The sequence below is a fragment of the Lathamus discolor genome, chromosome W (genome assembly GCF_037157495.1).
Source record: "Lathamus discolor isolate bLatDis1 chromosome W, bLatDis1.hap1, whole genome shotgun sequence".
NCBI lineage: Eukaryota > Metazoa > Chordata > Aves > Psittaciformes > Psittacidae > Lathamus > Lathamus discolor.
The window spans coordinates 2833926-2896595 of NC_088908.1; the positions used below are offsets into that span (position 1 = coordinate 2833926).

The 62670-nt window shown below is 40.8% G+C and overlaps 1 protein-coding gene across 1 annotated transcript; it reads left to right on the plus strand.

Annotated features, from left to right (window-relative positions):
• Positions 1 to 589: 589 nt before the first annotated feature.
• Positions 590 to 28080, plus strand: LOC136004301 (transportin-1-like). Its single transcript, XM_065660679.1, has 16 exons — positions 590 to 709; positions 3623 to 3719; positions 6198 to 6350; positions 7454 to 7679; positions 8621 to 8792; positions 10775 to 10861; positions 11601 to 11708; positions 11927 to 12085; positions 12181 to 12268; positions 13391 to 13489; positions 13709 to 13804; positions 16813 to 16888; positions 17663 to 17762; positions 19196 to 19270; positions 24859 to 25001; positions 26331 to 28080. Exons 1-15 carry the CDS (start codon positions 590 to 592, stop codon positions 24964 to 24966), a joined length of 1764 nt encoding a protein of 587 aa, XP_065516751.1. The 3' UTR covers positions 24967 to 25001; positions 26331 to 28080.
• The last annotated feature ends 34590 nt before the right edge of the window (positions 28081 to 62670 follow it).

Here is a 62670-nt window from a genome sequence, read left to right on the forward strand (position 1 = left end):
ATCGGGCGTTCTCAACATGGTCACGCCATAGGCAAAACATAGGATATGCTGCAACAAGCTGGTTCCCAGCAAGAGGAGCAGGGTGCTTTCAAGGGCATTGAAAGGATATTCAGGATGTTTAAATCTTCCAGAATCTACTCCCACAGTAAATAGTCTGGTGGGGGAGCAGAGGGTGTGAGGGAATATCTCCTTCATAGGCCGACTATCCGAGGAGGGAAAAAAAGATGTGTAATTGTTAAACACTTCTATTATAAACCTCCCATAGTATAGAGGTGGTGACCACACTGGGAAAGCAAGCCAGATCAGTTTCATGATCAATGATTCAATTGTATTACAAGTCATTGCCATGAAGTACAGTGAAACAAGAACCTAAGTCCTGGCCTCCCAGCCAATAAACACTAAAACAGCAAATACAGGCTGTAAGTAAGGTACGACAGGCTGAAACTCCAAGATCAAGAGCAACAACTTTGAGAGTCAATAAATCAGCATTGTGATGAGTGACTACTAATCCAAAACAATGAATGCTTATCACAAATACGATTAGACATGCTACAGTCAGATCTGTCATTATTTCAACCCTTCATGCCCCATGTCGGGCGCCACAAAGAACTGTCGTGGTTTAAGCCCAGCCGGCAACCCAGAACCACGCACCTGCTCGCTCACTACCCCCCCACCTTCCCAGAGGGATGGGGAGGAGAATCAAAAGAATGTAACTCCCATGGGCTGAGATAAGAACATTCCAGTAACTAAGGAATAACACAAAACCACTACTCCTACCACCAATAATAATAATGATAAGGGAAATTACAAGGAAAGAGAATACAACCGCTCACCACCTGTTGACCGATACCCAGCCTGACCCCAGCAATTATCTAACCTTTCCGGGTAAATGCCCCCAGTTTATATACTGGGCATGACATGCTGTGGTATGGAATACCTCTTTGGCTAGTTTGGGTCAGGTGTCCTGTCTCTGCTTCCTCACGGTTTCCCCTCCTCCCTGGCAGAGCAGGAGGCAGGAGACTCAGAAAGGTCCTGATCAGAGTAAACTTTACTTAGCAACAACTAAAAACATCGGTTTTATCAGTGTTTTTCCCAGGCTGAAAGTCAAAAACACAGCACTGCACCAGCTACTAAGAAGTAGAAAAATGACTGCGAATGCTGAACCCAGGACAGTCACGAACCAGAAGATAGAGAAGCCAAGCAGCTGGGATCATTTGCTAGGGAAGTAGGAATTGACAAAGCGATTGCAAAAGAGAAATGAGCCCTTGGCCTTTGGAGGCAGCTTTTGGCAGCTGTGAAGGAAAGTTTTCCCCATAAGGATGATGTTATGAGTCACTCAGCAAGTGGACCACAACAGAGCGGCATCCAGTACCTGAAGGAATCAGCCATTCTAGAGATGATAAACTGGATGACGGGAATGCACCCATAGATCAAGATGAAGTTGAATGTACACGACCCATGTGGCGGAAACTTATACAGTGTGTGCCACCATCATATGCCCACTCATTGGCATCAGTGACCTGGAGAGAGGTAGCTCCACCAACTGTTCATGAATTGAGTCATCAGCTCCAAGTATTTGAAGACAATCTCACCCCTTCCATCACAAGTTGCAGAAACTGCTGAAGGAGAGGGTGAATTGAGCAAGTTTGCAGAGGTGAAAGCCATCCAGCTGGCCTTGGATATTGCTGAACGAGAAAAGTGGCCAGTACTTTAACTCTATACTGACTCATGGATGGTGGCAAATACTCTGTGGGGGTGGTTGCATCAATGGAAGCAGAGCAACTGGCAATGCAGAGGGAAACCCATCTGGGCTGCTGCACTGTGGCAAGATATCGTTGCCTGAGCGCAGAACCTGGTGGTGAATTTTTTTTACCAAAAACTCTTAGTTCCCTTATCATTATTATTACTGGTGGTTGTAGTAGTAGTTTTGTGTTATACCTGTTATTAGACTGTTCTTATCTCAGCCCATGGGGTTTACACTTTTTGATTCTCCTCCCCATCCCCCCTGGGAGCAAAGGGGAAGAAGCAGGGGAAAAGAGAAAGCAGATGCATGTTTTTGAGTTACCAGATGGGCTTAAACCATGACAACAACCTGTTTCTGTTTTGATTTATTGGCTGTTTGGTTTACTCCTCTCTCTCTCTCTTTTATTTCCTTTAATTATATATTTACTGTGAGGCTGAGGCCCTGGCACAGATTGCCCAGAGAAGCTGTGGCTGCCCCATCCCTGGCAGTGTTCAAGGCCAGGCTGGACGGGGCTTGGAGCAACCTGGTCTAGAAGGAGAGTGTCTAGTGGAACGTGTTATAACTAGATGATATTTAAGGTCCCTTCCAACCCAAAACATTCTAACCTGGCCTTGAACTTCATAAAAAACACTGAATTCTTATTATTCTTACTCTCCCATTATGGAGAAAATATAATGACTGTAGTGAGAAAATCTTGTGTCTGAGAAAATGCCATCAGGTTTAGCAGAAATATTTAGATGATTTTTTTTTCCTGCCATTCTTGAGTGTTTTTTTGGGGATTCTATGATTTTAAAAATAATATTCAATCCTCCTGTGGTTCTTTTCTCTCTCTTTGTTCTCCCTTCATCCCTCTGTGTTTCATAACACTAGGGTAAAGTCAGGGCTTGTATATGGTCAGGATCCTGAAATTTAGTGTAAGTGCTAGCTGATTTATAGTAACGGTATGAACTTTCTTGGCCACCTCTGAGAAGATGTTGCTTCTAAGAAATTTTTTTGACTGGCATAAGTAAGAGTGAGTAACAATTAGCTGACAGTTGCCTTGGCTCAGCTGTCATGGTTTAAACCGATCCACACAGCTCGTCCACTCACTCCCCCCCACTTTTCACCCTCTTTCCTCCCTCCCCCACCCCGACCCTCCCCGCTCCCGGAGGGATGGGGAGGAGAATTGAGAAAATGCAACTCCCACGGGTTGAGATAAGAACAGCCCAGTAAATAAGGTATAACACAAATAACTACTGCTACCACCAATGATAATAATGATAAGAGAAAATAACAAGAGAAGAGAATACGATACCACCACCGAACAAGTTCGACCTCCCCCAAAGAGAGACTGTGCCCTTCTGGGTAACTCCCATTTACCTCCCTGGGCATGACGTACTGTGGCATGGAATACCTCTTTGGCTAGCTTGGGTCAGGTTTCCTGTCTCTGCTTCCTCCCGGCCTCCCCTAGTCCCCGGCAGAGCATGAGACTCACAAAGTCATTAACCATAATAAACATTACTTAGCAATAATTAAAAACAATCAGTGTTATCAGCTCTATTCCCAGGCTGGAAGTCAAAACACTTGCACCAGCTACTAAGAAGGAGAAAAATGACTACTAGTAAACCCAGGACACCAGCATTGTGTAAATCTGGTGCAGAAGACTCTTGCACAAGCCATAGTATTTTTCTATTGCTATTCCAGTGTTTTCAAAATAACTCCTCAAACCAATGTATTAGCTATGTAAATTATGGGTTTGCAGGAAAGTTTATAGTATTAGCCATTGAATATTTAAATGAAGCTGCAGTTCTGAAATGAATTTTTTGTTTGGTTTATTTTTATTTTTATGCATACCCCTGAGAAATACTCATTTTCAAAATGTGTACTTATTTGTTGCAGTTGCACAACGCTCAGCCAGACCAATATGAGGCTCCAGATAAAGATTTCATGATTGTGGCCCTTGATTTATTCAGTGGTTTAGCTGAAGGACTTGGAGGCAACATAGAACAGCTAGTGGCTTGCAGCAATATCCTGACACTTTTCTTGGTAATTCAGAAAAATCTGTTTGCCACTGCTGTCCCGGATAACTTCCTCTCCCAATTGTCCCAATTTGATTTCTGTTTTCAGTTTTAGGATTATTCTTAAGACATAGCTGACATTGTTTTGTCACTAATTGAACTATGGTACAATTTTTTTGTTTAAGTATTTATACAAAGAGTTACTACCAGAATGAGTTTTATTATGTTCCTCCTGAACTAACTTCCAGAGTTGGTTATAGGGGATTACAATTCCCCCATCAGGTATCTGAACCCCACCTTCTTTATTTTCCTGTCCTTTTAGATCTTGAATCAATTTTCTATCCTCTTTTGAACACCTAGGTTTAGATTTTTCGATTGTTAGTTTGCCATCAGGGATTAAGGACATGATTTTAGATTGTTCAGCTGCTTGTTTGGCTTCAAAATCGGCCAAATTATTTCCAATTTCCTGATCAGAGTCACCTTGATGTCCTTTACAGTACGTAATAGCTACTTCTTCAGGTAGCTGAACAGCTTCCAGTAATTGTAGAATTTCTGTAGCATGTTTAATCTGTTTCCCTTGTGTGTTGTAAAGTCCTCGTTCTTTCCAGATAGCACCATGTGCATGTACCACACCAAATGCGTATTTAGAATCAGTACAAATATTTATCCTTTGATCTTTAGCGAATTCCAGGGCTCTCATTAATGCTATTATTTCTGCCTTCTGGGCAGAGGTGTTTGCGGGTAAAGCTTTAGCTTCTATTACCTGTGAAGTGGTGGTAACGGCATATCCTGCCTTTCGTTCACCATTTGTCATGAAGCTACTACCATCAGTAAACCAAGAATCAGGATCTTCCAGAGGCTTTTCTTTCAAGTCTGGTCAGCTCGAATATACAGTCTCTATAGTGGCCAAGCAGTCATGCGTTAGTGACCACAATTTCTATATCATCTTGTTCCACAAGGCTGGCCATTCCCAGATACTCCTTATCCCTGTGTCCTGTTCTTCTAGTCTGTTTTTCTTAAAACTATGTCCACTATAACGATTTATCTTGTACAGGAATTCTCAGTATGTTCTCTAGCTGTACTCTACCTTTTTTTTTCTGTGTATCATGCACCTCAGTAATTTTCCATTGCTTCTGTTACAAAGCCATCAAACTTAACATTACTTAGAACTGATTCTAAAGGTTTATATATTCCATTTTGTCATTTTGTGCCCCTCCTTGTCTCAACAGATTGCAGAATTAAATACATATTTTCTGAAAAACATAGCTGAAATGACAGAATGTGCCTGTGGTCCACAGTTTTTGTTAAGATGGTGAGGAAGCTAAAGCTAAGTAGGAAAGAGAGAGAACAGAACAGTTAAGAAATCTGTTTTGATGTATATCATCTGGACTTGAAAGATTTTTTATTAGCTTAAATTCAGAATTGTGTGCCCTATTACTTATCTAGTGTTCTATATTTGACTTCCAATTTGAACAGAAAGGAAACATCAGCACAGCCTGACAATTAGCAACATTGCTTACTAATGGGACCTGGTAACTAAATATGGGAGCCTGCCTTTTTTTCCTCTAGTAGAAAGCTGAAACGGACTTAGCTTAAAGCAGTAGGTGCTGGTCTTGGGGAGTCTGTGCTGTTTATTACTGCATTGCAGTAGAGATCTGTTCTGAGCCTTGTATATACTTTTGTTCCAATTGGATAATTTCTGACAGATTAAGAAGGAACTGAAATCATAATAAGCAAATAAGCAAAAAAGAAAAAGGCAGTATAAATTCTTTAATAAGAGCATTATTTTTCTAGATATGATAGCACCACAACAGAAAACCAGAGTAAGGATTTCTGAATCATGTGTTGAAGTTATTCTTTTCTGAGCTTTTTTGTGCTAAAAATATGTGATTAAAAACTTTAAAACAAATTTTGAAGTGGTGTTCTTTTTATTGGTACATCACAGAATTAGGGGTAAGATATAAAAGCTCAGAGCAGAGGTCAACAAATTTCTTTCAGTCTCTAGAGACTGATGATTTTGCCTCTTTTGCTTTGAGACATGGATCATGTTTGAACATTTTCTTTTTAATCAATTGATAATAGCTTTAGGCTACTTCTCCTTAGTTTCTCCAGTATGTGACATTTATGTCACAGACCTTCCCTTTTCTGTATTGTTACACCATCCTGAAATTATGTAGTGTATATAATGTTGCAATATAATAACATGATTCCTGTCCGTAAGTGTTGTAATATCCCAAGTGTATAAGTCCTTTCAGTGGCTATAAAAATGATGCAAAATTGGCTTTCCTAAGAGCTGTGACTTTGTAGTAGAGCACAGTGTATCCCAGTGTATTGTAAATAAATGGAAGTATCTTTCCTCCTAATGCCCTGGCAGCTCAAAATTAAGATGAGGATTATACTTGTCTAACTACAATTGCTTTTGTAATAAGCAGTTTACTGCTGTTAATTCCCCTCAGGGAAATGTTCTGCTGCTGCTCCAGATGTCTTGGCTAATGTATTTCGTGATGAACTTCTGCCACACATCTTGCCCCTTTTGAAGGAGTTGCTCTTCCATCCCGAATGGGCAGTTAAAGAATCTGGTATCCTTGTTCTTGGAGCAATTGCTGAAGGTAAGGTAACAGTGCATGTCAAGTTGTGGAATTTTTGATTGATTCTAAAGCAGCTCTGTGATTCCTTCTAGGTGAATTTACTTCTGCAAACAAGTATACATCTTTAGCTGACTTGGTTTTAGTGATTAATCTCTACATCTGCTCATTGGTGACTGCAGTTATTTGTTTAATTTTTTAGTTTCAAATCTCTGCATCTTTTGGAGACATAAGGCATAACTTAGTTTCTTTTATTCCTCTCTTTCTTAACTCTGCGGCATATATTTATAGGTTTCTTATAAAGTACTACTTTGATTTTGATATAACAGTAATATTTATTAAATTTGAGCCTTACATTTCATTCATTGTTTTTAGAAATGGAGACCAGTCCTGTGACTTCAGTGCCTTGAGCTGCTTTTTGTGGATGGTTCTCTGATTTAAATGTGATAACTTCCATTTCTTTGTATTTGCTCACAGACTTGGCTTTTTACCCATATTTCCAGCATTCCTGTCCATTTTTGCAAATTTAAGGAATATATTTGGGTCCATGCCTAGATTAACTCTTTTCCTACAGTACATAGTTAACATACATTTTGTTTGTTGCTAGAAAAAATTTTTGTTGATTTTGATTTCAAGTCAAGTAAGGTAAAAGTTTGTACTTCTGGCAAATCTCAGCGTATTACTGCCCTTGCTGACTTGAAGTGTGTAGATTTCTTAAGGAATGCTTTTTAATGATATGGTGATTTGTTATCAAGGCCTAATCTTTCTCTACTTGTTGTCTTGGTCACTCTGACTAGACTGGCATAAGACTTCGAAGCTTTATGAACTAATATTATTTGCATGTTCTTGCTATACTCCATTTAATAAAGCAGAATTTCTGGAGATTGGGGAAGCACTGAAGTAGAAATATAGTTGAAATGAATGTAAATTTGATTGGGAATTTCAGTTATTGTTTATGGTGAGGTTTCTTTTTATGACTTAGCATAAATTAGGTAGAATTATTTGTATAATGTTAAAATCTATTGCTACATGATAGAGGAAGAAAATGCATGCCTTCTAGGAAATAGCAAAAAGTTATATTATGTTTTCTAATTCTTGTACTGTAATATCTTTATTTTTCCTTCTAGGCTGCATGCAGGGTATGATTCCATATCTTCCTGAGCTGATCCCTCACCTTATTCAGTGCCTCTCTAACAAAAAGGCTCTTGTGCGCTCCATTACATGTTGGACTCTTAGTCGCTATGCACACTGGGTAGTTAGTCAACCCCCAGACACATACTTGAAGCCGTTAATGACTGAGTTGCTAAAGCGTATTCTGGATACCAACAAGAGAGTACAAGAAGCTGCCTGCAGGTGAGCAAAAGCTTAAGCAAAAAGCATTATCCATGACACTGCTTTTTCATGGGAAACAAATTTAATGCTTTTATAAACGAATACATGACTGCATTTCTAGCTCTTAATGTATTTTAGTTTTTTCCTTTTAAATTGAAGTAGGTTCAGCTTCTTCTGAAGTAGTCACAAATTACTCCAAATTGAAATAAAATGTATTTCTTTTTACCACTTTGTTTTCAAAATATATGAATCACCAAACTAAACAATCTCTTAAAGTAAAAGAAATTATCTGTATGTGACAGCTGTTTATATTCAATATTTTAAGTTTCATTGACCAGAAATCTGGCTTTTATATGCCCTATGAACAAGGTCAATACTGATGGTAAAAGGAAAACTGTCCTATCATTGCATTAGTGATGTTGTATATATTTAGCTCAGGATTACCAAAACATTTGGGTTGCAGTTATTTCAAGGGATATTCCCTTTCTCTTGAAAGGAGATCCTTGGAGGTAAGATTCCCTTCTCCCACTTGTTTGCTAATATTAAAAAAAAAATGAATGGACACACCATTAATGAAATGGGTGCACCTCTCGTGCAGGAAGTTCAGCAAATAAAGCTTTCATGTGTCAGTTTGTGTGGGGCAGAAGTATATACAGCAGACTGCCAAGGAAGTTTCCTTATAAAGCAGAATTAGATCTGTAACATGTATACATAACAGGTTTTACAGGAATAATTTTAAATTTTGCTTATCACAATATGAGTTGAATCTTTGTGTTCAATCAAAATAGATTGATTTTGTCTCAGTAATACCATTTTGAAAACATACCTTGGATGAATTTGAGAATTAAATACAGCTCTGTGTTTAAACAGAAATGGGTAGTTTGGGGCATTTTGGGGTGGTCTTGTTTTGTTTTTTCCAAGATACTGACTGACCTGTTTGGGGTGGGTTTTTTGTCATTCAGTGCCTTTGCTACTCTAGAAGAGGAGGCTTGTACAGAGCTTGTTCCTTATCTTGCATATATACTTGACACTCTGGTCTTCGCATTTGGTAAATACCAGCATAAAAACCTGCTCATTCTTTATGATGCTATAGGAACTCTAGCAGATTCTGTAGGACATCATCTAAATAAACCAGTGAGTATACCTTATGCACTTGTCATATATTGAAAAACTGGGTAGGTGTTTTTTGTCATGTGCTTTATATGTTATAAAACAAATACTGACCTTTCTGTGTAGGCTTCAATAATAAATATTTGCATGTAAAATACATAGACTGCATGTAATTTTCCCACTACCAAATATGTGGTGGCTTATGAAATGTGCTTCTCATTACTGTGATTTTTTTCCTCATTCTCAGAATTTTTCAACTCAGAGGAGATACATATATCAATATAGATACGAAATGGGATTTTAAAGAAATTGGTGGAATGTGTGTGCTAATTTCTACTGACTTTTTTTTTTTTGTAACCGCTTTCAGTATAGCTAAACTGCTCTGTGTGTCTTTCCAGTGTATTGGAGCACATCATTATTAGAAATTGCTTTATCAGAGAGTGTGACAGATATGCATTTTATATATAAAAACACAGAATCCTTTGGGCAAAGCACAGATAACACACAGGCAAATATAGTGGGTTTTTGTAGTGTACATAAATTCTTTAATAGGATTTGTATGCATGTCATGTATATCTTTGGTTGTTTGTTGTGGTTTAACCCCAGGTGGGAACTAAGTACCACACAGCCACTCGCTAATTCACACTCCCTGCCCAATGGCATGGGGAGGAGAATCAGAAAAAAGGTAAAAACCCACAGGTTGAGATAAAAACAGTTTAATAACTGAAATAAAGTAAAATATAATAATATAATAATAAAAGGAAATAGAGGGAGGAAGGAATAATACACCCCACCATCCCCCTCCACCTCCTAAAAAAAAGCCCATCCCTGAGCAGCGATTGGTCCCTTCCGGCTAATTCCCTCCGGTTTATATACTAAGCATGATGTGATGTGGTATGGAATATCCCTTTGGCTAGTTTGGGTCAGGTGTCCTGTCTCTGCTTCCTACTGGCTTCCCATGCCCTTCCTCACTGGCAGAGCATGAGAGACTGAAAAGTCCTCTATCAGGGTAATTACTACTTAGCAACAACTAAACCACTGGTGTGTTATCAGCACTGTTCTCAGACTAAAGCTGAAACACAGCACTGCACCAGCTACTAAGAAGAAAAATAACTATCCCAGCCAAAACCAGGACAGTATTGAAATTTCCTTTATTTCTCTATAGTGTTTCACATGACATAGACACACTAAAATAAAACAATTTGGGTTGTTGCCATGCAATTTTACTTGCTTTCCAAGATTCCACACCATCAAGTGACATTTTTCTCAATGTCTGTCTGGCCCTGGCCAGCTTCACATTTGATATCACCAGGAGGAGGCTAAATGGGCGCTCCTGGTGATGGTGGGACTTTCTTCAGTCACTTAGAATTTTGTGTCTTTAGACATGGCATTAGCTGGCAGCATGTGTTGGCTCTTTGGATACTTACTGGGAGCAACAGTACTACAGGGATGCTTTGCTTAATGTCCTTGTGACTGACAGCAGTGGTAGGAAAGATGCAACATCTTTATGCAGAATTGTTTAGTGCACCCTTCTGGAGGGACAGAAAATTACTTTCTTCATGGATAGGTAGTTGCTTGAGGAGGTTTCAGGAATTTGAGAGGATAGGGTTGTAGCATCAGGGTAATGAGAGATGGTTGAGAAATAGCAGATGAACAGCCAGATTGCATTGCCGGCAAAAACATTTTCTGTAGGCCCTGAGGCAATCCTATAGATTTGTAACAACCCAGGCAGCTATTAAAAGTTGCTAGACTGAAGCTAAACCTGGAGGAAAAGATTCATTCTGGAAAGGTACTTATGTGACTCAGCAAAAATCTGAAGACATAAATTGTAAAATCTAATACTTCTATATAAATTAGTACTTCAACATATTGCAACAAGGACTAAATTACAATATATCAATTTTCTTTTGCTTAAAAAGTAGAACATATCAATCCTTAATATATCAATTTTCTAACTAGTATGCAATGATGTGTTTCAGTAGCTGATGTATTTTCATCCTAAATAGGAATATATTCAGATGCTAATGCCTCCATTAATCCAGAAGTGGAACATATTGAAGGATGAAGATAAAGATCTCTTTCCTTTATTAGAGGTAAATATTAAAATTTGAATATACTTTATCAACTTCTTTTATGAATTACCCCTATTACTAAAGATGCTCCTCCTAGTAAGTATGACTATAAAAGCTGGTAGTGTTAGGTATCTCCCGTTGCAGAGAAAATATTATGACTGTAGTGAGAAAATCTTGTGACTGAAGAAACGCCATCAGGTTTAGCAGAAATATTTAGAGGGGTTTTTTTGCCATTCTTGAGTGTTTTCTTTGGGATTCTATGATTTTAAAGATAATTTTCAATCCCCCTGTGGTTCTTCTCTCTCTCCTTGTTCTCCCTTCATCCCTCCATTAAAACTGTTATCAAACAGTCTGAAGGTATGAACTATGTAGTCTACTGTCTTTACTTTCCAAGTGTGAAGCAGGAAAACACTTCTAGAGAAATTAGTTTCATAACTCTTGGGTAAAGTCAGGGATTGTACATGGTCAGGATCCTGAAATTTAGTGTAAGTGCTAGCTGATTTATAGTAACGGTATGAACTTTCTTGGCCACCTCTGAGAAGATGTTGCTTCTAAGAAATTTTCTTGACTGGCATAAGTAGGAGTGAGTAACAATTAGCTGACAGTTGCCTTGGCTCAGCTAATTGGTATTGCCTTTCTAGGTTGTTTTTATTTACTTTTGGGTATAATTCACCTCTCCCAAGTAAAAGGTACTTTGGGGCGGTAGGGGAGGTTAGTGTGTCTCTTGCTCTTTTTTTTTTTCTTCTTTATTTTATTCCAGTGCCTGTCGTCAGTTGCTACTGCCTTGCAATCTGGCTTTCTTCCATACTGTGAACCTGTATACCAGCGTTGTGTAAATCTGGTGCAGAAGACTCTTGCACAAGCCATGGTATTTTTCTATTGCTATTCCAGTGTTTTCAAAATAACTCCTCAAACCAATGTATTAGCTATGTAAATTATGGGTTTGCAGGAAAGTTTGTAGTATTAGCCATTGAATATTTAAATGAAGCTGCAGTTCTGAAACTAATTTTTTGTTTGGTTTATTTTTATTTTTATGCATACCCCTGAGAAATACTCATTTTCAAAATGTGTACTTATTTGTTGCAGTTGCACAACGCTCAGCCAGACCAATATGAGGCACCAGATAAAGATTTCATGATTGTGGCCCTTGATTTACTCAGTGGTTTAGCTGAAGGACTTGGAGGCAACATAGAACAGCTAGTGGCTTGCAGCAATATCCTGACATTAATGTACCAATGCATGCAGGTGAGATGAGTAACCTGTTTAATCCAAGGATTTTCTTTCTTAAGGGAATTTGAAACACTTCTAGAATTGTCAGGTTTTTTTCTTCCTCTCTTTAGGATAAAATGCCTGAGGTACGGCAGAGTTCTTTTGCATTGTTAGGTGATCTGACAAAGGCGTGTTTTCAGCATGTTAAGCCTTGCATTGGTATGTTTCTTTTACGTATTAAATAATTAACACATTTTACAAACTGTTAAAGGGGCTGGTTTAGCCATTGTTAAGTTCCCTTTTCTGTGGCATGCCTTCTCATGGTGTTATAAGCTTTCATTTTCCTGGTGTCTGTAGTCTTTTCTCCTTTGAACTGTGTGCTTAAGACATATTGCTCTTTTTGTAGACAGTGCAAAAGTTCATTTTGCTGCTTGATTTTTATAATGTAACATGCTTTCTATTGTACTGGAATACAGCAAAACATGTACTTCGACTTCAATTAGAACAATTGTTTTCTTTGATAAATACTTCTTTTTTCTTTTTTAAAAAACCCATCAGCTTTAAATAGTTGGGGTTTTTTCTTCTACTAGAATCTTTTTTACATATAATTTATGTATATTGAAATTAGAAAACCTGGTTAGGTTTGGTGTTTTTTCTTGTTTTCTTTTTAACTTCAGTAGGGAAGTAGCATCAGTTATACACTTCAGTATTCACTGTCTCTTCCCTCAGATACTCTCGAGATACACTTCACAAATGAATGCCTGGATAGGCTTAGAATTTAAAATTCATTTAGCAGATGCTATAATCTATCTTTGTGACTAGTATTTTATTAAAATTTATTCAAAGCTGTGATTTGCTTTCTAGGATTCATTGTTGTTTGCCACTGGGTTTTTTTTGGGGGGGGTGGAGGGTGGGGTGTTGTGTTTGGTGGGGGGGGGTTGTTGGTTTTGTTGTTTGGTGGGGGGTGTTTGGGGTTTTTTGGCTAGTTTGGGTTTTTTTTTTTAGCACAGCTGAATACATAGCTATCCAGATATGGGGTTTTTTTTTTCTTCCCCCACCCCCAGGAAGGGGAGGAAAAAAAGGCTTCTAGTGTTACGTAAAGCTTATTAGAAATATTTTTAAATCATAGTTTGAAAAGATTTGCATTGATCTGCTTAGGTTGTAAAATTTAGGTTAATCTGATATGTAGCAGAAATAGAACTCTTGTTAATTCTGGTGTAATGCTTTAGAAGAATGCTTACGTGATTTTTTAAACACACACCCCCCTCCCCCATGATCTTACAGTAATGGGACAAGATTGTTGTATTGTGTGATGAGATTTTAAAATGTTGTTCTTTCTAGCTGATTTCATGCCCATTTTGGGAACCAACCTAAACCCGGAATTCATTTCTGTATGTAACAATGCCACCTGGGCAATTGGAGAAATCGCCATCCAGATGGGTAAGTTTTTTAACTTTTTTTTTTCTTTGAATCTTTGCAAATTTAGAATGGTATGTCTGGGTTGTGTTTTTTTCTTAGTTTTTAGTGATACTTACACATTTAAATTTAAATTAAATTTTATATTCTTGTCCTTGACAGTAAATTCAATGTACCAGATCTAAATAGATCATGTATATTAATGGCAATTTTCTTCTGAATGTTTCTTTTTGGCTGTTTCAGGTATAGAGATGCAGCCTTATATTCCAATGGTGTTGCACCAGCTTGTAGAAATAATTAACAGACCCAACACACCAAAGACATTATTAGAGAACACAGGTACCCCAAAACTGCAACATTAATGGTGAAGGGAATTAGAGGGCTGTTTGGTTTTTTTAATAATGATTTCAGGGAGGTTGTGAGTGCTCCATCCCTGGCAGTGTTCAAGGCCAGGTTGGATGAAGCCTTGGGTGGAATGGTTTAGTGTGGGGTGTCCCTGCCCATGGCAGGGGGGTTGGAACTAGATGATCTTGAGGTCCTTTCCAACCCTAACTATTCTATGATTCTATGATTCTAAAAACTGCATAGAACTCACTTTATTGCTATGTATTTGGCTTTTATAAGCAAAACTAAATCTTTTGCAGAAGCTCTTACAAGTCTCAGTCTTGCAACAATGCATCTATCATATATCTAGATTATTAAAGTTATTGCTTTCTCACCTTTATTACATTTTATATTTATCATCTATTGAAATATTCTTCAATTTTATTTATGTATATGACAAATGTATGCAGTGACGCTTAAAGAGTTAGTGGCTTTTCACTGATTTTAATATATGCATGTCCTCACACGTGTATTGCATTTATATGTCAAGTGTTTGAAACAAATGTAATTGGCATATATAAAACAAATAATGAACTTAAATCATGAATTTACAAAAAAATGCACTTTTTAAAGATTAATTTGTAGTAATATGCACAAAAATCTAGATCTGTGATGGCAGTTTAACCACAGCATAACTGAAATTATGTATAACTTCTACTATCTGGTCACTTAAAAAAATTCTGAAAAGTCTAACTGGCATGCTTATTTTTATGTTCTGGCCAGCAGCTTTGCCTTCCAAAATCTCAATTTGGAAGCATCCCCCAAATGTTTTATTGAATCAGAATTTCTGAGGCTTGTTTCTTTTGTGTTTATAGAGGGCATGTTCTGGTATGAAGAGCACCTTCCCTACTTCATCAAAACTTTATTAATAATTTAACAGGTTTCTGGTTAGCTATTTTACCATTTGAGAATCTTTTGACTTTTTTCTGTTTGAAAACTATTTTGTAAGAAAAATGATAGTTTGGTAATTATGCTTGACATAATTGAAAATTGCGTAAATTCAGTTTTAGTTACTTTGTTTTTTTCTCTAAGTATGAGATAAAATGGAGAGAGATTTTTTCAATGCATATTTATCCTCCAGTATTCTCTACATACCAACCCCGTCATTTAGTATGGAAGGTGAACTTGAAGGAAAAATTGCCTAGTTATTTCGTGTATTATAGGTACCGCTTTTTTAAAATATTATTTTGGAGCAAATAATTGCTTGTTACACTGTGGAATAGTATAGCAATAGAAATTCTCTTTCTCCCTGTCCCAACCCCCATCATCTGTACTGATGGATGTATAATACCTATAACTGAGAAGTATCTAGTACTTAAAAGTTTGCCTCCATCACTGCTAGAGAATTTTTTTAAGCATCCAAACACTGACTTTTTTTTTTTTTTTTTAAGCATCTTAATAGTTACTTTAAATGCGGATGCCTAACTGCAGATAAATGTTGAGTGTGGTGTACTTATTATAAGTTTGTTGTGGGATATTGTGCTGCATACATGCCATTGGTATGTGCAAGAGTATTACCGTTTTCTACTTTAGGTTGTTATGTAATGAACTATGAAAACACTTCTATGGAAACATACAAGGACCACCTTAAGTAAAAGTAGTTGCATAGAAAATAATGAGTACATGACAAAAAGTTAAGCTTTGTCAGAAATTACTATTCCTTGTACAGACCTGTGAGAACTTACAGATAAACCTTAAAAGTGTATTTTCATTTGAAAGTGCCACTTCAAATACAGTTTTATAAGTTAGATCTGCCAAAAATTTAAGACACTGAATATTGAAATTTTATAATGTCTGGGCAAAATAGTACATTACCCGTGAGCCACAGCTTTCATGGAATGAGTACATTTCAAACTGCTAGCATATCCTACACTAAACTTTTATTGAAGAAAGCATCACCTGCTTTATTGCATGTTTCATGAACCTGGTCACAAATGCCTGTTAATTAGTGTTGCGTAGTATGTCCCTTGAACGCAGGTTTCCTTTCTTTGCTTCATATAAATCTGCTGGATTTTAGTGTTATTCGTGTATTTTGCTTCAAGTAATCCTGATACATTATTCCTACCTTCTCCTTTTTCTAAAGATTAATCTTTCATGAGTTGAGCAAGCACCATTAAAACACGTTTGCATGATATTTTATTCAGTCTCCCTTAGAACAAAAGGCAACACTACCTAATCATGCAAAGAAGCAGTTTTGTTTGTCATGTGTCCTTATGCTTTTGTATAAAAAGTAAGATTCTTATACAACTTTCATGAGGAAGCTTTTTCTGAACAGGAGAAATATTGGGATTAAAGAACTAATTCTCTGCAGTAGGTTGCTGTGAGTTAGTGACCACTTAAAATTCTCTACAAGATTATGAAGAAAACAAATATTTGGTGCTCTTAGAGAAGTGTTTAATCTATTTATAGTTTATTAGATAGACCACAATATATTCAATGTAAAAGTATGTATAAATGTATTTTTACTGATAGATAGTAAGCCTATTAAAATCTTGATTTCAAAGTACTGAAAAAGTAAAATGCTTAGGACTACTTAATACTAAAACTGAAAATGCTTAATTCCTTTCTGTCAAGCGTATCCATAATAGTACTTTTTATTAAAAATTTTGAAGTGTATGGTAGGTAGATTTACTGTAAGAAATGATTCTGAAGATGGCAGAGTGACTGCTTACATCAGAAAGCCTTTGGATTTTAAATTGTGGATTTTGGTGTTATCTATCTCATTTTCTTCTTTAATTTCTCTTTTACCCTGGAGAGTATACCACATACGTTGCTGCCTCTAATTTAGGGGGTGGTAATAAACAGCACTGGTGAAATCTTATGTTTACTATCATACACAGATTCTGTTGGCTTCTGTTTCTGAGTTATTTGTTGTTTTTTCTTTATTTTTTTCTCCTCCCCCTTCATTTGCTCATGTCTTGGTTGGCGTTTGGTGGTGTATAACCGTGATTGCATTACCTTAGCAATAACAGTTGGTCGTCTTGGTTACGTTTGTCCTCAAGAGGTGGCCCCCATGCTACAGCAGTTTATAAGACCCTGGTGTGTATTATTAAATCTTTATTTTTTAATTCATTTTTCTTCACTTTCTTTCTTCTGTCTCACTTTTAGATATATTTTTGGTTGGTTACAAAGTCTCAATCCTTAATCATTGCCAACCATGTGACTAATCTTGTCCTATCAGGTTTGTGAGGTTTTAGTAGCAATGTCATATATTCTTTATGTTGTGGCTCACAACTAATTTATGCATGGGATAAGATTGTCACATGCTTGTGTGTTAAAGCTTGACTACAAAAGAGCATTTTAAAATCCACCAGAATGATAATACAATGCATGCAAATACTGTAAAATTTAAACTGTGTATTACTTCGGTCTGAGGCTTGAATTGCTGTAAGGAATATGTTTCTAGACTTGCTATGTATAAAGTAGCTTGCTTGCTGCTGTAAAAGTTAAATAACTGTTCTGTAAGTGATATCTGACATAATTCACACTGTGATAGCATTATACGTTCTGCTTTTAATAATGATTGATAGTTTCTATAAATATTTCATATACATGTTTCTTTTGTGTTTAATGGAATGCAGGTCACACTTTCTAACTGTATATAGTGCAACAGGAAAGCAAGAATCTGGAGATGATACCTAATGGGAATATACTAGTAAAGACTGTGCATCAAGTATCTTTCTAAGTGTTCAAAATAATATTTCAGATAATCTTATCAGTGTGACTTATTCCATCAAATGCTGTCATCTAGTTCTGACTTGACAGAATGAAAAAGTAATAGAATTAGCTAAGTTTTGCTCTCCAATTTACTAGGTGCACTTCTCTACGAAACATAAGAGACAATGAGGAAAAGGATTCAGCATTCCGTGGGATATGTACCATGATCTCGGTCAACCCCAGTGGAGTAGTCCAAGTAAGATAAATAAATATATCTTAACTTTTTTCTTTCTTCATGTAAAATTTAGTGAAAGCTGTATATGGAGTACAAAAAAGTTTAGCTTGATGTTGTTTCCTTGTAGTACATGCTGTAGCTGCTTTTTTGATGTCAAGGATGCCGATGTGTTTATATTTTATATTATACATGTCATGATACTTCAGGATTTCTGCTTCAGTAATTATCACTTACGGAAAGGACAGTATTGTTAAATTAATTTTTTGTCTTTTACTTACAAAGAATATATAAACAATGGACTTTGACTGTATTTTGATACTTCTGTCAGTCTTTTCTATGTTGAGGATAGGTATGAAAATACAAGGCAAAAGTTGACATACTAAAACCTGTTTTTCAGGTGCAATCTAGGCTTTTAAAAAAAAGAAACAGAACACAAGCAATAACCACCCCTTCATTCTTAAAACTTAGGTAGGGAAGATTTTGTTTCAACTTTGGATATATTGCCTAAAGAGTCAATACGGCAAGGAAGCCGCATCTCTTTAAAATAAATGGTACATCTCAGGAACAGCGTATGAGCCTCTGCAGCTCCAAGATAACGCTATACCAGTGTAATATTTTCTAAGAGGGAAATGAAGGTGAATTTCCCTCTCCTCTGCCTGGAATCCTTCTTCCCGAAACACAAGAATTGATCCTCTATCATGTTTTGGATTTTTCAGTTTATTTCACTTATCCCTTATTTTGTACTTAGCATTTCCCTCTTCTGCTGTCCATTTGTTCTTTCACACAGCTTAAAGGGAGAGAGTAATTAAGGACAGTCATCATAATCCCAGCTCCTATGGTAGTCGTCCTCTTCACTTCCTATCCAAAAACATGTGCATTATCAACTTAATCATTAAGACTGATGTTTTAATGGTATAGTAGGAGGCAATGCATGACAACAGATTAAATAAACATAGGGATTTTGGGGTGGCTTTAGTTTTGAACCTGTATGATAAACACTATGTGTATCTCAGAAACAACTTCTGGCTCTGCAGAAAGAAATGCAACACTGGCAATACATGAGAGTGAGTTGCAAGTGTGGTCTTGCACTTGTCGATTGCTATTAAGATGATTCTCAAACTCAGTATGTGTACCGAAAGAATTAAGACAAGTGTGGTGTGGGAGGGGAAGAGGTGTTTGTTCGATATGGGGTTTTTCTGAACTGTGGTTTTATTTAATCAAAAAACTGATTAAACAAAGCTATTCCTACACTCAGCTATTTCTATTTCCATACACTTAAGCATACAATAAATTACCATTATTGTTTGAATTAATTGAAAAATAAAGGCATAAAACCAAAAGCAGTTGTGAATTAGGATCAAATACCCTGCATAGTTCATAGAAAAAACGTCAAGCAATGTTTTTAGACCTATAAATTGAGTTTTCTAACCTATATGATTGTTTAATCTTTTTAGGACTTTATTTTTTTTTGTGATGCTGTTGCATCATGGATTAGCCCAAAAGATGATCTCCGAGACATGTTCTGTAAGGTAATGTTTCTAATATGACAGTATATCTGAACTACAATTGTTTTGGATCCTGTTTCTTTGTCGCTTTCTATTTCCACTATTAGCACTTACTGTACTTGTGGTCATGAAGGCTTTCTTGCAAATTCATAAATTTTCAGACAAAGCTTCATAAAAAATCTGAATTTTTACCTATATTTTTTTACGTGCTTTCAGGTTATTCCAAAATTGTTTTCAACAGTGTTGAAAAGCTTGCTTGAGATCTTATTTGAAAGGATAATCATCCTCAAAGATCTTTTCATAATGTCCTGCCTGCTATGTTTTGACTGCATTTGGAAGAACAGGGGGGGTTTATGCCTCCTTTTTCTTTTGAAAGACATCTAGAAAATTGCAAATCATAGAATCATAGAATAGTTAGGGTTGGAAAGGACCTTAGGATCATCTAGTTCTAACCCCCCTGCCATGGGAAGGGGCGCCTCACACTAGACCGTGTTGCCCAAGGCCCTGTCCAACCTGGCCTTGAACACTGCCAGGGATGGAGCATTCACAACTTCTTCCAATGCTATCCTGATCTGTTTATCTTGCTTCAGCTGAAAATAAGATTTTTTGGGGATTGCTTAACCCTCCTCATAATCCCTCTTGGAGAAGCAAGTCTTCAAGAAACTAACGTACAGTGATAGCAAAGAAGACATCCCTAGACAAACTCAATAGAATTTAAGCAAAAAGACTGTTTCCCTTGCATAAAATAAAAAAAAAAAAAAACCCACCCTAAACACTCAAAATAATATGTTGGTTTTGCACTACTGTCTTAGGTTAAAGACCAGAAAAAAATAAATTTATTTCAGTTTCATGAACAAATGCTGTTACTGTTCAGTAGTGTGGCTCCCATCATATGTCATAAAATGAAATCTCTGTTTAGGAAGGTTGCCTGTCAAAAGTTAATAAATCATAGAATACCAGTTTCGAAGGGACCTCAAGAATCATCTGGTCCAACCTTTAACCCTAAACCACGACACCCTCTTAAAGCTAAAACGGAGCATATTTCTAAGTACGACTCATGGGTCAATATTAGCACTTTCTCCTCATTGCTAAGTGTGCATATCAGGAAAGAAGACAGAAATTTGGATCCCATCTTGAGTAGAAAACACAAAAATCTCACTATCCTAGTTAGGGGACTAGTTATCTGCAAAGCTTCAAAGGAACGTCAGGAACAGGAAAGGCATAGCTGTGAGTATTCTCATACTCTGCATCAGCAGAAGGAAACAGGAAATAGGAGCTTAAAAGAAATTCCAGGGTCTGTGGTGATTATCCAAAGCAGTTTCAGTACATCAAAGAATCATGGAATCAGTAGTGTTGGAAGGGACCTCTGGAGATCATCTAGTCCAACACCCCTGCCAAGGAAGGGACACCTAGACCAGGTTACACAGGAACATGTGTGGGTGGGTTTTGAATGTCTTCATAGAAGGAGACTCCACAACCCCCTAGGCAGCCTGTTCCAGTGCTCTGCCACCCTCAACCTAAAGAAGTTCTTCGTCATGTTGAGGCGAAACTTCTTGTGTTTTACTTTATGGCCATTGCTCCTCGTCCTGTCACTGGGCACCACTGAAAAGAGTATGGCACCATCCTCCTGGCACCCACCTCTGAGATATTTATATGCATTAATGAGATCCCCTCTCTGCTCTTCACTAGACTAAGCAGGCACAGTTCCTGCAGTCTCTCCTCATAAGAGAGATGCTTCAGACCCCTTATCATCCTTGTGGCCCTCTGCTGGACCCTCTCCAGTAGCTCCTTGTCTTTCTTGTACTGAGGAGCCCAGAGCTGGACACAGTACTCCAGATGTGGCCTCACCAGGGTCAAGTAGAGGGGGGAGGATCACCTCCCTCGACCTGCTGGCCACAGTCTTCCCAATGCACCCCAGGATACTCTTGGCCTTCCTGGACAAAAGGTCAGAACTGCTGTCTACTAGGTCAGCCCCCAACCTGTACTGGTACTTGGGGTTCTTCCTCCCCAGGTGCAGTACCCTACACTTGCCCTTCTTGAACCTCATGAGGTTCCTCTCCACCCAATTCTCCAGCCTATCAAGGTCCCACTGAATGGTAGCACAGCCTTCAGGTGTATCAGCCACTCCCCCCAGCTTCGTATCATCAGCCAACTTGCTGAGTGTACACTCTAGCCCTTCATCCAGGTCATTGATAAGCAAGTTAAATAAGACTGGACCCAGTATTGATCCCTGCGGAACACCACTGACTACAGGCCAATGACTGGATACTACTCCACTGATCACAACCCTCCGAAGTGTGCCATTCAGCCAGTTTTCAATCCACCTCACTGTCCATTCATCTAACCCACATTTACTAAGTTTACCTACGAGAATGTTATGGGAGACAGTGTCAAAAGTCTTGCTGAAGTTAAGGTAGATAACATCCACTGCTCTCCCCTCGTTGACCCATCCTGCCATGTCATCATAAAAGGCTATTAGATTGGTCAAGCAAGATTTACCCTTGGTTGTGGGAATCGCCGGGAGACGAGCTCATCAGATGATGACCGACTAGTCTCGTTTATTGCTAAGCAGATGGATACTTATATACCTTGCTTGCATGTTTATAGTTTGGTTACAGAGAGATCATTGGCTTACAGCTTTTACATGTTACAAGATCATTGGTTTGTAGCTTCTACATTTTTGCAGCTACACCGTGCACCCCCCCACCATCCTCCTTCTCATGCACTTATCACTTAGTGGCCTTGGCTGTGATTGGTCATAGTATGTTGCTGTTTGCCGGTGTCCTTCATTTCCTCATTATCTGGCGTGAGAGGTTTGCACCATGTTCTACACAGATGTCTTGTTTCAGCTCGTTGATGGGAACGTGACCTTTTGACCTTTTTCGACAAGCCAATCCTCCACACTTGGTGAATTCATGATGACTACATGTCATGAAAGACATATGCAGGGACTAGGAGAGTGAAGGCCTTAAGCCCATTGTAGGAGAGGATCAGGTTCAAGATCATCCAAGGAACCTGAATGCGCACAAGTCCATGGGACCAGATGTAATTCATCCGTGGGTCCTGAGGGAACTGGAGGATAAATTTGCTAAGCTACTGTTCATCATATTTGAAAAATCACGGTAGTGAGGGGAAGTTCCCAGCGACTGGGAAAAAGGAAATATATCCCCCATTTTTAAAAAGGGAAAGTTGAAGACCCGGGGAACTACAGACCAGTCAGTCTCACCTCTGTGCCTGGCAGGATCACAGAGCAGTTTCTCCTGGAAACCATGCACACGAAAAACAACGAGGTGGTTGGTGGCAGCCAACATGTCTTCACTAAGGGCAAATCATGCCTGACCAATTTGGTGACCTTCTGCTATGGGGCTACAGAACGGATGGATAGGGGCAGAGCAACTGACGTCTACCTGGACTCGTGCAAAGAGTTTGGCACTGTCCTGCATGACATCCTTGTCTCTAAACAAGGTGGGCCAATGCCAACCTCAAAGTTCAACAATGTGAGGTGCAAGGTCCTACACCTGGGTCGAGGCAATCCCAGGCACAGCTACAGGTTGGGTGGAGAAGGACTTGGGGGTGGTGGTTGATGAGAAACTGAACGTGAGCTGGCTTCAGTGTGCGCTCGCAGCCCAGAAACCAACCGTATACTGGGCTGCATCAAAAGAAGCATGACCAGCAGGTCAAAGGAGGTGATCCCGCCCCTCTACTCTGCTCTTGTGAGACCCCATAGAACAGTTGGAACAAGTCCAGAGGAGGCCACAAGGATGATCAGGAGCCTGGAGCACCTCCCATACAAAGACAGGCTGAAAAAATTGGGACTGCGCAGCCTGGAGAAGAGAAGGCTGCGTGGTAACCTCATAGCAGCCTTCCAATGTCTGTAGTGGGCCTACATGGGTGTCGGAGAGGGACTCTTCATTAGGGACTGCAGTGATAAGACAAGGGGCAATGGGTTCAAAGTGAAACGGGAGATTTATGTTGGATATAAGGAAGAAATTCTTCCCTGTGAGGGTGGTGAGACACTGGCACAGGTTGCACAGAGAAGCTGTGGCTGCCCCATGCCTGGAAGTGTTCAAGGCCAGGTTGGACAGGGCCTTGAGCAACCTGGTCTAGTGGGAGGTGTCCCTGCCCATGGCAGGGGGGTTTGAACTAGATGATCTTAAGGTCCTTTCCAACCCAAACCATTCTGCAATTCTATGATTCTGTGTTTCTCTCCTGGTCCTTCAGCATTCAGTACATGCTTTAATAATCCATGCTCCTCTTTTTTTAGATTCTTTCCAGGATATCCATGTGGGATCTAATACATTCAAACTAAACACGGTATTTCTTGGTCACTTGGCATAAAGACAGCCTTTCTTTTTAAACTGTATTCTTCTGTACTTTTTGCCGTGCAAGGAAGGAGACAAAGTTTTCTTCAAGTGATGGCATGGAAATTTTTTGGATTACTTCCTCATTAGGGTGACTTTATATGCTAGCTGAATACATGATTACTTTAGTTAAGCTACATGTTTTTCCAACACTGGAGCTGAGAGTGAAAATGCCCCTTCCAAGAGCACTGGTAGATGGGCTGCCAGTGTTGACAACTGATACATATCCTATGAATTGCATCACATTTTATGAAAGCAAAATATCTGAAGACTCTAGCTGAAGCTCACTTGCTAAAACTGCACTGGAAGATGATTTTTAAAAAGTGGTCCTTCTGTTGTACCTGAATATATCTGAAGGGGGCCTCCAAGGATACCAGAGAGGAACTCTTCATCAGGGACTATAGTGATAGGACAAGGGATAATGGTTTTAAACTTAAACAGGGGAACTTCAGGTTAGATATAAGGAAGTTGTTCTTTACTGTGAGGGTGGTGAGGCACTGGAAAAGGTTGCCCAGAGAAGTTGCAAATGCTCCACCCCTGACAGTGTTCAAGGCCGGGTTGGACAGGGCCTTGAGCAACCTGGTCTAGTGTGAGGCATCCCTGCTCATAGCAGGGGGGTTGGAACTAGATGATCTTAAGGTCCTTTCCACCCCTAACCATTCTGTGATTCTATGATCCTTAGATTTTTTTCAGTCATTTCTTTCTTCTCTTCCCCTTTTATGCTGGCTTTTGACTACTGTGTTTAAAAGAACAGATAACTGTTCTTTTGAAGCATAAAAGATTTTAATAGTTTCCTTTTTACTAATAGGTGTCTACAGGTTCCATGGAAAAAACACAGCTCTCACAGCATGCTTTTGTATTTGCTAGAAATTGACAGACATTCGGTCTGTCAAATACTGGTGGTGGCATACATATGCACATATGTATATTTTTATATATGTATAATATAATATGCATTTATGTATAATATAATATGTATTTATATATTTTATACTATTTTGAGTGTGTAGCTATATTCTATATGTCACCCTTAACTGAAATGTTTGGGGTTTGTTTTTTTTCCTTTAAGACAGACATTACTAGACTTCATTTGTTTCTTAGTAACTTTTAAAATATGAAGCTGGGGACTTCAAATGGACAGATGCACAGTCCAGCAGTTTGTGGGTTACTGCATATGTTGCTTGAAATAATGACCATGATTCTACTATTTAATTGTTATCTTGACTTCTGCCCTCCTCCCCCCATTTGTAGATTCTTCATGGATTTAAAAACCAAGTTGGAGATGAGAATTGGAGGCGTTTCTCTGACCAGTTTCCTCTTCCCTTAAAAGAGCGCCTTGCAGCTTACTATGGAGTTTAACCTTATGTGCTGTAGCTGCAGTCCCATAATTAGAGGTAACCACACAAATCTGCCTTGCTAAGGGGGGGGGAAGAGATTCATAGTAGTATAGCAAGATAAGATTGGAAGTGTAGGTGTAAGAAAGTGCTTGTTTACGGTTAATGAGCAAAATTATGATTATAATCCTCAAGCTATCATACTGAACTCACAGGCTCCCTTATGTCTTATGAATTAGTAGATGACGGATGTGGTCTAAGCAGGAATATTTCCCTGGAATAGGAAAGCAAATTTAAGACGCTAGCCATGAGGAGTCAGATACATTCCTAACCACATACTAGATGATCTTTGCACTGAATAAAGGATGTTATGCTAATCTGTAGCTCTACTGACTGTAGAGCTTGATGTTTTGGGGAGGCTGATGTGTTTATTATTGCCACATTCCACTTTATGCACCAATTTAGTATTGTTACAGTTCTGTCTGGAGAATGATTCAACTTCAGCAAAGAATTGTGATTGTGCATTCTAGAATACTTGTATTCTTATACCACCTTGCTTTGTGTGCTATTTGTGCACACTGTATAAAAGCAAAGTTCCCTCTGGTAAAGTAGTGTGATACTGTGAAGAGATTATTATACTACCCAAAAAAGAGGACAAATTAAGTTTATTCATTCAATCATTATATAAATTTGATACTTCCTCTAGAATTTTTGTACTGAAATTGTGAGTGTGAATCATGCAGTTCTGCTTTATTGCTGAATGGGCAAGAGTCAGCCAAAGTTTTGTCAGTCAATGACATAAGAGAATTGCATTTTTGATCTGAATAATGGATTACAATTAAACCAATTTCAAACATTTACGTGCTGATAAATGAGGGAATTTTAATTCTGAAATAAGTGGTGTTTTTCATCCTAATGAAGAGGAATCTGAAGTGGTAAAACTGTCGCTTATCCTCAGTTTGTACTGAGGAGATACTATGACTATCTTGTTTAATCCACCTGAAAGCGAAATTGTTTGGTCAGTAGAAGGTATGTTAATATTTTTTCTCAATGTCATAACTACCTTATAATCTTGTACTAAACCAGGAAAAGCTTGTTAGAATATATAGGACTGCTTTTATCTTAAATGCAAGCTTACCCACGTAGTGGAATTGTCACTGTAGCCTTAAAGTATACAGTGCTGTTTCATGAATAATAATTTATCTGGTATAAATGGGGTCTTTTCTTAAACAGTCTTAAAAGGTAAAATCTAGTCATAGATTCATTTTTAAGTTAAAAGTTTTCACCTACTTCCTAAAAGAAGACAAAATAAGCTCTTTGTTTATGCACTGATCTGTCAGTTAAGGTTCATGGTTAGATTTAATTATACCTCTATCTTTTCTTTTATAGGTCCTTCAGTCTGGGAGACTATGAGGGAGTCTCTGCACCCAGGGAAAATGTTACCCTTTACTGTGGGGAAGGGTAAACCAGTAGGGAATAGAGTACAATCCCAACCCTACTGGGTGGGGTGGGAGGGAAGTGTTGCCGTCACTGTATTAAGTCGATGTTGGGAAATGTTTTAACATCTGGAGCCTTTGTGGGTGGAAATCTGTCTCCTATTACAACTCTGCACTGGATGCGAGGAAGAAGGAAAAAAAAAATTATTAACAAAACAGCACATTCTGGACTATTGTGGGGAATTGTACCAAAATAAGAACCATATAATTGAACCATAGGGATACATAAAGAGGAAAACTATTTTGCACACAATAAAAGAAACCTAAGGATGGGGGTCACAAACTGTAAAAGGCTTTCTTTTTTCTTTTATGTTGTTTTTGTTTCTTTGTTTGTTTTAAGTAAGGGTTTTCTACATTATTTCATCTTGCTTGATGGGATTCCTAGGTGATTTGCATGTTTACGAGTAAGTAAGCAAATTAAGTTAGTACAGTTAAAATGCAGACGTTTGCAGTGTGCAACTTAGAAACCCTGTTGTAAATTCATAATCATAGAGTCATAGAATGGTTAGGGTTGGAAGGGACCTTAAGATCATCTAGTTCCAACCCCCCTGCCGTGGGCAAGGACACCTTCCACTAGACCATGTCACCCAAGGCCCTGTCCAACCTGGCCTTGAACACTGCCAGGGATTAATAAAAGTTAACTTGGACAAAATTAAGCAACCTGCAAGCTGCCAAATGAGTTACTCCTTTCACTTTTGGGGCAAGGGGAGGGACACTTCAAAGGAAAGATTCACATATTAATTTTTACGTTAAAAAAAAAACAACAAACAAGTACCAGATATTTGTTTATTGTACTTAATTAATTTAATTTCTAGTGTAAAGAATTTTTTCTTAACATGCAGTTTAGGGTTCATACATGCATCCTGACTCATAGTAATTTAAATTAGTGGTAAAGTAGAATGCTTGCATCGCATAGGGTGAAATTGGTATACATTTACCTATGTTGTGCCAGTCTTGTGTTGCAGTTCACCACTTCAGTATAGCCCTGCATTTAAAATTCCTTTTCTGAGATTCCGTGGATCTTATTTTTATTAAGAATATAGGTATAAAGTACTGTAGTTAACAATTAGGCCTTGAAACACCTTTCTAGGATCTGTTAAGATTAAGATTGATATTGTATTGTGTGTAACCTGCACAATGTGGAACACTGATATAACTGTGCAAGATATTTGCCTCTGTGCTGTCAGTGTGATGTGCTTTCTGCATGCTTATATGCTAGTGATTCTTAGCAGAATCTCTAAAAAAGTTACATGGTAAGACCCATTAAAGGCTACATAAATGTTAGTTGACACATAAAGACAGTTGTAGAAGTCAGTGGCATGATTGCTATATTTGTGTGTATTCCCACTCAACATATTACCTTTTATGCTTTCTGTTCACAGCATGATCTTAGAGATGTTTAACGGATGTAATGTACTGTATCTACAACGTATTAGCGCATGTTGATAGCCCTTTGTGATGTAGCTAAATGCACAAGGGTAAAAGTTTAAAGCTACAGAGTGAAAGTTGGTTTGGATCCTCTTCATTTCATTTGTTTATCTTTTCTGTTGATGTTCTGGTTTTTTTTCGGTTGTTTTGGGTTTGGTTATTTTTCCCTCTATACTTACATGTATTCCTGTGAATAAACCCTTGTTAACTCTTTACTTTTCTTTCCATGTGTATTTTCTTATGTACTGTGAATGTGTAATCCTAACTGGTACGTTTTGACCTTGTGTTCATCTGAAAGTGGCAAGTCTTTCATTTATATTGCCTAAAGAGTATCCCATGATGATAAAAGAAAATGGAGAGATTTTTAAATCTGCTGGTCAGAGGTGAAGCTGCACTTTTCCATTTTTTCAAGTGCTGCATAATGAGCCTGCAAAACAAAAGTAAGCCATAGCAGCCTTTGTATAGATTTAGTTTCTCACCTTTGCATTGCAAAATTGGATATTGGGTAGCAGTTTGGATGGGAGTTTTTTGGTGGTTTGTGCTTTGTTTGTGAGGTTTTGGGGTTTTGTTTGCTGGTGGGAGGGGTGGTTTTTGAAGAACTTGCTACTCTTTGCATGGTTTTGTTCTTTGAGTGTTAAATGATTTAGCTGTTGCACTGAAGCTTGAGCTGTACGCGTGTGAACTTATAAATGCTGTTTGGGGGCTTTTTTTTTTGTGCACGATAGCATACGTGCTTTAAATGTGTCGCATTGTGTCCCCCTCCTTTTTTTGGGGGGGGGGGGGCTTTGCAAATTTAAATGGATTGTGCCTGAAGAATAGTTTAGACATGTAGCGTATGAAGTACATTCAGTAATGCTAGTACATGGTATTTATTCATTTTGGTCAAATTTGCATGTGATAATTGGCTTTCAAATTACATTGCTTTGGTAGCAAATACAAAACCTCTTCTTAATTTATAACGCTGAAGTAAATTAGTGATAGTTTTAGTCACTAAAAACACTTGAAAACCAAATTCTGGAAGAAGAAGGAAAAAAAACTTTAAAGCTTAGCAAGGTAGGATATTATTTTAGGTGCAAACTTGCTTTAATTTTGAGTGTGTTTGAACATTAAGGAAGAGATTCAGATAAATGACATTAAAAAACATTTGTAGAATAGAAAATCAAATAATACTGTAGCATTACAGCTGGAATCTGAGTTTAACTAAGCTTTAAATTTCAGAAAGCCCCTTTAACCAAATAAAACCACTGCACCTCAGATTAGCTTAGGGTGGCACTTTTTTTACATAGTATTTTCATAAGTATTTGTACAGATGTGAACTGATCTGATATAACAGCAAGGAAAGTAGCTAAGGCAGAAATAAACAGTACTGACAAAATAGCCTTTTGTGCCAGTATGCTCTCTCATGGTATATTTTAAAGCAAATAAACCATATTCCTAATGCATAATATAGTGCAGACATTTTCAGAAGCCCTTTAGGGTTTAATCTGAGGTAAGAAAAGTTCTAAATCAGCATTAACAGCTATAATTCAATGATTGTGTCATGGGACATATAAAAAGTATTTTAGTTCTTGTGGTGTAGTCTTGACAGTTCTTGAATGTTGACTGAATGTTTATACTAGTAGAACTGTGAGTTTGTTACATTTCAGTATTTCTGCCTCTTGGCATGCTAAAAGCACGGCTTCATTTGCTCCTTACACACCCAGTATAGTGCTTGTAATCTGCTAAACTACAGAAATAGCTGCTGCTAAGTAATGGTGTGGGTTTTCTACTTAAAAATTTTTGTTGTAGGAACCTCAGGAGGTCACTGTTTAATGTTTTTATATATGCCCTCTTCCTGTTTTAAGTTTCCCTTTCTGAAGGATTCAGAGAATGAAGAAAAGCTGCTGATCAAACTAAGTTGGTACCAGAAAGGGCATTTGAAATCCTTATAAAATGCATCTTTTTGGCAGTTCTAAATTGCTGTTAAATTAGAAATGCAATACTTTTTTTTTTTTTTTTTTTTTCATTAGACATTCAGGAAACAGGTTTTTTATTTAGAAAAAAAGCAAATATTAGAATAGTTCATTATTTTAGGCAGTGCAAGCAGAAGTAATCAGTTTTGTAATTTTCCAAAGCTTATTTTCTAAACTGGTGAACATGTATATACTTAAATTGTAATAAGCTAATACTTATGCTTTAGTTTATTGCTCCTTAAAGCTTGCACTCAAAAGATCAAGTTTGGAAGAATGGGGTTATAGTCATTGTAATTTTTAGAAGTTATGAAGTAGCATAAATTTTGTTACTAACAATATCGATACACTCCTTTGGGGGGTTGGGTGTTTTTTTAGGACTTTTATGTTAGCATCAATCTTAATTGCTTAAAATGCATATATCGTATACTAGTAAAATGTATATTTTAATGTTTCAGGTGGCTTTCCTCAAGCGAAACTCATTGCTACTTAGAAATATTCAAATACTAGCTTTATCTCAGGTGAATACTCTTGAAACCTTCTTGTTCAGAACACATGCTTATAAAAATGTATCTTAATTATATCTCTTTATGTTTATCATATTAAGCAGCTTCTCTTTCTTAAACTTACTCTAAATTAACCTTCTACTGTTGGACAATAATGACTTTTGCTTCACCTATTTTATTCATATTGAATGTGTTAACAGATAAAGGCGCATTCTTCCTTTGAGGAGAATGCATCCATGTTCAAACAACTGAAATTTTTCTTGAAAAAAATGCTTAAAATGTAACATTTTGTTGGAAATCTTTTGTTTCAGATTTTGTCAAGGAAAGAAGTTTCAACTTAACACTAATTGCTTCAATACTGATGCATAAGCCATAGAATCATAGAGTGTTTTGGGTTGGAAGGGGCATTAAGCTTATCCAGTTCCAACCCCCTCCCATGGACAGGGACACCTTCCACTAGACCAGGTTGCTCCAAGCCCCATCCAACCTGGCCTTGAACACTTCCAGGGATGGGGCAGCCACAGCTTCTCTGGGCAACCTGTGCCAGTGTCTCACCACCCTCACAGGGAAGAACTACTTCTATATATGGTCCACAGAGTACTTTTTTATCTTAGATAAAGGTTAAACTCTGCAGTGAAATGATTACTGTAAATTTGAAAACATCCTGCAGTTATTTCAGATAGATACTGATGTATTTTGCATACATAATTGTGATATATTACATATTTCCAGTAACCTCATCTTGAGTAAATAAAGCTTGATCAGTAGCTGTGTATTTCACTTGCCTATGCATTATGAATGACTTGCATTCATATCAGTCTATTAAGTATTTTTCCCCAGTAGAAACCTCTTTTTGTCTGCTGCTGCTAACTGCTCTTTGCACTTAATGATTGGAGCAAGCCAGTTTGGGATAATTAGTTTAAATGGGAAACTCTGAGGTGAGTAGTCTTGTTTTTTGCCCTGTATATTCTGCTAAAATAAAAAGGATACTTACTTGAATGTATTTATGTGAGGGAAGTTAAAATGGCTGTATAAAAGATGAATACAACAGTATACTTTTTCAGTAAGCCAAATCCACATCTGAATGAATTCAGCACTTACGGTATAGTATCACTTTTCTATAAGCTGGTTCTATTGTGCTATTTTCACCTTAGGCATCCAATTCCTTACTTTGGGTGAGCAACAAAACTGAGAAGGCCTGGGTGACTTTTGTGGGGACAGTGATTAGATAAACGATGGATATAATCAGGTTTATTTGGCTGCTGAAATCTCCAGTGTGATACTATCTTTTTTTCATGGGAAGAGGTATGTAGCTATGTATGTCTGACTAATGCTAAACACTTTTGAAATTTTTAATTGATGCAGTATATAAAATAGTTTAAAACGTAAGATGTCTGATCTTTTTGCTGACAACTTGGGTTGAATGAGTTTTGCTTGAAAGCTTTAAAACTGATGTTTCTGTATCTGCCACAAAGTTGGATTGCTTCCTTCAAACATATCCTCCTGCGACCTCTCAGACTATACTAAATTGAGTGATATTTCTTGAAGTCTGCCCATTTGCTAACGGAACTTGATTTGAAATAGACTATGGTTTTAATTTTTGATAAGCTGATGAATTTTAAAGGGGTTTGGGGGCCACCAAATATCTTGGATCATGCAGAGAATATGTGTTGTACTGTAGTAATTTTGTATTTATATATGTATGATGTGCCATAATAGACGTGAATGTTAATCACTGCTTGACTATGTTAATAAAGTTGTTTAAATCTAGATGTTGCATTTCAATTTTTAATGCAAGATGAAAATTTCATGTTCAGTTTGTGTTTTGTCTGACTCAGTAGGGTACTCTTCTGGTTTACACACGTTAGTTCTAGAGGCTTTCATATGAGGAGAATTTTCATTTTATCTGAACAAAAATGATCTTTGGATAAGTTAAGGTCAATTCAGTTTAGATGTTTTGTGCTACTTGGGGGCAGATAAACGTAGACACAGGTTTACCTGAAGTGAAACTAATGTTTTTTGGGTGATACTGGTAAGTGCTCTGCTACTGAGAAATGTTACGTTGTTACAAGTGTTATCTTGACTGTATTTGTATTTGGGTAGTTTTGGTTCTGTCTTCTTTCAAATGGCCCTCCCCATTCCCATTCTGTTGTGAGGTAGTTGTGGTACAGCATGCTGCTGTCAGTGGGAGAGGAACAAAACATCTGACTATTGACTCAGAGCCTAATCTTAAAATATGGCTTCTAATCTTGAGTCTGAGGTGAACTACAACTTGTATTTACAAACAATTTGAGTAGAGTAAGTACTAGCATCTTACATAAGTGAAACAAATGTTATGACTGAGTTTGTGGTCAGATTGAAACAGTGCAAGGACTGTCCTTTCAACATGTCATGATATTTTTCTTTTTTTTTTTTGTTTTTTAAAAAGGGCATTTCATTATGTGTGCATAAAATAATTTCTTATGTATGTTAAATGCTTACAGAATAAATGTTGGTAGCTTTTGTTATCCTGCAATGACACCTAATGAAACATTCTGATTATATAAGGTATTAATATGTAAAATGCACTTCTTTCAGAGGCATTTGCCTCTTGTTTTGCATAAAATGAGCAATATACACCACTGAAACCTCCTAAAAGACACCCAACTATTCATCTGATTAATGGCAGGCTTAAAATGAAGCATTTTTCCAATAATCAGTCTACTTTTTAAGGAAAAGAGATGCAATTATGCTGCACATTTATTAACACGTGCATAAGTGATGGAATATAAGGAATCAATTTTGAATTGTACAGTTTTTTCAGGGGGGTTTGTGACACTATTTTTTTTTTTTGCCAGACTCTCATTTGAATCATAAAAGTAAAAATCAAGGTATTTATTTTGTAGCTTCATTTTTGTCAAATCTTAATTTATATTTAAAATATGATAATAAAACTCTCAAAGTGTCGTGCTTGACAGTCTTACCCATTTTTCCTTTTCTCATTGCCCCTTAGCAAAATGGCTAGTCATAAGTTGCCTCTATTAAACATACTGGGGAACTTAGTCTTCCCCTGGGTTTACAGCATACAGGTTAATTTGGATGCATAAGTACTGCAGTACTACTATTGCAGGCATCAATAGTTTTCAACTGTTCATTATTTCTCTCTTCCCCCAGCACTTAATACAAATGCCAAATAGAATTTTGTTTCTCTGATGAAGTACTGTACACAGTGAGAAGCAATGTAATTTGCCAGTCCTTTTACCTTGAAATGATTGTCCAGGAATGCCCTATATGTAGGACATATTTAATTTGCAGTATTTGCAAGTTACTTTTAGATTTACATTCATGTTGACTTCTTCAGGGGGTTTTGTGGCTTGCAAATATAGAAAGCAAAGGGTTCCTTAGCTCAAAATCTCAAACAGTAAGTGAGACCATTAGAAAAAATGAAAAAGAGGGATTTGATTTAAAACCAGCAACAAAAAAGCAAACTTTCTTACAACTAAATTTTGTAGTACTGCTTTCCTTCCTATGTTGAGTACTTATATTTCTTAAAAAATAAAAGAAACAAACAAACAAAAAAAACCCCAATAAACCCAAACAACTCATCTTAGTTTCAAAATTGGCAGAAATATCAGGATGTTACTCAATGTGTGTGTAGACAGGAGGTCCTCTAAATCATTACTCATGCAAGTCTCCACATCTCCATAAGCACTTAGGCTTCATGGGTTTTATCAAGGTGATAAGGATACCGAAGTTCATGTTTGTCTTCCAGCTGCTCAAGCTGGCAGCTGCCCTTGGTAAGTACAGTAATAAGTAAAAGCTCTATTTGGTTCAATTAAAAACACAAGCACCATTTATTTCACTATACTGTACTAAAAAATACATTCCTGAGAGGCCATGTAATCTTACTAGAATAGCTTCAGGACTTTCAACCAACAGTTACTTTTTCTGTTTCCTGCCCCTCTACTCTGCTCTTGTGAGACCTCAGTATTGTGTGCAGTTCTGGTTTCCTCAACATAAAAAGGACATGGAACTGTTGGAACAAGTCCAGAAGAGGGCCACGAGGATGATCAGGGGACTGGAGCATTTCCCATATGAAGATAGGCTGAGAAAGTTGGGGCTGTTCAGCCTGGAGAAGAGAAGGCTGCGTGGAGATTCTCATAGCAGCCTTCCAGGGGCTGAAGGGGGGCTATAGGGATGCTGGGGATGGGGGGACTGTAGTGACAGGACAAGGGGTAATGGGTTAAAACTTAAACAGGGCAAGTTTAGATTGGATATAAGGAAGACATTATTTCCTGTTAGGGTGGTGAGGCACTGGAATGGATTGCCCAGGGGGGTTGTGAATGCTCCATCCCTGGCAGTGTTCAAGGCCAGGTTGGACGAAGCCTTGGGTGGGATGGTTTAGTGTGAGGTGTCCCTGCCCATGGCAGGGGGGTTGGAACTAGATGATCTTAAGGTCCTTTCCAACCCTAACTATTCTATGATTCTGTATTGTAACCAGAGTAGAGTAGGTCTTTGCAATCTGGACACTACATCTTGCTTGTGTAGGATGTACTATGGAGCACTTTGGTACTAAGTGAAGTAATACAATCAGCTTGCTCTTCTAAATGCTTCAGGCTTGCTTGCTTTTCATTTAATTAAAATCCTTTAAACACTTAAGTCGTTTTCACAGAATCACAGAATAGTTAGGGGTGGAAGGGAACTCTGGAGATCAATTATCCAATCCTTCTGCCAAGGCAGGGACACCTAGACCAGGTTACACAGGAACATGTCCAGGCGGTTTTGGAATGTCTCCAGAGAGGGGGACTCCACAACCTCCCTGGGCAGCCTGTTGAAGTGCTCTGCCACCCTCAACATAAAAAAGTTCTTCCTCATGTCGAGGTGAAACTTCTTGTGTTTTATTTAATGGCCATTGCTCCTCATCCTGTTGCTGGGCACCACTGAAAAAGAGTACGGCACCAGCCTTCTGGCACCCACCTTTGAGACATTTATATGCATTAATGAGATCCCCTCCCTTCTCTAGGCTAAACCAGGCCCAGCTCCTGCAATCTCTCCTGCTGGCCACACTCCTCCTGATGCACCCCAGGATACTCTTGGCCCTCCTGGCCAAAAGGGCACACTGCCAGCTCATAGTCAACTTATCTACCAACACTCCCAGGTTCTTCTCAGCTGAACTGCTGTCTACTAGGTCAGCCCCCAACCTGTACTGGTACTTGGGGTTCTTCCTCCCCAGGTGCAGTACCCTACACTTGCCCTTCTTGAACCTCATGAGGTTCCTCTCCACCCAATTCTCCAGCCTATCAAGGTCCCACTGAATGGTAGCACAGCCTTCAGGTGTATCAGCCACTCCCCCCAGCTTCGTATCATCAGCCAACTTGCTGAGTGTACACTCTAGCCCTTCATCCAGGTCATTGATAAGCAAGTTAAATAAGACTGGACCCAGTATTGATCCCTGCGGAACACCACTGACTACAGGCCAATGACTGGATACTACTCCACTGATCACAACCCTCCGAAGTGTGCCATTCAGCCAGTTTTCAATCCACCTCACTGTCCATTCATCTAACCCACATTTACTAAGTTTACCTACGAGAATGTTATGGGAGACAGTGTCAAAAGTCTTGCTGAAGTTAAGGTAGATAACATCCACTGCTCTCCCCTCGTTGACCCATCCTGCCATGTCATCATAAAAGGCTATTAGATTGGTCAAGCAAGATTTTACCTTTGGTGAATCCATGCTGACTCCTCCTGATGACCTCTTCTATATGCTTGGTGAAGACCTCCAGAATGACCTGTTCCATCACCTTTTCAGGGATGGAAGTGTGGCTAACTTGTCAATAGTTCCCTGGATCCTCCGGTGATCGGGCACCTCTCCTGTTCCCCATGATTTTTCAAAGATGATGGAGAGTGCCAGAGCAATAACATCTGCCAGCTCCCTCAGCACCCATGGGTGTATCCCATCAGGGCCCATGGATTTACGAGTGTTAAGTCTGTCTAACGTATCCTTAAACCAACCCTATACGACCAGGGGAAAGCCTTCCTTTCTCCGGCCTTCTTCTCTTACCTCCAAGGTCTGGGACTCCTGGGGGCCATTCTTAGTGGTAAAGACTGGCTGAAGTTAGCTCTTTGGAAATTTAGGGTTCTAGTCCTGCTTACTGTTTTGCTTCCCCCACACAGGGTCCTGAGTTCCACCATCTTATGATCACTACAGCCAAGGTTGCCCCCAACCTATATGTCATCAACCAGTCCTTCCTAGTTTGTAAGTACAAAGTCTAGCAACACACCTATTCTCGTTGGCTCCTCCACCACTTGTAACAAGAAGTTATCTTCAACGATCTGCGGGAATTTCCTGGACTGTGTTCATTTAGGTTATGGTTTTTATTAGTTGACTGCAAATAAGCTGCTTCAAGTTCATTGATTGACATATTTGAATGTAAGTACATAAACCACATGTACACAGTGTCAAATATATTGATACATCAACAATATAAATTCAGCTAGCCATTGAATGGGTTGTCATGGTCCATTTGAATCTCTCAAATTTACAGGACAACATACTCTGTAAATTTAATTTTATTTTATGAGCTCATTAAGAAATATAACAAATAAACATGACAAGCAAGGGCTCAGTCTGCTTTGCCCAGACTAGTTGATCATGTGAATTCACTTATTCACCACTCAAGTCATGAGGTTTCATAACTTATAGCCTGTAACTCAACCCATGCACCTATGAGCAGAATTAGTTTCCTAGCTGATGGTGAGAATGCTCATCCTTCCTCCTCCCTCACAGTGTGAGCAACCCCTGTGTAGGAAAATGGGTGAAATTAGAGACCACCTTCCCCCAGTCCCCCAAAGTTATATTATAACACTAAGGAAATCTTAGAGTAAAATGCAGCGGCTACTCCCAGGGTGGGATGCATTTGGCATGCATGGAATCTACCTGGTGATAGTTCCCCAAGCAACCCTGCAACCTTGGATTATGCTGAGAGAAGCTGAATGGAGGGAGGAGCAGTGTGAAGGCCCTGCAGCCAGGCTCTGTTATACTCCCTGTGGGAGCGGGAACTTGAAGGCACCGTGTACTGATAAACCGCACAGCAGCTGCCAAACAAGGAAATGAGATCTGTATTTTAAAAAGCAAAATGTGAGGATTTTACACCAATCAGTAACAAGGTATGTACAACTAGAGTCACTCAAGCTCCGTAGCCATATAGTTAAAAAATTTGAAACTGGTGTTACTATGGAAAAGCCTGGACAGGTACAAGGGCCTCCTGCAAGGTCAGGATGAACAACACTGACAAACAGAACCGAGAGCAGGAGAGGAGGCTTTGCCCTTGTGCAGGCAGATTAAGAAACAGGGCTAGCAAATCTCTAATCAGGAAAGACTACCCTTGAAGACGTGCATCCTGGAAGCACATGGACATCATTTCAGAGTGTAGAGAGTGCCTGCACTGGTCTCGAGGCGAGGGTGCACAATGGGCAGGGCTGCACTCGGTGCTCCCTGGTGGAAGTCCTCCTGCAGCGGGTGGCTGAGCTGCAGGACCCTGTCAATAGGCTAAAAGATGTCAGGGAAGCTGAGAGGAAGCAGGACTGCTTGCTCCAGGCCCAAACTGTGCAGGGGCCTCAAGCATCCACCGTAGCTCATGGAGGAAAAAAGGAGGCTGTTAACCCAGGAAGCTGGGAACTAGTAACAAAAAAAAAAAAAAAAAAAAAAAAGGAGGAAGAGGACAACTGAAAGCAAGGGGCTTCCTCCTAAATCTGATGTCCCCACCCAGAACCACTTTGCTGTCCTGCAGGAGGCTGATGAGGAAATGCACTTGCACCAGAAACAGCCGGCTGATGCACTGGTAAAGAACTTCACCACTGGTGTTGCCAGGAAAAAGCGGCGGGTCATAGTGGTAGGGGACTGTCGTGGTTTAAACCAATCCACACAGGTCGTCCACTCACCCCCCCCCGACCCTCCCCACTCCCGGAGGGATGGGGAGGAAAATCAGGAGAATGTAACTCCCACGGGTTGAGATAAGAACAGCCCAGTAACTAAGGTATAACACAAATCACTACTGCTACCACAAATGATAATATTGATAAGAGAAAATAACAAGAGAATACGATACCACCGCCGAACGAGTTCGACCCCCCCGAAGAGCCAGAGCCTGCCCCTTCCGGGTAACTTCCAGTTCCCCTTCCGGGCATGACGTGCTGTGGTATGGAATACCTCTTTGGCTAGTTTGGGTCAGGTGCCCTGTCTCTGCTTCCTCCCGGCCTCCCTCGTCCCCAGCAGAGCATGAGACTCACAGAGTCCTTGGCCAGAATAAACATTACTTAGCAACAATTAAAAACAATCGGTATTATCAGCTCTCTGCCCAGGCTGGAAGTCAAAACACAGAGCTTGCACCAGTTACTAAGAAGGAGCAAAACGGCTCCTGGTAAACCCAGGACAGTATCCACCCCTTATTCCATACCATTCACATCATGCTCAGATCCCACATTTTTCAGTATACCATCAGTCTTATCTCAGTACACTCTTAGTGCATAGACCAGTCCTTATAAAGCTGCTGAGTCCATTCGGTCCATGATGTCAGGTTCCATCCTTTGTAACAGTCTTTTCAGGTCAGGAAAAGCTGTGTGCAGTGTTGGATTGTTGCCTGCTGGTGATGATTCTTCACTGCAGAACTTGTCTGGTTCTATCAGAATTCATTCTTTGTTGGGATGACGGTTGGAGGGAAGTCAGGGCCAGTCACTGGTAACCTGAAAACATCTAATTGATGGTCTCTAAAAGTATTACACAGCAGGCAACAGCACACAATTAAGTTCATTGGCTGTTTTCCCCTAAAATCAAATCCCCTTGAGGTATACATCGGACTTCCCCGTTTTCCCGCATTACCCACCAAGTATATCCGGGTCCCTGAGCAAAAGCAATCCCACGAGTGGGTTTGCCTTTACCTGAAGCAGGAATAACCCAGACTGTCTTCCCCAGCAAATTCTTCATATGCACCACAGGAACTTTGTCCCCCTCTACAATATGTAAAAGTTCTGACTGGGCTGGGCCAGCTCTATTGACCGATCCTCTAGTGTTAACCAACCAGGTGGCCTTTGGTAAGTGTGTATCCCAATGCTTGAAAGTTCCCCCACCCATTGCTCTCAGTGTGGTTTTTAACAGCCCATTGTACCGTTCCATTTTCCCAGAGGCTGGTGCATGGTAAGGGATGTGATATACCCACTCAATGCCATGCTCTTTGGCCCAAGTGTCTATAAGGTTATTCCGGAAATGAGTCCCGTTGTCTGACTCAATTCTCTCTGGGGTGCCATGTCGCCACAAAATCTGTTTCTCAAGGCCCAGGATAGTATTCCGGGCGGCGGTGTGGGGCACAGCATATGTTTCAAGCCACCCGGTGGTTGCTTCCACCATGGTAAGGACATGACGCTTGCCTTGGCGGGTTGGTGGGAGTGTGATATAGTCAATCTGCCAGGCCTCCCCATATTTGTACTTCAGCCATCGTCCTCCATACCAGAGAGGCTTTAACCGTTTGGCTTGTTTAATTGCAGCACATGTTTCACAGTCATGAATAACCTGGGCAATAGTGTCCATTGTTAAGTCCACCCCTCGGTCACGGGCCCATCTGTATGTTGCATCTCTGCCCTGATGGCCTGAAGCGTCATGGGCCCACCGGGCCAACAATAATTCACCTTTACGTTGCCAGTCTAAGTCCATCTGAGCCACTTCAATTTTAGCAGCTTTATCCACTTGTTGGTTGTTCTGGTGTTCCTCAGTGGCCCGACTCTTGGGTACATGTGCATCTACATGGCGTACCTTCACCACCAGGTTCTGCACCCGGGCAGCGATATCTTGCCACAGTGCAGCAGCCCAGATGGGTTTACCTCTGCGTTGCCAGTTGCTTCGCTTCCATTGCTGCAACCACCCCCACAGCGCATTTGCCACCATCCATGAGTCAGTGTAGAGATAAAGTACTGGCCACTTTTCTCGTTCAGCAATGTCCAGGGCCAACTGGATGGCTTTCACCTCGGCAAACTGACTTGATTCGCCCTCTCCCTCCGCAGCTTCTGCAACTTGTCGCCGAGGACTCCATACGGCTGCCTTCCATCTCCGATGCTTTCCCACAATACGGCAGGACCCATCAGTAAACAAGGCATACTGTTTTTCACTTTCTGACAGTTCGTTATATGGTGGAGCCTCTTCAGCACGCATCACCTCCTCCTCTGGTGACATTCCAAAATCTTTGCCTCTGGCCAGTCCATGATGACTTCTAGAATGCCTGGACGACTAGGATTTTCTATTCGAGCACGCTGTGTAATTAGTGCAGCCCATTTACTCCATGTAGCATCAGTTGCGTGGTGTGTAGAGGAGACCCTGCCTTTGAACATCCAGCCCAGTACAGGCAACCGGGGTGCCAGGAGGAGCTGTGCTTCAGTGCCAATCACTTCCGAAGCAGCTCGAACCCCTTCATAGGCTGCCAGTATCTCTTTCTCAGTTGGGGTATAGCTGCCCTCAGATCCTTTGTACCCCCGGCTCCAAAAACCAAGGGGTCGACCTCGAGTCTCCCCTGGGGCTTTCTGCCAAAGGCTCCAGGTAGGACCATTTTCCCCAGCTGCGGTGTACAGTACATTTTTGACATCTGGCCCAGTCCGGACTGGTCCGAGGGCTACTGCATGAACTATCTCACGTTTAATTTGTTCAAAGGCTTGTTGTTGCTCAGGACCCCATTTAAAATCATTCTTCTTCCGGGTCACATGATAGAGAGGGCTTACAATCGAACTGTAATTTGGGATGTGCATTCTCCAGAACCCCACAGCACCCAAGAAAGCTTGTGTTTCTTTCTTATTAGTTGGTGGAGACATTGCTGTTATCTTGTTGATCACATCTGTGGGGATCTGGCGACGTCCGTCTTGCCACTTTATTCCTAAAAATTGAATCTCTTGTGCAGGTCCCTTGACCTTATTCCGTTTTATGGCAAAACCGGCTTTCAGCAGGATTTGGATTATTTTCCTCCCTTTCTCAAAGACTTCTTCCGCTGTATCGCCCCACACGATAATGTCACCAATGTATTGCAGGTGTTCTGGAGCTTGCCCCTGTTCCAGTGCAGTCTGGATCAGTCCATGGCAAATGGTAGGGCTGTGTTTCCACCCCTGGGGCAGTCGATTCCAAGTGAACTGGACTCCCCTCCAAGTAAAAGCAAACTGTGGCCTGCACTCTGCTGCCAAAGGAATTGAGAAAAATGCATTGGCAATATCAATCGTGGCATACCACTTGGCTGCCTTTGACTCTAATTCATACTGAAGTTCTAGCATGTCCGGTACGGCAGCACTCAATGGCGGTGTGACTTCATTCAGGCCACGATAGTCTACTGTTAGTCTCCACTCTCCGTTGGACTTTCGCACTGGCCATATGGGGCTATTAAAGGGTGAGCGGGTCCTGCTGATCACTCCCTGACTCTCCAGTCTACGAATCAGCTGATGGATAGGAATCAGGGAGTCTCGGTTGGTGCGATATTGCCGACGGTGCACTGTTGTGGTCGCGATTGGCACTTGTTGTTCTTCAACAAGTTCTGAATTCTCTCTGAATAGATTTCCAATCTATCACCTGGATTTGCATTTGTCTACCTGTGTTCTGCGACTTTACCCTTTCCTTACAACAACCTTCTTGTGATTTAACCCTTTCCTTACAACGACCTTCTTGCTCCCCTTTTTTCTTTACATGATCTTTACGGTCTTTATCAGTTGAACAAGATGGCTGTGCAGCTAAAAATATTCCACTATTCTGATAGTGAGCAGCTTCCTCCTCCAGGGTCTCCTCCTCCGATGGGGTTAACCCCTCTTCCGAGGATTCTGCCAGGGGTGCGGATGGGTCTATCTTTATATCGAGGTTGACTGTCGATGTTACGGGGGGATCAGAAACGTAATCCTTGCCAACCTGATAGTGAGTTGAACCGGCTGGAGGAGCTGGAGAAGAAAGGGCTAAAAGTTTCTCCTGGGCTGCAGCCGCCACTTTCCGCTCAGCTGCATACTTATGTAGGCAATTAATAACTGTCCTCCAGTCTTTAGCACATTTTTTCGCTTGCTGGTTATCATCAATCACTTTATTCCAAAGTTCATCCCCAAACTTCCTCCATTCGGGTAGATCAAATACATCGTTAGGATCTCGGAAACAACCTAACTCTCTCGCGTGTTCTAACAGAGCCTTCAACCCCTTAGTTGAGTCCAATTCCTTACCCACTCCCCGCTTCTCTAAGAAGCATTTAAATAAATCATATGCTGCCTCTCTATCCATTATAATTCAACACATAAGGCGTTGGCACCAGTGCAGCTCACCGGGAGGCAGATGAAATATGGGCGGCGAGACAAGGAGAATCTTGCTCAGGCTCTCGGAACCGACGCTGCCAGCAGCGAAGCGTTCTTAGCCTTCCGAAGGCTGCTTTCTTCAGAGCTTTCCCAATCCCTGCTGTCGTCTCAGCCTTTAAAGGTACCTGGGTCCCTGTTCCAATCGGTCCACTCCCCTCCTATTCCAGCTGTCTTCTTCGCTCAGTCAAGCAACAGCAAGAGGGTCCCTGTTCGGGTGCCAATTTGTCGCAGCAGGGAGGAATCAAGACATGACCATTGTGATCCATAAGCGTGGCATAAGTAAGGCATTGCGTAAGCTCGTTATTTTTGCGGTTAAACTGTGTACTTTTATATCCTCTATTTTTATGTGCTTATCTTGTTTATTAGTTAGTGTCCTTGTCTGTAATTGGCCAGAGCATGGCGCTTCCCTCCAGATGTCCCTCAGTTCCTCATTATCTGGTGCTAGTAAGTCTGCACCATTCTTTAAACAAATGTTCTATTTCAGCTCATTGATGGGAACGTGACCTTTCTCTGCTAGCCACGTCTCCACATGTATAAGCTAACGAAAACTAACAAAACAAAAACTCCTTATACAATCAATTTTTTCACTCATTCTCCTAGCCTAGCAAATAAATCTGAAAAAGGGTTCCAGTCATCCTCAACCTGAAGTTTTCCTGTAAGTTCTTTGAGAGTTTGTATACTTTTGTGAACCGATTTAGAATGGTCTGAAAGGTTCATGCAACATAGGCATTCAAAGTCCTCACACCCATGACCATGGGCAAGGAGAAAAAAAATCTATGGTAGCCGGATTTTAGAAGATTGCATGTCTTACAGATCAACATCAAGAGGAGACTGGAAAGAGCATTAGGTGTAGCATTTGTTTGCTTTGCAAGCCAACATCCCAATCTGTGTAGCCCCGTCATTGCAATTGTGTGAAAAAGCATGAGCAGATCTCTTTATCCTGTGGAGATGGTGAAGCTTAGTATAATTCAGTATCATAGAAATATTTGGAGTTAACATTGTTAATCTGCCTAGACTACAAGCACCTCCTCATAAGTGAGAAAAGATACCAGGCCATGCTCGATCTCTACAGATTAAAACAATACCTCAAGAAAGTATCAAGTTAGAAAAACAAGAAAAGTTAGTAGAAATATAATCACACCACACAGAAGCATTTTGATAAACAGCTGAAGAAGAGTTAACATTCTGCACTAACGATTGGTTTTGAGCTGTATAATGAAAATACAGACATATCCGTTTTTACAGATCTTAACAAATCAATTTCTTGTGGCTCTAAAAAGCTACTGGTGGTTATACCACCCAGCCATCCCACGTGTCCACAGGATTCAAGGCTGCCATTGCTTGGGCTGCTGAGGGAATGACAGCCACCATCCAGTTGTCCAACAGCAGTCTGAAAGGATTCATAGGTGTGGCAACCGACAGGCACAGGGTGTCTTGTTGTGTCGCATTGGCTAATGTTACCCAGATGTTCCCTTTTGGCTGGGCGGGAAGCCACGGTAGGGTCAGTTCTCCTGTGATGAAGAGAGAGAAGACAAGGCCTGATGAATCCATCGTGCAGGGACCCAACGAGGTCCTTTATCTGTGGAAACACAAGCATACCCTCATCCCCAGGTTATTGAAGGGAACGGGCCTTCCCATTAATGAGTTTCAAGATTATGTACTTTAGCATGAGCTTTCCCCTGTTCAAAATTCTTAGAAGCCCCAAAATGGCGCTGTATAGGAGAGGTCCGTCCTCCATCCAGCGATTTAAAAAACTCAAAACATAACAAGCTTTTGCTATACGTTCTTGTGGGGTTAACCCTGTGTCCTGGGTTCAGCAGCAGCAGCCATTTTTCTCCTTCTTACTAGCTGGTGCAGTGCTGTGGTTTTGACTTTCAGCCTGGGAACAGCACTGATAACAACAATGTTTTTAGTTGCTGCTTAGTCATGTTTAGTCCGACCAAGGACTTTCTGAGTCTCATGCTCTGCCAGGGAGGAGGGGAAGCCAGGAGGAAGCAGAGAAAGGACAACTGACCCAAACTAGCCAAAGAGGTGTTCCATACCACAGCACGTCATGCCCTGGGGGCAGTTACCCGAAAGGGGGAGATCACTGCTTGGGTCAGGCTGGGTATCAGTTGGTGGGTGGTGAGCGGTTATATTCTCTGCCCTTGTTATTGCCCTTATCATTATTATTATTGGTGGTAGCAGCAGTGGTTTTGTGTTATACCTTAGTTACGGGACTGTTCTTATCTCAACCTGTGGGAGTTACATTCTTTCGATTCTCCTCCCCATCCCTCCGGGAGTGGGGGGAGGGAGGGGGAGAGTGAGCGAACGGCTACATGGTTTTTCTGAATTACTGACTGGACTTAAACCACGACACCCTGAACTCCCCCTTTTTTGTTTTGTACATCTACTATCAATGCCTGCTTTAGGTGACCCTACTTGAGCAGGGGATTTGGACTAGATCATATCTCATGCCAACCACAGGCTGCTGGGCCTGCCCTTCTCTGCTGGATGGCTCTCTGATAACAGGGGAGGCCATCCCTCACATCAATCACTCTTAATTTGTTCAATGATCTGTTTTATAACACTACCATCATATTAGAATCTTTCTAGCTTTTGCCTTAGCATTTTCTAGCAGCTGCTGCAAATTTGCATGCTCTAACATCTCTTTTACAAGTGACAAATCCATACAGTACAACAATACCAGACAACAAAAAATACACAGAACACCGTCTGCCCTCAACACACACACACACACACACACACACACTCACACACACGCAAAGGATCTGATTCAGAGAAATCTCCAGGAACTCGTCAACAAAGTTTTAATTTGACAAGCAGGCATTCTTTGCATTTCTAGATGCTCCTTCTTCAGGTCTTGTCAGCTCGAGTATACTGTCTCTATAGTGGCCAAGCAGTCATGAGCCAACAGTTTGGTGGGGGTTTCCTGAAGGAAAGATGCTGGATTCACAACATTAGCGATCACAATTTCCACATCATCCAGTTCTACTAGGATGGTTTGATACTTCAAGAAACGTGATGGCGATAGCCAATGAGTACCTGTCTGATCTAGGACTGTTGATACCATGTATGGCACTAACATGGTGACCTTTTGTCCCAGTGTAAACTTTCAGGCCTCTTGGATGTTTAAGATAACTGCTGCCACTGCTCTCAAGCATCCAGGCCAGCCTTTGCTTGGTTCATCCAGCTGTTTTGAAAAATAGGCCACTGCTCTTTTATAAGGTCCCAAATTTTGAACCAAAACCCCCAAGGCTATTTCCTGTTTCTCACAGGAATATAGCCAAAAGTGTTTAGTTATGTCCAGGAGCTCCAGAGCTGGAGCTCTCATGAGTTCTGTCTTTAAACTTTTAAACGCTTCTTCAGCTTGATCTGTGCATTTTAGAAAGGTTGGATTTTCTTTTAGCAGCTCATATAAGGGTCTTACCAGAACACCATAATCATGGATCCAGAGTCGACACCACCCCGTCATTCCCAGAAATGTCCAGAGATCTTTAACCGTGGATGGTTGTGGTGTTTGACAGATTGCTTCCTTCCGAGCCGCTCCAAGTTCTTATTGTCCTCCTGTTATTTCGTATCCTCAATAAGATACTTGAGTTCAAATTAGTTGAGCCTTCGATTTAGATACCAGGTATCCATTTAGCCCTAGAAAGTTTAACAGTTCTACAGTCCATTGAACACATTCTCTCTCCGTTTCAGTAGCAATTAACAGGTTGTCCTGGGTTTAGCAGTAGCGGTAATTTTTCTCCTTCTTAGTGGCTGGTGCAACACTGTGTTTTTGATTTTTGGCCTGGGAACAGCACTGATAATGCCAATGTTTTTAGTTGCTGCTCAAATGTTTGGTCTGGCCAAGGACTTTCTGAGCCTCGTGCTCTGCCAGGGAGGAGGGGAAACTGGGAGGAAGCAGAGACAGGACACCTGACCCAAACTGACCAAAGAGGTATTCCATACCACAGCATGTCATGCCCAGGATGTAACGGAGAGTTACCTGGAAGGGCTAGTTCACAGCAGGGTTGGACGAAGTATCGGGCGGTGCTCGGTCAGGGTGGGGTAGAGGAGTTATTGGTCGGCTGGTGCTGAGGTGTTGTATTCTTTCCTCTTGTTATTTCCTTTATCATTATTATTATTGGTGGTAGCAGTAATGGTTTGTGTTATACCTTAGTTACTAAACTGTTCTTATCTCAACCCGTGGGAGTTGCATTCTTTTCGATTCTCCTCTCCATCCCTCCGGGAGTAGGGGGAGGGCAAGAAGGGGGGGAGTGAGAGAGCAACTGTGTGATTTATGGGTGACTTTGTTTAAACCATGACACAGGTCGCCAACATACTGTAGTAAAGTTCCAGTCTGGGTGGGTGCTTCCCAGGATTCTAATTCTCCTGCCAATTGATTTCCGAAAATGGTCGGACTGTTTTTAAATCCCTGAGGTAACACCATCCAAGTGAGCTGTGTCCTTCTTCCTGTTTCAGGGTTTTCCCATTCAAAAGCAAATAAGTTTTGACTTTCTTTGGCCAGGGGCAGACAGAAAAATGCATCCTTTAAGTCGAGAACGGTAAACCACTTCTGATTATTATTCAATCTTGTCAATAAGGCATACAGCTTAGCTACTACTGGATGAATATCCTCCACAATTTTGTTGATTGCTCTGACATCTTGAACTAATCTGTAACTTTTCCCACTGGATTTCTTTACTGGCAAGATAGGAGTATTATATTTCGATTCACATTCAATTAATAATCCATATTTTAAAAATTTATTTTTTATTCCCTTTTGATTCTCCAATTTTAAGGGATATTGTTTTATTCTAATTGGACAGGCCCCCCTTTTATTTCTACTTTAACAGGCAAAGCATTTGTTTGCCTTACCTGGAACTTCAGATGCCCATACTCCCAGATATACCTGATTAAAGATTTCTTCTATTTCAGGGAGGTCCTCCTGGTTTTTTGTGGGTTTTTTTATCCTTCAAGCTATATAATGGCCACCATTGGTTGCAATATTTCATTACTTTTTTATTTACCCAGCCCCTGGGGGACCCTCCTAATTCTTTCCAGTGAGCCAGAATACATCACAAGGGGCTCTAATATTTCTCCGTTCTGTCGATTTTCCATAATTTTCTCATACACACTCTACACACACACACTCACACGGGATCCCAAAAATTCCACTCACTTGTTCACAATTCTTAAAACAAAGACAAAAACATACACCAAGTACACAAATGCTAATTAGCAGCATGATAAAAATATATACAGTTCACCATTCATTAATTACTCAAGCACAGCATCAAATGCTGGTTTTCAGAAATAGGGTCAGACACCAGAAAAATACAACCGCGTTCCCACATATGACTTCTCCTATGCCTTATGGAACAATTCAGAATGTATACCTATATACCAAACGGACACTAGCAGCTGGGTATATGCCTTTACCCACGAGATTTTCCTATCCCGATTTATGGAGGGCTTTCTTATTCCTGCGCACGCCTTATGGAATATTAAACACGTTCTCGCGTTCCTGCGTTGGACGTCTCCTTCACCTTATGGAACACTAATTGGCATTCCTGCATAGGACGTCTCCTATGCCTTATGGAATGCCATAAGATAAAATAATCAAAAGAATACCTTTACAATGATGGTGATGGTCCTTTTCTGCTCCTGCAGTGATCCAAGTGAGTCGAGGGGTCCTTCCAGGGAAATATTTCCCCGGGACCCTAGAGAGCCCTGTCCTCAGTGGGTCCTGAAGCTGAGCAGAGAGTGTCCCATCTGGGGTGCCAAATTGATTCAGAGAAAACTCCAGGAACAAACTCACCAACAAAGTTTTAATTTGACAAGCAGGTATTCTTTATTGCGGTGCCAGGAGACATGGGGGATTGCTCCTTCTAGCCTGTCTCCCCCAAGCATCAACCAGGCTATGATTACATTGTCCTTAAACATGCATATTCATTAGATTACATACATTACATCATACTTTTAGAGAATGCCTCTTGCATGCACACTAAAATGTGGTAGTGGGCTTTGGGACCCCTGGTGGTTATTTCTTCATCACTTTGTTTTAGGATCGTTGTCATATTAGTAACCACCAGGTGGGTCTGGCAAAGCTTATCTTAGTAATTTCCTTTTCTCTATAGTTGCTAAGAAAGCCTAACATTCTTGAGGTTACTTATTTACAACCCTATTCTTCAATCAACCCCGTTCTTCAATCCACCCTATTCTTCAGTCAGCCCCATATCTTCAGATCCCACAAGCACACTCCACACAACTACAATATTTGAAACGCAAAATCCTGACAGACAGTCATTACCCCCACTACACGGCCCCACATACAGAACGTGGCACAAGGACCCTGTGAAGACGATCAGGAAACCAGCTCAGAGAAGCATCATCGCAGTGCGAGGTGGCAGGCTCAACCTTAGTGGGGGTTCCTGCAGAGGCAACGTTGACCTGAGTAGTATGAGGTTCTGCCACCCCCACATCACATGAGGCTCAGGTTTTTATACTGACAAAAATGCACACTCATTCCGACGAAGGGGGCCAGCCTATGCCGGAAGAAGTGGCTAGCAATATCTAGAAAGGTCTCCAAGGGTCGATAGAAACATATTTGTATATAGACATATTTGTATTTGCCAACTTCTGGTACATGAGTATCACAGAGAGACTGTATCACATGAGTTGCATATGGGGCCCCAAGTCCATGGTCCACCTTATATCTTTGATAAGAGCATATGAGAGACCTTCCCACCGCGGGTCTTGATCCGGCACATACACCACTGGGAAAGCACACAATACATCTGCATCCCCCACCCATCTCGCTTCTCCCTTTATGGGTGCCCATTTTTCATGAGGATCTGGGGGATATAAATCAAGCTCCTTTTCCAGATCTATAAGCCCCGGGTCAGAAGGACCATCCAGGTCAGCATCAGAATTATCAGGTGGCAGAACCACAGGAGCAACAACAGCAGATTGATTTTTTGATCTCACGGCAATGTCCAGCAAAGAGGGTGGTGGTAAGGGAGCCGAAGGTGCTGCTTCTGCTTCCTGTGTTTGTGAGCCGACATGAACTTTTACAGTTTCAGAAATAATTTACCAAGGGCTCAATAAAGTGGTGGCAACTTTATAATTTTTTGTAGCACAGTCCCACAAATTAACACCAATTTTATCCCAAATCTCTGGGGTATAAATATTAGTAGTATGAATAGATGGATCGGCTTTTCATGCCCAGAGAAGGATATGCTTCAATTTTTCCTTAACAACTTTTTTCACATACTTCTTAAGAATAATAGCAAAGACTTCTGAAACATGTCTTTGCTCTTATGTTAAAGCAGTCCCCATAGTTCTCAGCCGCTTACCTCCATCCTGAGAGAGGCAATCCGGGCGGTTTGAATTTGCTTTGCTACAGCGAACACCCTTGCTTCCTTTCAGCATGTAGTTCGGCTGAGCCACGCCACTGGATCGATGACTAGTCGCTTTTCGTGCCCCACACGGTGGGCACCATTTGTGGCATATCACAACACAGATGCAAGATGATGAGGAGACTCAAATCCAACTTTATTACAATCAAGCCCTTTTTATCCCTTTGTTCAGTAATTTCCCTGATGCGCGGATAGACTCCACAACTCGTTAAAGTTGTAAAGTAGGTATGCTTTTATTCAGCGCTGAGGCGCATGGGGGATAGCTCCTCCAAAGGCATGCGCACCTCAGCGTCGTTTCCCTCTACATTTATTCTTTAAAGTTATACATATGCATGAGGTCGCACAACACGCCTATACACATTCATGTCCTATCCCCGCTTTGTATTATAATGAGCTAAGAAGTCCTTTGTGCCTGTGCAGTGCCTCCTTGTGGTCATGGGCGAGGGTCTCAAGATGAAGTAAACGAGTCTTCCTCGAGCCTGAACTTTTCACCTCTAGTCGTTACACATGCTCCCTGGAGGTTTGGTCGTTGTCCAAAGCGCAGAGCCAATTTCAGCCAGCCTAGGCGTCCAAAGGACGGGAATCAAGTCACAGTCCCTACTTCTTAACAATAGTTATGTCCTTATATCTTGTCCTAGCATAACCATGTATGAGCAATGATATTGTTAAGCAAGCGGTTTGACCCTACCCCCCCGTACATTGGTTAACCCTTTGCATCAGTCCCCCCTTTTCTATAAAGTTAGTAAATTCTTTTACTAATACATAAATTTTTCTCCTAGCGAGCTTGTATGAAAGGTGTCTTTTAGCGCTTTATCATGTGTCTTTGACAACGAAGTCAGAGCTGCTACTCGTTGCAGCATTCTCCAATTCCAAATAAATAACACAATAGAGTGTATGAAGCTTATACCTACTAATATTAAAAGAACAATGATAAGGTGAAATAACGTATTTAGAACGCCAGTTGCGGTGGGTGACCATCCAGAAAGTACATCCCACCAGTGATGACTTGTGTCTTGTCTTTTCTTTAGAAGAACCCTACTTATTTTCTCCGTATCATGATGAACAGTAATTAAGGTTTTCTTTCCATTTTTTTGGACCTCCTTTAAAATATCAATTAAGTCTTGGTGTTTTATCAGTTGTCTTATTAATGTGAGGTCCATTCCAATGGGTGTAGGCGATAATTTGTGATATGTAGTATAATTTAGATTTCAGTAACTGGTGGGATATAACTGGTGCTAAATACATGAAGTCACATCCAATAATTTTAACAAAGTTACAAATGCAAATATTGGAATGATTTTTAGCAGTTATGTTATCATTACCTCTCCTTACAAAAGTATAAGCAGTTCTTAGGCATACGCAGCCTTGACCAATATATATAAGTACAGTTTTTTGAGTAGCATCTCGATGAGCTTCAAAATGACAGATGCCTTGCTCCACGTAAGGCGTATATATTATCCTGAGCTATCCCAAGTGTGTCCAGAATTAATTTATGATCCTGTTCCTCAGTTCTTTCACATTTTGGTAGTATTTCTGAGATCTGCCATTGGCTAGTTCCTAATGCCAATAAGGAAGACTGCAGGGGCTGCCTTAATTTTGTTAACTCGCTGGTTGCAGTGGCCAATTTATTCATTAGTATTTCTGAAACAATCCCATTTAGGACCCCTAAACCTGTTCCTAGTATTCCAGTTAGATCTCTTCGTACTCTTGCTTTTGTAGCCATGTCATCCAGCCTTCAGAGGACGTCTTTATGAAAGGGAAACAACCTGGTTGGATTTTGGAGAAATTGATTTGCATTGTTAACATGCTTAAGGGACCATTCTGGGTTGAACAGTATTTGTTGTTGGCCTGTATTCCTTACTACATATGGGTCTATTTCATAGATTTTGGGTTCAAGCTTAATTGGGACTTGGGTGCTAATCTTTGGAGTTTGGATAGTAGTAGTAACTACTTTTAATTGGCACAGTAGTGGTAGTGCTTGAGTTAACATGTATTTTAAGTTTAAATGATATTCCTCTTGTCTTTTGAGCCCAGAGACAGACTACCTCGACATTCTGTGTTGACATGTGGCTGGAACTCAGAGCAGGGGACTGGATAGCCCAGTACATAACATACAACCTGGAGACTATGTATATATAAAATCCTTCAAACCTGCAGGTGAAGAAGACCTTGAACCAAGGTGGAAAGGACCACTTCAGGTATTACAGATTGCTGGCATAATTTTACATTAACACAGAATTTAGAGTCTTGCATTACGCGAGAACAACATGGGTTTATTTGCGAAAGTAACACAATTTATGCTGAGGACATACGCCTTGACGTGGAGCAAGGCATCTGTCATTTTGAAGCTCATCGAGATGCTACTCAAAAAACTGTACTTATATATATTGGTCAAGGCTGCGTATGCCTAAGAACTGCTTATACTTTTGTAAGGAGAGGTAATGATAACATAACTGCTAAAAATCATTCCAATATTTGCATTTGTAACTTTGTTAAAATTATTGGATGTGACTTCATGTATTTAGCACCAGTTATATCCCACCAGTTACTGAAATCTAAATTATACTACATATCACAAATTATCGCCTACACCCATTGGAATGGACCTCACATTAATAAGACAACTGATAAAACACCAAGACTTAATTGATATTTTAAAGGAGGTCCAAAAAAATGGAAAGAAAACCTTAATTACTGTTCATCATGATACGGAGAAAATAAGTAGGGTTCTTCTAAAGAAAAGACAAGACACAAGTCATCACTGGTGGGATGTACTTTCTGGATGGTCACCCACCGCAACTGGCGTTCTAAATACGTTATTTCACCTTATCATTGTTCTTTTAATATTAGTAGGTATAAGCTTCATACACTCTATTGTGTTATTTATTTGGAATTGGAGAATGCTGCAACGAGTAGCAGCTCTGACTTCGTTGTCAAAGACACATGATAAAGCGCTAAAAGACACCTTTCATACAAGCTCGCTAGGAGAAAAATTTATGTATTAGTAAAAGAATTTACTAACTTTATAGAAAAGGGGGGACTGATGCAAAGGGTTAACCAATGTACGGGGGGGTAGGGTCAAACCGCTTGCTTAACAATATCATTGCTCATACATGATTATGCTAGGACAAGATATAAGGACATAACTATTGTTAAGAAGTAGGGACTGTGACTTGATTCCCGTCCTTTGGACGCCTAGGCTGGCTGAAATTGGCTCTGCGCTTTGGACAACGACCAAACCTCCAGGGAGCATGCGTAACGACTAGAGGTGAAAAGTTCAGGCTCGAAGAAGACTCGTTTACTTCATCTTGAGACCCTCGCCCATGACCACAAGGAGGCACTGCACAGGCACAAAGGACTTCTTAGCTCATTATAATACAAAGCGGGGATAGGACATGAATGTGTATAGGCGTGTTGTGCGACCTCATGCATATGTATAACTTTAAAGAATAAATGTAGAGGGAAACGACGCTGAGGTGCGCATGCCTTTGGAGGAGCTATCCCCCATGCGCCTCAGCGCTGAATAAAAGCATACCTACTTTACAACTTTAACGAGTTGTGGAGTCTATCCGCGCATCAGGGAAATTACTGAACAAAGGGATAAAAAGGGCTTGATTGTAATAAAGTTGGATTTGAGTCTCCTCATCATCTTGCATCTGTGTTGTGATATGCCACAAATGGTGCCCACCGTGTGGGGCACGAAAAGCGACTAGTCATCGATCCAGTGGCGTGGCTCAGCCGAACTACATGCTGAAAGGAAGCAAGGGTGTTCGCTGTAGCAAAGCAAATTCAAACCGCCCGGATTGCCTCTCTCAGGATGGAGGTAAGCGGCTGAGAACTATGGGGACTGCTTTAACATAAGAGCAAAGACATGTTTCAGAAGTCTTTGCTATTATTCTTAAGAAGTATGTGAAAAAAGTTGTTAAGGAAAAATTGAAGCATATCCTTCTCTGGGCATGAAAAGCCGATCCATCTATTCATACTACTAATATTTATACCCCAGAGATTTGAGATAAAATTGGTGTTAATTTGTGGGACTGTGCTACAAAAAATTATAAAGTTGCCACCACTTTATTGAGCCCTTGGTAAATTATTTCTGAAACTGTAAAAGTTCATGTCGGCTCACAAACACAGGAAGCAGAAGCAGCACCTTCGGCTCCCTTACCACCACCCTCTTTGCTGGACATTGCCGTGAGATCAAAAAATCAATCTGCTGTTGTTGCTCCTGTGGTTCTGCCACCTGATAATTCTGATGCTGACCTGGATGGTCCTTCTGACCCGGGGCTTATAGATCTGGAAAAGGAGCTTGATTTATATCCCCCAGATCCTCATGAAAAATGGGCACCCATAAAGGGAGAAGCGAGATGGGTGGGGGATGCAGATGTATTGTGTGCTTTCCCAGTGGTGTATGTGCCGGATCAAGACCCGCGGTGGGAAGGTCTCTCATATGCTCTTATCAAAGATATAAGGTGGACCATGGACTTGGGGCCCCATATGCAACTCATGTGATACAGTCTCTCTGTGATACTCATGTACCAGAAGTTGGCAAATACAAATATGTCTATATACAAATATGTTTCTATCGACCCTTGGAGACCTTTCTAGATATTGCTAGCCACTTCTTCCGGCATAGGCTGGCCCCCTTCGTCGGAATGAGTGTGCATTTTTGTCAGTATAAAAACCTGAGCCTCATGTGATGTGGGGGTGGCAGAACCTCATACTACTCAGGTCAACGTTGCCTCTGCAGGAACCCCCACTAAGGTTGAGCCTGCCACCTCGCACTGCGATGATGCTTCTCTGAGCTGGTTTCCTGATCGTCTTCACAGGGTCCTTGTGCCACGTTCTGTATGTGGGGCCGTGTAGTGGGGGTAATGACTGTCTGTCAGGATTTTGCGTTTCAAATATTGTAGTTGTGTGGAGTGTGCTTGTGGGATCTGAAGATATGGGGCTGACTGAAGAATAGGGTGGATTGAAGAACGGGGTTGATTGAAGAATAGGGTTGTAAATAAGTAACCTCAAGAATGTTAGGCTTTCTTAGCAACTATAGAGAAAAGGAAATTACTAAGATAAGCTTTGCCAGACCCACCTGGTGGTTACTAATATGACAACGATCCTAAAACAAAGTGATGAAGAAATAACCACCAGGGGTCCCAAAGCCCACTACCACATTTTAGTGTGCATGCAAGAGGCATTCTCTAAAAGTATGATGTAATGTATGTAATCTAATGAATATGCATGTTTAAGGACAATGTAATCATAGCCTGGTTGATGCTTGGGGGAGACAGGCTAGAAGGAGCAATCCCCCATGTCTCCTGGCACCGCAATAAAGAATACCTGCTTGTCAAATTAAAACTTTGTTGGTGAGTTTGTTCCTGGAGTTTTCTCTGAATCAATTTGGCACCCCAGATGGGACACTCTCTGCTCAGCTTCAGGACCCACTGAGGACAGGGCTCTCTAGGGTCCCGGGGAAATATTTCCCTGGAAGGACCCCTCGACTCACTTGGATCACTGCAGGAGCAGAAAAGGACCATCACCATCATTGTAAAGGTATTCTTTTGATTATTTTATCTTATGGCATTCCATAAGGCATAGGAGACGTCCTATGCAGGAATGCCAATTAGTGTTCCATAAGGTGAAGGAGACGTCCAACGCAGGAACGCGAGAACGTGTTTAATATTCCATAAGGCGTGCGCAGGAATAAGAAAGCCCTCCATAAATCGGGATAGGAAAATCTCGTGGGTAAAGGCATATACCCAGCTGCTAGTGTCCGTTTGGTATATAGGTATACATTCTGAATTGTTCCATAAGGCATAGGAGAAGTCATATGTGGGAACGCGGTTGTATTTTTCTGGTGTCTGACCCTATTTCTGAAAACCAGCATTTGATGCTGTGCTTGAGTAATTAATGAATGGTGAACTGTATATATTTTTATCATGCTGCTAATTAGCATTTGTGTACTTGGTGTATGTTTTTGTCTTTGTTTTAAGAATTGTGAACAAGTGAGTGGAATTTTTGGGATCCCGTGTGAGTGTGTGTGTGTAGAGTGTGTATGAGAAAATTATGGAAAATCGACAGAACGGAGAAATATTAGAGCCCCTTGTGATGTATTCTGGCTCACTGGAAAGAATTAGGAGGGTCCCCCAGGGGCTGGGTAAATAAAAAAGTAATGAAATATTGCAACCAATGGTGGCCATTATATAGCTTGAAGGATAAAAAAACCCACAAAAAACCAGGAGGACCTCCCTGAAATAGAAGAAATCTTTAATCAGGTATATCTGGGAGTATGGGCATCTGAAGTTCCAGGTAAGGCAAACAAATGCTTTGCCTGTTAAAGTAGAAATAAAAGGGGGGCCTGTCCAATTAGAATAAAACAATATCCCTTAAAATTGGAGAATCAAAAGGGAATAAAAAATAAATTTTTAAAATATGGATTATTAATTGAATGTGAATCGAAATATAATACTCCTATCTTGCCAGTAAAGAAATCCAGTGGGAAAAGTTACAGATTAGTTCAAGATGTCAGAGCAATCAACAAAATTGTGGAGGATATTCATCCAGTAGTAGCTAAGCTGTATGCCTTATTGACAAGATTGAATAATAATCAGAAGTGGTTTACCGTTCTCGACTTAAAGGATGCATTTTTCTGTCTGCCCCTGGCCAAAGAAAGTCAAAACTTATTTGCTTTTGAATGGGAAAACCCTGAAACAGGAAGAAGGACACAGCTCACTTGGATGGTGTTACCTCAGGGATTTAAAAACAGTCCGACCATTTTCGGAAATCAATTGGCAGGAGAATTAGAATCCTGGGAAGCACCCACCCAGACTGGAACTTTACTACAGTATGTTGGCGACCTGTGTCATGGTTTAAACAAAGTCACCCATAAATCACACAGTTGCTCTCTCACTCCCCCCCTTCTTGCCCTCCCCCTACTCCCGGAGGGATGGAGAGGAGAATCGAAAAGAATGCAACTCCCACGGGTTGAGATAAGAACAGTTTAGTAACTAAGGTATAACACAAACCATTACTGCTACCACCAATAATAATAATGATAAAGGAAATAACAAGAGGAAAGAATACAACACCTCAGCACCAGCCGACCAATAACTCCTCTACCCCACCCTGACCGAGCACCGCCCGATACTTCGTCCAACCCTGCTGTGAACTAGCCCTTCCAGGTAACTCTCCGTTACATCCTGGGCATGACATGCTGTGGTATGGAATACCTCTTTGGTCAGTTTGGGTCAGGTGTCCTGTCTCTGCTTCCTCCCAGTTTCCCCTCCTCCCTGGCAGAGCACGAGGCTCAGAAAGTCCTTGGCCAGACCAAACATTTGAGCAGCAACTAAAAACATTGGCATTATCAGTGCTGTTCCCAGGCCAAAAATCAAAAACACAGTGTTGCACCAGCCACTAAGAGGGAGAAAAATTACCGCTACTGCTAAACCCAGGACAACCTGTTAATTGCTACTGAAACGGAGAGAGAATGTGTTCAATGGACTGTAGAACTGTTAAACTTTCTAGGGCTAAATGGATACCTGGTATCTAAATCGAAGGCTCAACTAATTTGAACTCAAGTATCTTATTGAGGATACGAAATAACAGGAGGACAATAAGAACTTGGAGCGGCTCGGAAGGAAGCAATCTGTCAAACACCACAACCATCCACGGTTAAAGATCTCTGGACATTTCTGGGAATGACGGGGTGGTGTCGACTCTGGATCCATGATTATGGTGTTCTGGTAAGACCCTTATATGAGCTGCTAAAAGAAAATCCAACCTTTCTAAAATGCACAGATCAAGCTGAAGAAGCGTTTAAAAGTTTAAAGGCAGAACTCATGAGAGCTCCAGCTCTGGAGCTCCTGGACATAACTAAACACTTTTGGCTATATTCCTGTGAGAAACAGGAAATAGCCTTGGGGGTTTTGGTTCAAAATTTGGGACCTTATAAAAGAGCAGTGGCCTATTTTTCAAAACAGCTGGATGAACCAAGCAAAGGCTGGCCTGGATGCTTGAGAGCAGTGGCAGCAGTTATCTTAAACATCCAAGAGGCCTGAAAGTTTACACTGGGACAAAAGGTCACCATGTTAGTGCCATACATGGTATCAACAGTCCTAGATCAGACAGGTACTCATTGGCTATCGCCATCACGTTTCTTGAAGTATCAAACCATCCTAGTAGAACTGGATGATGTGGAAATTGTGATCGCTAATGTTGTGAATCCAGCATCTTTCCTTCAGGAAACCCCCACCAAACTGTTGGCTCACGACTGCTTGGCCACTATAGAGACAGTATACTCGAGCTGACAAGACCTGAAGAAGGAGCATCTAGAAATGCAAAGAATGCCTGCTTGTCAAATTAAAACTTTGTTGACGAGTTCCTGGAGATTTCTCTGAATCAGATCCTTTGCGTGTGTGTGAGTGTGTGTGTGTGTGTGTGTGTGTGTGTTGAGGGCAGACGGTGTTCTGTGTATTTTTTGTTGTCTGGTATTGTTGTACTGTATGGATTTGTCACTTGTAAAAGAGATGTTAGAGCATGCAAATTTGCAGCAGCTGCTAGAAAATGCTAAGGCAAAAGCTAGAAAGATTCTAATATGATGGTAGTGTTATAAAACAGATCATTGAACAAATTAAGAGTGATTGATGTGAGGGATGGCCTCCCCTGTTATCAGAGAGCCATCCAGCAGAGAAGGGCAGGCCCAGCAGCCTGTGGTTGGCATGAGATATGATCTAGTCCAAATCCCCTGCTCAAGTAGGGTCACCTAAAGCAGGCATTGATAGTAGATGTACAAAACAAAAAAGGGGGAGTTCAGGGTGTCGTGGTTTAAGTCCAGTCAGTAATTCAGAAAAACCATGTAGCCGTTCGCTCACTCTCCCCCTCCCTCCCCCCACTCCCGGAGGGATGGGGAGGAGAATCGAAAGAATGTAACTCCCACAGGTTGAGATAAGAACAGTCCCGTAACTAAGGTATAACACAAAACCACTGCTGCTACCACCAATAATAATAATGATAAGGGCAATAACAAGGGCAGAGAATATAACCGCTCACCACCCACCAACTGATACCCAGCCTGACCCAAGCAGTGATCTCCCCCTTTCGGGTAACTGCCCCCAGGGCATGACGTGCTGTGGTATGGAACACCTCTTTGGCTAGTTTGGGTCAGTTGTCCTTTCTCTGCTTCCTCCTGGCTTCCCCTCCTCCCTGGCAGAGCATGAGACTCAGAAAGTCCTTGGTCGGACTAAACATGACTAAGCAGCAACTAAAAACATTGTTGTTATCAGTGCTGTTCCCAGGCTGAAAGTCAAAACCACAGCACTGCACCAGCTAGTAAGAAGGAGAAAAATGGCTGCTGCTGCTGAACCCAGGACACAGGGTTAACCCCACAAGAACGTATAGCAAAAGCTTGTTATGTTTTGAGTTTTTTAAATCGCTGGATGGAGGACGGACCTCTCCTATACAGCGCCATTTTGGGGCTTCTAAGAATTTTGAACAGGGGAAAGCTCATGCTAAAGTACATAATCTTGAAACTCATTAATGGGAAGGCCCGTTCCCTTCAATAACCTGGGGATGAGGGTATGCTTGTGTTTCCACAGATAAAGGACCTCGTTGGGTCCCTGCACGATGGATTCATCAGGCCTTGTCTTCTCTCTCTTCATCACAGGAGAACTGACCCTACCGTGGCTTCCCGCCCAGCCAAAAGGGAACATCTGGGTAACATTAGCCAATGCGACACAACAAGACACCCTGTGCCTGTCGGTTGCCACACCTATGAATCCTTTCAGACTGCTGTTGGACAACTGGATGGTGGCTGTCATTCCCTCAGCAGCCCAAGCAATGGCAGCCTTGAATCCTGTGGACACGTGGGATGGCTGGGTGGTATAACCACCAGTAGCTTTTTAGAGCCACAAGAAATTGATTTGTTAAGATCTGTAAAAACGGATATGTCTGTATTTTCATTATACAGCTCAAAACCAATCGTTAGTGCAGAATGTTAACTCTTCTTCAGCTGTTTATCAAAATGCTTCTGTGTGGTGTGATTATATTTCTACTAACTTTTCTTGTTTTTCTAACTTGATACTTTCTTGAGGTATTGTTTTAATCTGTAGAGATCGAGCATGGCCTGGTATCTTTTCTCACTTATGAGGAGGTGCTTGTAGTCTAGGCAGATTAACAATGTTAACTCCAAATATTTCTATGATACTGAATTATACTAAGCTTCACCATCTCCACAGGATAAAGAGATCTGCTCATGCTTTTTCACACAATTGCAATGACGGGGCTACACAGATTGGGATGTTGGCTTGCAAAGCAAACAAATGCTACACCTAATGCTCTTTCCAGTCTCCTCTTGATGTTGATCTGTAAGACATGCAATCTTCTAAAATCCGGCTACCATAGATTTTTTTTCTCCTTGCCCATGGTCATGGGTGTGAGGACTTTGAATGCCTATGTTGCATGAACCTTTCAGACCATTCTAAATCGGTTCACAAAAGTATACAAACTCTCAAAGAACTTACAGGAAAACTTCAGGTTGAGGATGACTGGAACCCTTTTTCAGATTTATTTGCTAGGCTAGGAGAATGAGTGAAAAAATTGATTGTATAAGGAGTTTTTGTTTTGTTAGTTTTCGTTAGCTTATACATGTGGAGACGTGGCTAGCAGAGAAAGGTCACGTTCCCATCAATGAGCTGAAATAGAACATTTGTTTAAAGAATGGTGCAGACTTACTAGCACCAGATAATGAGGAACTGAGGGACATCTGGAGGGAAGCGCTATGCTCTGGCCAATTACAGACAAGGACACTAACTAATAAACAAGATAAGCACATAAAAATAGAGGATATAAAAGTACACAGTTTAACCGCAAAAATAACGAGCTTACGCAATGCCTTACTTATGCCACGCTTATGGATCACAATGGTCATGTCTTGATTCCTCCCTGCTGCGACAAATTGGCACCCGAACAGGGACCCTCTTGCTGTTGCTTGACTGAGCGAAGAAGACAGCTGGAATAGGAGGGGAGTGGACCGATTGGAACAGGGACCCAGGTACCTTTAAAGGCTGAGACGACAGCAGGGATTGGGAAAGCTCTGAAGAAAGCAGCCTTCGGAAGGCTAAGAACGCTTCGCTGCTGGCAGCGTCGGTTCCGAGAGCCTGAGCAAGATTCTCCTTGTCTCGCCGCCCATATTTCATCTGCCTCCCGGTGAGCTGCACTGGTGCCAACGCCTTATGTGTTGAATTATAATGGATAGAGAGGCAGCATATGATTTATTTAAATGCTTCTTAGAGAAGCGGGGAGTGGGTAAGGAATTGGACTCAACTAAGGGGTTAAAGGCTCTGTTAGAACACGCGAGAGAGTTAGGTTGTTTCCGAGATCCTAACGATGTATTTGATCTACCCGAATGGAGGAAGTTTGGGGATGAACTTTGGAATAAAGTGATTGATGATAACCAGCAAGCGAAAAAATGTGCTAAAGACTGGAGGACAGTTATTAATTGCCTACATAAGTATGCAGCTGAGCGGAAAGTGGCGGCTGCAGCCCAGGAGAAACTTTTAGCCCTTTCTTCTCCAGCTCCTCCAGCCGGTTCAACTCACTATCAGGTTGGCAAGGATTACGTTTCTGATCCCCCCGTAACATCGACAGTCAACCTCGATATAAAGATAGACCCATCCGCACCCCTGGCAGAATCCTCGGAAGAGGGGCTAACCCCATCGGAGGAGGAGACCCTGGAGGAGGAAGCTGCTCACTATCAGAATAGTGGAATATTTTTAGCTGCACAGCCATCTTGTTCAACTGATAAAGACCGTAAAGATCATGTAAAGAAAAAAGGGGAGCAAGAAGGTCGTTGTAAGGAAAGGGTTAAATCACAAGAAGGTTGTTGTAAGGAAAGGGTAAAGTCGCAGAACACAGGTAGACAAATGCAAATCCAGGTGATAGATTGGAAATCTATTCAGAGAGAGGCTCTGACAAACAATGATTTTGATTGTTCGCAGGCGTTGCAGGAAAAGATTCTTGCCTTTCCTGTTAAGTACCAGTTTAACCCTCAAGGTCAGGCAGTAAATGCTGAAATGTCTCCATCAAATTGGAAATTGCTATCTCAGTTAAGGCAAACTGTTTCTTCTACAGGCATTCAGTCTGAACCCACTAGGCAAATGTTGTCATATATTTGGGGAACAGATTTGCTGTTAATCGAGGATATTAAAAGTATTGTGAAATTAAACCTCACCCCTTCGCAGTTGTTGTTATGGAACATGTATTGGCAGGAAGCTTGTCAAGAGGCGGTTGCAGTTCAGCGAGGCCAGGGAGATCCCCTGATTGGGGTGCAATTACAACACCTGATGGGAATTGGACAGTTCTCCACTAAGGAGGCTCAAGTCCAGCTAGGTCCAGAATTGTTAAAGGAATCTATGAGACTAGCCTTGCGAGCTCTATCACAGATTAAAGATACTAGTGAAGCTCCTGCCTACATGAAAGTGACACAGAAAAAGGACGAGCCCTTCAGTACCTTTGTGGATAGGGTAGCTGATGCTATAAGGAAGTCAGGTACTCCAGAATACATGCATGGTATTTTACTGCATCAGTGTGCAATACAGAACTGTAATGATGCTGTAAGGCAG

Coding starts and splice junctions, on each gene's coding strand:
- LOC136004301 (XM_065660679.1), top strand. CDS start 590: ATGTCGGGCGCCACAAAGAACTGTCGTGGTTTAAGCCCAGCCGGCAAC. Junction 10,862..11,600: donor ATCTCTTTCCTTTATTAGAG/GTAAATATTAAA, acceptor ATTTTATTCCAG/TGCCTGTCGTCAGTTGCTAC. Junction 16,889..17,662: donor CAGCAGTTTATAAGACCCTG/GTGTGTATTATT, acceptor CCAATTTACTAG/GTGCACTTCTCTACGAAACA.